The 72,089-nt window shown below is 39.1% G+C and overlaps 3 protein-coding genes across 4 annotated transcripts; 2 read left to right on the top strand and 1 right to left on the bottom strand.

Annotated features, from left to right (window-relative positions):
* The first annotated feature begins 15,045 nt into the window (after positions 1-15,045).
* LOC142181770 (uncharacterized) lies at positions 15,046-15,486 on the top strand. The gene has a single exon (XM_075255286.1). It carries the CDS (start codon positions 15,046-15,048, stop codon positions 15,484-15,486), a length of 441 nt encoding a protein of 146 aa, XP_075111387.1.
* A 24-nt stretch (positions 15,487-15,510) lies between these two features.
* LOC142181771 (uncharacterized) lies at positions 15,511-27,127 on the top strand. The gene is made up of 9 exons (XM_075255287.1): positions 15,511-15,713; positions 15,873-16,030; positions 16,126-16,769; positions 17,199-17,585; positions 17,715-18,238; positions 23,149-23,230; positions 24,255-24,419; positions 24,511-24,515; positions 27,010-27,127. Exons 1-9 carry the CDS (start codon positions 15,511-15,513, stop codon positions 27,125-27,127), a joined length of 2,286 nt encoding a protein of 761 aa, XP_075111388.1.
* A 2,044-nt stretch (positions 27,128-29,171) lies between these two features.
* Positions 29,172-51,477, bottom strand: LOC107790713 (uncharacterized). Of its 2 annotated transcripts, none has more exons than XM_016612679.2 (6): positions 51,200-51,477; positions 50,435-50,474; positions 50,068-50,142; positions 49,040-49,205; positions 30,184-30,457; positions 29,172-29,750 (listed from the first exon to the last, which is right to left on the bottom strand). In XM_016612679.2, the coding sequence occupies exons 1-6, from the start codon at positions 51,251-51,253 to the stop codon at positions 29,559-29,561; spliced, it is 801 nt and encodes a 266-aa protein (XP_016468165.1). In that variant the 5' UTR covers positions 51,254-51,477; the 3' UTR covers positions 29,172-29,558. The 2 variants fall into 2 exon arrangements, with proteins under 2 accessions (XP_016468165.1, XP_016468160.1); XM_016612674.2 differs by having other exon boundaries at positions 50,068-50,151; positions 51,200-51,476.
* Between the last annotated feature and the right edge of the window lie 20,612 nt (positions 51,478-72,089).

Here is a 72,089-nt window from a genome sequence, read left to right on the forward strand (position 1 = left end):
TGGCACAAAGAAGTCAGTGACTGTACGCAATCAATATAAAGAGGAACATAACAGGGACCTGCTCCCTGTAGGTTCTCTAACAGAAGTACAGGTCAAGTACACAAATAGAATGTGACAGAAGAAAGTGACCATCTGGTAACTGGTACAGAAGCGGAAAACAATGAGGACCTAGTCCGTTGGTGTGTTCTAATAGAAGTACAAAGTCCACTATCCAGCTGGAACGCAACTGCCCAGTAGTGGCTGTGCAGACAGTGCAGCAGGCACTTCTCTCCAGGAAAAAGTACACCACGAGTTGACATCACTACCTATTGTGATATCTTTTGTGATAAACAACCTAGTGCAAGACACACCAAGATTTGTGCATTCAGTGATATTCTCTCAAGAAAAAGAAGCATTCATTCGACATTGAAGTCACTGGTGTGTCAAGAACAAGAAGAAAACTCCACTAAGGATCAGTTTCTAAACGAGTCTTATGTATATCCATAGTTGAGATGTAATCTTGTTAATTGCTCTACATTGTAATTCCTAGTTTGCTTTCTCAGAAGTGTTGTTTTAGGAACAAATCAAATTCGTAAACTTTAGAGTTTATGTTGTGACTAGGAATAGTCATAAGTTAAATCCTCTTTAACTAAGAGAGTTAGAGAGTGGCTTGTGGTGGTTGCATCACAAGATAGTTTGAAGTCTTTGCAATCGGGTAGTATTGCAAAGTGGCTTGTAATAGGTAGATTACAAGTTAGTTGAGTTAAAAGCCTACAAGAGTAGGTTGTGATTTTTTGATCCCCTTGTGTGGGATTTTTCCACGTAGAAAATCTCTTTCCTTCTTTACTTTCAGTCTTACTATTTTATAAGTATCAGCCTCATATGGGACCAGGTACTCCATAGTTTGGTGGACTCATACAGGCTATCAATTGGTATCAGAGCGGGTTCCTCCTATCAAGCTAATACCTAGGAAGGATCCTAAATGGATGCTCCACCAAACTTTGAAAAAGGACAATCAACCTATAGACCTCCCAGATTCAATGGTCAATACTACGGCTGGTGGAAGACTTGGATGGATGATTTCATAATGGCTGAAGATTCAGAACTGTGGGACATCATTTGTGATGGTCCACATGTTCCCATGAAGAAACTTGAAAAAACAGGACCATTGGTGCCCAAAGGGAGAAGAGAGTACAGCGACACTAACAGAAAAGTTGTAGAAAAGAACTATCGTGCCAAAAAAATCTTGATGTGTGGCATAGGACCTGATGAGTACAATAGAGTATCCGCTTGTGATACTGCCAAGGAGAAATGGGAAGCCTTACAAACTGCACACAAAGGAACCACTCAAGTCAAACAATCCAAGATCGACATGCTCAACACTGAATATGAGCTCTTCAGGATGAAGGATGATGAGTCCATACAAGATATGCATACCAGATTTACCTCCATCATAAATGAGCTTCACTCACTTGGAGACGTCATTCCCAGAAACAAGCTTGTAAGGAAAATTCTCAGTTTTCTACCTGGGTCTTGGGAAAGTAAGGTAAATGCCATCATAGAAGCTAAAGATCTACAGACTCTGACCATGGATGAGTTGATTGGTAATCTGAAAACGTACGAGATGAAAAGAAAGAAAGACAGTGAAAGAAGAGAGCCTAAGAAGGAAAAGAACCTGGTGCTTAAGGCTGAAAGGAGTGATTCAAGTGATAAAGAGCGTGACATGGCCTATCTTACTAAGAGATTTCAAAAAATGGTTCGAAGAAATGGTGGCATACCAAAGTGGGGCAGTTCAAGCAAAACAAGGAACAACAATCTTTGTCATGGATGTGGAAAGCCAGGGCACTTCATCAAAGACTGCCATCTCGCGAAACAGGAGCAGTACAAGCAAAATCCTGACAAAGCTGGAAGAAGGAACCTGGTTCCAGAGAAAAGATTCAATTGAAAAGTGCTACAGACAATATCATTAAGCAGGCTCTTGCTGCTTGGGGAGACTCCTCAAGTAAATCCGAAAGGGAATCAGATGCAGAAAACAGTTCCATGATAGCAGTGGAGACTAAAGCAACGAAGTACGTTTCACTGTTCGCACTGATGGCTCAGTCAGATGATGATAAAGAAAAAGATGAAGACGATGAGGTAAACTTCAACGATATTTAGAGAAATCTAAAATCCTATTCCTCTAAGAAACTAAGGTCCTTATCAAATGTCCTAATTGACGATTATTATAGTCTTATAAATGATAAGGAGATCTTGACTGAAGAACTAGGGGAGGCCGAACAATCCAGAGATGATCTAGTGGTTTGTGTAGTGGACATTAATGAAACCATAGCTAATCTTGAACTAGAGAAGGAGTCCCTAAATGAAAGAATAACTAGTGTGAAGAATGAGAAAAACGATCTGATGGTAGTAGTTGTTGATCTAAAAGAAACAATAGAAGGTCTTAGCAATGAGAAACGTTCCTTAGAAGAAAAAATTGCCTCCACTGAGGAGGAAAGAGATGACCTTCTAGTAATATGCGCTGATCTAAAGGAAACCATTAAGGGACTCAATAGAGAACATAGGAATGTAATTCTTGGGAAAGGGAAGGAAGTAGCCAGTGAGTCGCACATCTTGCTCGAAAAGGAGGTAACTGTTGTAAAAACCAGTCTTTGTAATGAACTCGAGAGAAATCAGCAACTCCAAGCTGAGTTGGAAAAAGTAAGAAATGATCTTGAAAAATCCTTGAAATGGACTTGGTCCTCAGATGCAGTCACGACCATGTATCTCAACAATAGTGGGAACAGGCAGGGTATCGGGTTCCAAAGGGAGAAAACTCCCCACAACCTACATAGCAAGTATGTCACTGTACCTGATAACTGGCTATGTACCCACTGTGAAAACAATGGGCATTTTAAAGAAAATTGCCAGGCCAGGGTTCAGTCTGCTTAGAAGAACAAAACATTTACTGATAGAGTGACTACTAGCAAAAGACCAGGTACCACTCGTAAAAAGTGGATGTTGCCTGTGTGGACCGAGAAAACCCTCATTCATCCTTTTATAGTAACAAGGGACCCAAACTAGTTTGGGTTCCTAAATCTAACCCCTGATGTGTATGTGCAGGGAGCAGTAAAACAAAGTAGATTGCGATGGACTATGGACAGTGGATGCTTAAAGCACGCAGCATCATGAATTTCTTCTCACTGAAAGCCCTACAGAAAGCGAATGTATCCTTGAAAAGAAAATAAAGGGTACATTCTTAGTGAATGAAAAGGCAGAAAAGGTTTTTCTTGTCATTTGAGTAGAGACAGGCACTATGTGAATGACCAAAAAGGTGTTGTCATCAATCTAATAACTAGCCAAGTAGTATCAATGAACAAAGGAAGCAAGAACAGTCACTCCTGCTAATCATCAATATGAGAATAAGATGAGTGAAATCACAACTATGGGATGAAGGGGCAGTATATGCAAATTTTTCACCTCCGAAGAAACTAACTCAGTCGGACCTGGTCCGTGATCTGCCAAACTCAAGCGTGACCTGGACATGAGCTCACAAAATTGATGGAGGAGGAGAAGAAGGGATTTCACACAATATCTTAAACTCCAAGGATGGCATAACCAAAATGGCGTAGTAGAAAGAAAGAACGGATCTAGAAATTGCTGCATGAACAGTGCTCATCGTCTAGGGAATCACCAAGAAACTCTGGGAAAAGGAATGAACATTACTCTCTACTTGGAGAACGGGTGTCGGACCAGGTGCCTTCTAAATCAAAACTCACCAGGAACTGCCAAATTAGAAGAAAATGCCTTGTGCTTGACAATAGGAAGGGTCAGCTTGGGGAGCTCAATGCAAAAGGACGAGCTAAGGACTTCTTCTAAGGTTCAATCCACAAAACGAGGCCACAGGGTCTTCAACAAGGAATCACAAAATGGCAGGAAATGCTCATGGGGCTTCAAATCAGGAGGGTGATAGAGTGAGCAAGATGAAAGAAGACTGACGAGAGACAACGCAACATCATCTTCCATGTCTCACAAAGAACCTTGTACATCATTTGCCACAACTGAAGCTGAAGGAAGAAGAAAAGATACAGCTCATGGCACTACACAAGCAGCAGAACACAAAGTGTAAGGAAATCAAACTGACCTCCATATGTTTCTTCCCAACCAACCTCTATCTCAAGTTGGGAAACCAAAGTGTACTTGTCATGATCCATGCATTATCTTCTGGATGACAAGGAAGCAAGACGAGATGACCTCATCAACATCTGGAGAGAAATTGCAAACACATTGAAGGGTGAGATCCTCTTCTGAGGGTAAATATGAAGAAGGGATCGATCAATGGAAAGGATTGCATAACAGAAGACCAAACTCCAGATATCTGCATCAAATCCTCAAGTAGAGAATATTTTGGATAAATCAAGGCGAAGACGGGGTAACAAAAATCTAATAAAGAACCTGATTCTCCATCTGTTGGCTGCGTAAGACACCTTTAGGTAAAGATAGCTAAAGTATTTTCTGACCAAGCCTAACTCACATCAATACCGTTGTAGGTAAACGCGCATGACGATCTAGAAGCCAAAGGTACAGTTATGAAATGGAAGGAGGGGAGCTGCTAAAATCTTGTTCAAAAGATTGCTCTGGCATCAGGTTCTCGTATCTGAGGTTAGTAGGAATGTGCTAAATTTTTGCATGCCCTTTATAAACAAAAAAAGGCATATAAATACTTTGTAATTCAGCTACCACGTCATTCAACTTTTCAACGTCTGAGTGCCATGTCTTGTCAGTCAAATCCTTCATCCCCTCTACACGGTAACACTTCCCCACAAATCTACCGCCGTTTTTAGACGTTTCAGAACGTGTTTCGCTCCCCACTCATCATTAGTTCTTCTCCCAATAAGAAACTTCCCCTCTTTCTCACAGTAAGTTATGAACCTTCATCCCCTGTGCATAGCTAGGATCCTTTCCCTATCTACTCCTTCCTCTTTCAACTCATATACTAAGTACTCATCCAATGGAGATTGAAAAATCTTCTCATTCCCCCACCATTAACACTGTTCCCATTTCTTCATCACCCTTGAAATCATTCCAGAGCTTCACTATTTCACGCCTTCTACCACCTTACACACTTCTGGGTCCTCCTCCATCCCTACAGTTTTTCCATTTCTAATAAACCCTGTTTACCAGTATTTTGAGAATCCTATGTCCAGTCAATCTTACGATCTCATCAAAGACCACACAGAAGGTCTCACTCCTCGAGTATCAGAAGTCCCTAAGGACGATCCTGCCCATTACCTTAATACCTCCATGTTAGACTCAGTGACTCTTAAGGAGTCACCAAAAAAGGAAGCAGCTTATAACATTATGGCTATAACTGTAAAGAGTCTGATGGATGAAGAAGCTTATCTCTCCTCAGAGTATCAAGGTGAAGACCTAACACTCCTAGGAGATGTAAGAACCACAACACTCCGCGAGTCCTTGGCTCATGAGATATTTTCAAAAAAGCCTTCTGATGAACCTGATTCACTCCCATGCAAACTCACTCCTGTATCTTCTGCTCATTCCAAACTCCTAGAGTCTTCCTCAAAATCACCCATCAACCGGTCACTACAGCAAGAGAATTTTGAATCCTCATTGCAGAAAAGTAAGAGAAGTGTCAAGACAAGGAAAAAGAGGAAAATGAATCCAAAAGATTTCATCAAGAGTGTGCCAGTGAATCATATAGACAAAAATGCCTCTAGAGAACCTGGTTCTTTAGTGCAACAGTCTGTGATGATTAAGGAAAATGTTGAAGAATAGAAAGGGTCACCTAGGAAGCACAACAGCAAGTCTAAATGGAGTAAAACTGAGATAGTCGTGTCAAAGGGCAAAACTGTAGAGGTAACAAGATGGAAATGAGAGTCTATCGAAGGAACCAGAAACTAGGAAAGGGAAACTATTCATGAACCTGGTCCATCAAAGTCCTTAACCTGTGATGGTGTTCGGTGGCAGCAAAGATTAAGAACTCAAAAAGTGTTGTGGGGCAAAACTTTTGATCCAGCAATTTCGGAAATGGCTGGCATGAGACAAATTCTGGAGATTGTAGAATTTCAACAATGGGAACACCTATTTGAAGGGAGCATGCCTCTTGTGTATGAAGATGTAGTGCAAGCCTTCTACTCATCTCTCTTCACTGTTGAAGGGGACCATATCTATGCAATTGTAAACGAAGTGGACATTTTACTCGACACATCAACATTGGGAAAAAATTTCAGAATCCATGTGAAGGTGTATCCTCAGTCAAGGATGTTTGTGGAGTAAACTTTTGGAGAGCCATTATGAAAGAGCAAGCTATTCAATAGGGGGAACATGTCCATAAGAAAGTGTTACTTCCTGAGTATCAACTTCTCTTTGAACTGGTCAATAAAGTACTCCGACCCCGCTCTGAGAGACGTTCCATTGCCACAAAGTCAGATTTGGTCCTGATGGGAGCGCTTGATGAGTTTGTACCAATCAACCTGCCAGCAATCATAATAGATCACATGTAGAAGGTGGCAAATTTTAAGGGTGTCAAATTTTAAGGGTGGCAATCATGGGTTACCTTATGGCTTTCTCCTCACTCAAGTGTTCGGATTCTATAAGGTTCCCTTGGGAAATCCTAGAGTGGGCACACGCAAGAAAATGTTTTCTAAGGCCACTCTAAAATAATGTGAATATATATAAAAATTTGGTGGAAGCATCTCGACCATTTCTCAGCTGATAAACGCCCAAAATGTAGCCTTTGAGGAAACACGAAAGCTGAGGGCTCAAAATGCCATTCTAGAAACTCAGCTTAGCCAAGCAGCTAAGGGACCTAATTCTATACATGAGAAGGTTGCCAAATTGAGAAAGGAAAATGAGATACTTTGGGCTCAACTATTTGAAGAACAACTGGCCGCAAATGCTAGACTGGACCTGGTTCTCAAAACCATTATTGTCTCTTCCTCCAAGCCTCCTTCCCTTAGTGCTCCCTAGGATTCTCCCTAGTATCTAGCTATTTTTTCTCCAACTTCCTGTGGCTGCTGTTTTACTTGTGTTTACTTGTTTTTGTTTTGTGATAGCATGTTGAACTTAACCATTACTTCTCCTGACTTGTTCAGTCCAACGTAAACATTAATTAAACAGCTCCCCTTTTTCTTTCATGTACAACATTGTGTTCCTCTAGTTTATCTTTTCTGTCATGATTGTGTGCACATATATGGCATGAGCTAGCTATGTTAGACTTTTTTATACTTATTACCTGCGTGTGCTCTTTGTCATACTAGTTGGTCTTTTTAATGATACCAAAAGGGGGAAATATAATGGATATAGGGATGGAGCTGAGAAGATTAAGGGGGAACTATGTTATGCATGTGATGTGCTATGTCTGTGATGATCAAAGGAGGGAGATCTAAGATTAAGGGGGAACTACTGCTGTGATGTGCTATGTCTGTGATGATCAAAGGAGTGAGATCTAAGATTAAGGGGAGATCTAAGATATGGGGATAGGGCTGAGAATATTAAGGGGGAACTATGTTATGCCTGTGATGTGCTATGTCTGTGATGATCATTGGAGGGAGATCTAAGATTAAGGGGGAACTGCTGACTCATCTGGTTAATTAACTGTTAATCTTGATCTAAATAAATGCTTTTCATCCTTAAGTTTGACATCATCAAAAAGGGGGAAATTAATGGGTTTTCAATGTCTTAGCCTTATACTTCTTATGTTTTGATGATCTAACAAACTTGTTATGAAGAACCAGATAGAGAACCTTGTCGCACAGGTTATACATCTCATATGAACAAGTAAGCAATAGGAAGGAACTAAACGATCACAAACATAAACATCATAGGGACCTGGTGCCCCGGTCTCTTAGGGTTCTCCGGCACAAAGAAGTCAGTAACTGTACGCAATCAATATAAAGAGAAACACAACAGGGACCTGCTCTCTGTAGGTTCTCTGACAAAAGTACAGGTCAAGTACACAGCTGAAATGTGACAGAAGAAAGTGACCATCTGGTAACTGTTACAAAAGCGGAACACAACGAGGACCTAGTCCGTTGGTGTGTTATGACAGAAGTACAAAGTCCATTATCCAGCTGGAATGCAATTGCCCAGTAGTGGTTGTGCAGACAATGCAGCTGTCACTTTTCTCCAAGAAAAAGTACACCACGAGTTGACATCACTACCTATTGTGATATCTTTTGTGATAAAACAACCTGGTGCAAGATACACCAGGATTTGTGCATTCAGTGATATTCTCTCAAGAAGAAGAAGCATTCATCCGGCATTGAAGTCACTGGTGTGTCAAGAACAAGAAGACAACTCCACTAAGGATCGGTTTCTAAACGAGTCTTATATATATCCATAGTTGAGTTGTAATCTTGTTAATTGCTCTACATTGTAATTCCTAGTTTGCTTTTTTAGAAGCGTTGTTTTAGGAACAAATCAAATTCATAAACTTTAGAGTTTATGTTGTGACTAGGAATAGTCATAAGTTAAATCCTCTGTAACTAGGAGAGTTAGAGAGTGGCTTGTGGTGGTTGCATCACAAGTTAGTTTGAAGTCTTTGCAATAGGGTGTATTGCAAAGTGGCTTGTAATATGTAGATTACAAGTTAGTTGAGTTAAAAGCCTACAAGAGTAGGTCATGGTTTTTTTATCCCCTTGTGTGAGATTTTTCCACGTAAAAAATCTCTTCCCTTCTTTACTTTTAGTCTTACTGCTTTCTACGTATCAGCCTCATATGAGACCAGGTACTCCATAGTTTGGTGGACTTATACAGGCTATCAAATGCGGTGTGTGGTGTGAGATTGGGATTTACATGTGCAAGTATACAATTCAGATTCAAAAGGAAGGTCATGAGTTTATGCAGCACAGACGAATTCAGATGGTGAGAAAAATGTTGGAACTATTTGGTATTACCTGAGAAGAGTTTACATTTAGAAGGCGTACTAAGTTTTGACTTACGGATGCTTCATTGGATTGCGGTACTCGCCTGTTTGATCGACTACTTATATTCAGATTTTTTCTATGTGGCATGGAAGAATTATAGAAGTATTCCTCGTTGGGTGATCGTGTATGAGAGATGTGTTAGACATTTGAGTGGTGGAGTTGGGATTAACTATGGTGATTCGTGTGTTCTATAGATTTGGAGACTGAGAGTTCTCAGATGCAGATTGTTTCGAGGTTGTGGACTGTGAAAATGTGGCCAAAGTTATCCAGATGTAGTATGTGTTATAGTTAGATCATTTTGGACTTTCATAGGGTTATTTAGCTATTTGTGAATGATCGAGGTTGATTTGGGGGCTCATTGGTAGGCCTAATGAGGATATGTATTCTACATTGGGTCGGATTGGTTGACTCTCATACTGCTATTGTTGAGGGATGTGCTATTCGGTTAGAATTGATCTTATTCGTATATGATATTTTCTACGTGTTACTCTTCTATGCTACAATGGATTGTGATATGTTGGTTAATTGAGATGCATTTTTATTTAGGTTGTGCGGTGAAATTCGAGCAAGATGGTTATTGGGTGTTGAATGGCTGATTGTGCCTTGGTTATGGTCTTTCCTGTTTGTGGTATATGATCATGCACTTCGTGTATTTGATGTCTAATTGCGTGTGGTTATTGATTTAGAGCATTGTGGCTTGAGGTATTTCATATGGACCGGTATTTAGATGGGGCCATGCATTGCAGCGGGGTTATGTTGGGATATGATCCTTTGTCATAGATTCGTGTGTCTTGGTTCTACTATGTGTGATGGGTTAGTAGCATTATATTTGTGGTGGTACTTGTTGAGCTTGTTTGACGGTTCTCTCATTTGAATCATTTTCCATGTTTGAGTACATTTGGGTTTTTGCTTATTGGTGCACGGATTGCACAATTTGTGGCTCTAGGTAATATTGGTGTGGCATGTCAGTAGAGTAGCTTGTATTTGATGAGATGAAGTTTTTGGGCCTGAAGTGATTGCTATTGATTTGATTACGGTATGTTTGGAGGAGTAATATCGAAAGTTAGCTTAGAATTTAGGCTATGGTTCTGGTTGGGCAAGAGAACTCCATGACTTGTTGATCTGATGAGTGATTATGAGTTTTTGCGTATTTCTTTCATCATAGGCAGTGTACAAAGGTTTTGGATGAAGTTTTATTTGATATGAGGTTCATTACCAGTACTGGGTTTGTTTTTAAGTAGCTACGCTGATTGAAAATTATTGCTACGAGTATGCGAGTTATGTGGTATATCATGTAATTTCATCTTGGGTTATGGTTATGGCTTGATACAGCTTATTCAGACTTATACAAGGTGTAAACGTGAGATTCGGGTCTGGTAATGGATTTCGGATGTTAGAAATTGGGTTCTAAGGTTTACGGACAAAGGTTGAAGTAATGATCTTCAGTTATGTTGTATTGTCAGGCTTACATGGATAGGGTGATGTGGGATCGCCCCGAGGTATGTACAAGGTGAGTTACATGGCGATTTGATGGCTTTGGAACGACTCTTGGCATGTTTGAGGACGAGCATATGTTTAAGTGGAGGAGAATGTAACGATTCGACTTGTTGTTTTGAGCATTTGCACTTCACTCGGTGGTTTAAGGGCATGAGTAGCTCCGTATGATGTATTATGACTTATGTGTATCGACGGTTTCGGTTTCGAGTGATTTGAAATTAGTTTGGAAGAATGAATTTCATTGTTGAAACTTTAAGTTGGAAGAGTTAACCAAGTTTGACTTTTGTGTAGTTGACTCCGGAATGGAGTTTTGATGGTTCTGTTAGGTTCAGATGGTGATTTTGGACTTGGTCGTATGCCCGGATTTGCATTTGGGTGTTTCTAGAAGGTTTGAACGCTATTTTGGCAAAAGTTGGAAATTTAAAAGTTTGAAATGTTCATAAGTATGACCGAGAGTTGATGTTGATGATGTCGGGTTCAAATTGTTGTTCCGGGAGTTGGAATAGGTTTTCTATGTCATTTGGAACTTGTATGCAAAATTTGGATTCTTTCCGTATTGGTTAGGCTTGAATCAGATGCTTGGTTCGATGTTTGACATTTAGGAACTTAAGAGGTTGATCTTGATCGATGATTCGTGATTTTGATGTTAATATGTGTGATTTGAGGCCTCGAGGAGGTCCGTAATATGTTTTGAGACTTGTTGGTATGTTCAGACGGGATCCCGAGGGGCTCGATTGGGTTTTGAGGTGGTTTCGGACCATATCTAGGCCATTTTGAGTTGCTGGCTTTTTGCTACAGGAGTGTACATCGTGATTGCGGACTTTGGGTCATGTTCATGAAGAGCAAAATGGGAAAAAAAGACATGTGAATCGCATTCGCGAAGAAGAAATTCTGATGTCACCGAGCCGGCTTTGGAAGCTTATATCTTGAAATATATAAGAAGATTGGAGATGATCCAAAAAAATGGAAGTTGTAGTCCTTTGTGTCAAGTTTTCAAAAAATCAAACCGTTTGTCATTTGGAGTTTTGTACAAAACGTTATGGTCATTATACTAGAGGTTGTATGGAAAAGTTGGGCAAGCTTGTAGAAATTTGTTCATCGCAATCGTGAAGGGTAAAAACTAAGTTGGAATATTTTTTGAACCGCGATAGCGATGTTGGCGTCTACGATCACGAAGAAGGACCCATGGCAGTGCATTAAAACATCAAATTTCAGGATTTTGCGTTCATTTTCTTCACATTTTGAGTTGGGGAGCTCCGATTTGGACGATTTTTGGGAGGACTTTCACGACATGGATTGGGGTAAATACTTTCTACTCGGATTTGATTATATTTCATAATTCTATCTTCGATTTTGGCATTTTATTGATGATTTTGAAAGACAAATTGGGGGGGGGGGAGGGTTGTCTAAACATTCCTAAAGTGAATATTTGAGTTTTGAACATCGATTATGAATCGGATTTGAGTGAAACTACTCGTAATTGAATGGGTTATCAGAATTTATAAGTTTTGTCGAGTTCTAAGGTGCGGGCCCGGATTTGGCCTTTTGGTTGACTTTGAGTAAATGTGTAAAGACTTGACCTTTATTATTTGGAATTATTTTCTTTTGAGTTACTTTTGGCTAGTTTCAAGTCGTTCGGAGGTTGATACGCGTGGTATGGCGTTTCTAGAGTATTGTTTGGCTTGTTTGAGGTAAGTAACATATCTAAACTTGGATTTGAGGGTATTTAACCCTAGGAACTATGTTATAAGAGATGTATTGAGGTGATGCACACGCTAGGTGACGAGCGTATGGGTGTGCACCGGAGAAATCATGATTCTAGTTGACTATTAGACTATGACCGAACTTGTTTTACTATTATATCTTGTTACATATATGTTCACCCTACTTGTTTGATTATATAAGCTGTGAATCATGTTAGAAATCATGTTTAGGCTATGTGTTTATTCGGTTGAGACCTAATAAGGTTATCTCTATTGTTTTGAGTTATCTACTCTAACTATAATTATCTACTTTGTCATGATTCTTCATTTGCATATCATATCATTCAGTTACATCACATATTATCATTTTGGGATGAGTGGTACGAGAGTGTGAGCACTTGAGACTTAAGAGATTGATGACTGAGTTGGGGCCTGAGAGCCAGATTGTAAGTGATATTTATGGGATCGGGTTGCACGTCATAGCAGGCCTTATTGGCTATTTAAGGGATCGGGCTGAACGTCGCAGTAGGCCTTATTGTCTATTTATAGGATCATTTTACTGGGCAGGTGTCACTAGCGCGAACAGGAGCGCGAAGTCGCGCATTTTTGCTGAGTATTCTGCCTCCCGCGCGCGAACAGGCGCGCGAGCTCGCGCGTCTGGAAGGTTTTAAATATCTTAAAGACCGGAAATAAGAGAAATTGAGTCATTTATCAAGCTTAGGGATTCCTCTACACCCCCAACTCGACCAAGGCATCCGATTGCACACCTAAGGTGAGTTTTTAAGTGTGTTATCATGGTGATTTCACTTCTCAATCACTAGTTACAACATGATTTTGATTGGGTTTCATAGGATTTCTTCAAAAGCTCAAGAACACCCCAAAAGTTGTCTTTCAAGATTTGGTCTACAAGAGGTAACCCTACACCCTTAGATTTACATATATAGTGTTATTATGGAATTATGAGTATGAATCAAGTATTACAACTTATGGTATGGTGATTGGAAGTCATAAATTCTCAATTTAAATGCATGACCATAATAGGGATTTAAAGGTGATTATTTGATAGGATTTGTTGGTTGGGTGTGAATGGATGGTCATACATATGTTGTTGGAAGTTATAAATTTGTTAGGAATGATGGTGGAATGAATTGTTGGTTAATGGTGATAGTTGGATGAACCAACACTATAGTTATGAGGTGTAAATATCTATGCCTACAAGGTGTTTGATAATATGCCTAAATGGCATAAGTTATGGAATTTATTACTAATATTGGGTTCCATTAGATGTTGTTGTAGTAGATTGAAGGTTCTTAGTAGTGTGGATCATTGTAGTATCACTAAGGGGCAAATTGAGGTATGTAAGGCTAACTCTTTACGTTTGGGAATATCTATGATTCTCCCTACGTCCCATTCATCATGAACATTACTAGTTTCCTCAGAAAGTAATTATTCCTTGGTTCCATGAATAGAAGTAGAACTTATATTCTCTAGATGACATAGTTTCATAATCATTCGATATTCTATGAGTTTCAGTTATGACAAATCAACTTATTATGAATACTCATCTCAGTTTAATCCTATTCACTATACTAGTATCATGTAAGTCGGTATGGCTCATTATTTCAGTATCACATATTACAGTATGATTCTTAGTTCCTGATTTAAATTCCTGAATGTTGAACACCTGCATTTGGGCTTGAGGCTGCAGTTTATGCTTTATGCATTTTGGACCTGAGGTCGCAGTTATGTATACGTATACTTGGGCCCGAGGCCACAGTTTGTGCACATATATATATATATATATATATATTGGGCCTGAGGCCGCAGTTTAATGTTCAGATAAACAGGTTGTTCATCATTCTGAAGAGGGAGTATTCACTTCCTTACTTCCTTGTTCAGTTATCAGTTTATCAGCTAGCAGTTCAGTTTCAGTTTCAGTGTTGACAGTTCTTTTGTTCAGCTATTTTACATACCAGTACAATTCAAATGTACTGACGTCCCTTTTTCCCGGGGCCTGCATCTCGCGATGCAGGTAACGATTTTCAGGTTGACGATTCTACTTGCTAGGACATCTCGTATCAGCTATTGTTGAGCCCCAGTCTTCCGGGGCCTTGTCTCTCTTTTGTTTTAGTCATTATAGTATTTCAGTTAATAAGGTATACCGGGGACCTTTTCCCGATAAATAGTTAGCATTTGCAGTATTCTTTAGAGGCTTCGTAGACTATAACTCAGTCAGTCATATCTTAGCAGGATTTCATGTGTTAGCCTTGTCGGTTACTTGTTTATAATTGCAGACCTTTCAGTATTTTCCGCATCTATGATATTTCAGTCAGACTCTTTAGTAGATTATCATGTTTTATATTTACCTCTAGCTCATAGTTACACCACATGTTGATTCAGCCAGCCAGTTGGTTCGCTCGGTCACATGTAGTCAGGCACCGAGTGCCGTGTTACGTCCAGGCCCAGGTTTGGGGCGTGACAAAGCTTGGTATCAGAGCACTAGGTTCAAGAGTCCTAGGGAGTCTATGAAGCTGTGTCCAGTGGGGTCTCTTTTATGTGTGTGCGCGCCACACATGTAAATAGTTGACCACCAAGACATCTAGGATTGTTCCGTTTCTTTCATACTCTAGATCGTGCAATTAGAGCTATGATTTCAGGAATCTTTTTAACTCGTGCGAATTGCGTATTTCAGAAAAATGCCTGCAAAAAGAAAGTACACCAGGAGGGCCTCAGCTACTAGCCAGGGGGCCACAACTAATGTTGCTCAGGATGAGGACACTCCAGCCTAGGGAGTTGCATCGGGCTTAGTGCCCAGTGCTTCAGACATGGATGTCAGGGGAGCTATCTAGTTGTTCACCCAGATTGTTGCTAATTAGGCTCAAAGGCAGGGAACAAGTGATGTTCATGAGACGGGTAGTTCCAGGTCTAGGGAATTCCTCAACATGAAACCTCCCGTCTTTACAAGGTCTAAAAAGGATGAGGACCCGCAAAACTTCATTGATGAGGTTCAGAAGATATTTCAAGTGATGCATGCTACAGACACTAAGGCAGCAGAGCTTGCTGCGTACCAGCTAAAGGATGTTGCCAACATGTGGTATGAAACATGGGAAGAGTCCCGAGGGGAGGATGCAGATCCTACGACTTGGATGTATTTTGCAGATGTGTTCCTTGAGCACTTTCTACCCATTGAGGTCTTGGAAGCTAAGGCTTTGGAGTTTGAGAGACTCAGACAGAATGATATGAGTGTGAATGAGTACTACCTCAAGTTCGTCTCTCTAGCCAAGTATGCTCCGGAAATGGTATGTGAAATGAGGGCCAGAGTTAGGCGGTTTGTGTTGGGGCTTTCAGATGATTTGTTTGCTGATGCTAATATAGTTGCTTAGAATAATGACATGACCATCACTAAGATGGTTGCCTTTGTTCAAGGGAACGAAGACAGGTTGAAGGAAGAAGAGCGACTACGGAGAGATAAGGAGAGGGAATTCAGCAAGAGAGCTAAGTCTGCAGGAAATTTCAACCATGGGGGATCTCAAGCAGGAGGCAATCGCCAGTTTTTCAAGAAATCAAAATCAGGACCTGCTCCATATTCAGCTAGTGCACCGGTTCCGAGGTCGAAGTTTAACAAGAAAAACCAAAATTTCAGAACGGCAGACTCGCAGTCATAGGCTAGTGTGGGCTACAGAGTCCCTGGTTACCCTATTTGCAACACGTGTGGTAAGAGGCACCCAGGGTTGTGTCATTTGGGCACAAATGGTTGCTTTGGGTGCAGTCAGCAGGGCCACTTCTTGAGGGATTGTCCATTGGAAAAACAGAACAATGGAGGCAATGCAGCTCAGTCCACTAATTCAGCAACCCATCATAACTCTCAGGCCCAACAAAGGCGCGGTGCAACAAAGTCTAATATGCAGGCGGTGGTCGAAACCGCTTGTATTCACTGGCAGACCGTCAGGATACAGAGGCTCGTGGAGATGTTGTCACAGGTATGCTAACAATATTCACTTTTGATGTCTATGCTCTTATAGATCCGGGATCCACCCTATCTTATGTAACCCCATATATTGCGAAGAAATTTGGGATAGAACCAGAAAAGTTGTGTGAACCCTTTGAAGTGTCCACTCCAGTTGGAGAATCAGTTATAGCAAGGTGTATCTATAAGGGATGTCCAGTTAAAGTGCATCATTGTCTTACTGTAGCAGACTTAGTAGAATTGGAGATGTTAGACTTCGATGTGATCATGGGCATGGATTGGTTAGAGTCATGTTATGCCAAAGTGGGTTGTAGAACCAAAATAGTAAGTTTTGAATTTCCCGGTGAACCAGTCTTAGAATGGAAGGGTGATGCAATAGCGCCTAGGGGTAGGTTTATTTCCTATCTTAAAGCCAGAAAGATGATCTCCAAGGGATATATCTATCACCTGGTTCGAGTTAAGGATGCAGATGCTCAGATCCCCACTCTCCAGTCGGTACCAATTGTAAATGAGTTTCCAGGAGTGTTTCCCGAAGATCTCCCTGGAATTCCTCCCGATAGAGAGATTGACTTTGGAATTGATCTACTTCCAGGCACTAAGACAATATCTATTCCGCCTTATAGAATGGATCCGACAGAGTTGAAAGAGTTAAAAGTCCAGTTGAAAGACCTTCTAGATAAGGGATTTATAAGGCCAAGTGTCTCACCTTGGGGCGCACCGGTCTTGTTTGTCCGAAAGAAGGATGGGTCGTTGCGTATGTGCATTGACTATCGTCAGTTGAATAAAGTCACCATCAAGAACAAGTACCCTCTTCCCAGGATAGATGATTTATTTGATCAACTTCAGGGTGCCCAGTGTTATTCCAAGATTGACCTCAGATCGGGATACCATCAGTTGAAGGTTAAGGAAGTCGATATTCCAAAAATAGCTTTTAGGACTCGATATGGGCATTTTGAATTTTTGGTAATGTCATTCGGTTTAACGAATGCACCAGCAGCTTTCATGGACCTTATGAATAGGGTCTTTAAGCCTTATCTTGATTTGTTTGTTATCGTGTTTATTGATGACATCTTGATTTATTCCCGTAGCGAGACTGACCATGCTGAACATCTCAGAATTGTGTTGCAGACACTGCAAGATCACAAGCTATATGCAATATTTTTTAAGTGTGAATTCTGGTTGAACTTATTAGCATTTTTGGGCCATGTCATCTCAGGGGAAGGCATGAAGGTGGACTCTAAGAAAATAGAGGCAGTGAAGAATTGGCCTAGACCCACCTCAGTATCCGATATAAGAAGTTTCTTGGGTCTAGCATGTTATTATAGGCATTTCGTAGAGGGATTTTCTTCTATCTCGTCCCCTTTGACTAGATTAACTCAGAAGAAAGTCATGTTTCAATGGTCGGACGCATGCGAGAAAAGTTTTGAGGAGTTAAAGAAGAGATTGACTTCAGCTCCAGTCCTGACACTACCAGAAGGAACCGAAGGGTTTGTTGTTTATTGTGATGCTTCAGAGGTTGGTCTTGGGTGTGTATTAATGCAGCACGGTAAAGTCATAGCCTACGCATCGAGATAGCTCAAGGCTCACGAGAAGAATTATCCGACTCATGACCTTGAATTAGCAGTTGTGGTGTTCGCGCTTAAGATTTGGCGCCATTATTTGTATGGGGTACATGTTGACATTTTTACAGATCACAAGAGTCTCCAGTACATCTTCAAGCAAAGAGAATTAAATCTACGTCAGAGAAGGTGGTTCGAATTACTTAAGGATTATGATGTTGATATCCTCTATCATCCGAGGAAAGCAAATGTTGTAGCCGATGCTCTCAGTCGGCGTTCTATGGGGATCTTAGCTCATGTTGAGGAAGACAAGCGAACTATGATGAAGGAAGTCCACCGCTTAGCAAATCTAGGAGTTCGACTTTTGGACTCTGAAGATGGTGGCGTTGTTCTCCAGAACAGGGCTGAATCCTCCTTAGTAGCCGAAGCAAAAGAAAACCAGTTCAGTGATCCTTACTTATTGCAGTTGAAGGAAGGAATTCACAAACACAAGACTATGGCTTTTGAACAAGGGGGAGATGATGGCACTTTGAGATACAGAGGCAGACTATGCTTTCCAGATGTAAATGGGCTCAGAGAGCGGATTATGTCAGAGGCCCACAATTCCAGGTATTCTATTCACCCAGGTTCCACAAAGATGTATCATGATCTTAAGGAGGTTTATTGGTGGAATGATATGAAAAAGAATATAGCAGATTTCGTGGCTAAGTGTCCAAATTGCCAGCAGGTGAAAGTCGAACACCAAAGGCCTGGCGGTTTAACTCAGAATATAGAAATTCCCATTTGGAAATGGGAGATGATAAACATGGACTTCATAACAGGTCTACCTCGCTCGTTCCGGAAGCATGATTCGATTTGGGTGATTGTAGACCGACTTACCAAGTCAGCTCACTTCTTGCCAGTGAAGACTACAGATTCGGCCGAGGATTATGCCAAGTTGTATATCAAAGAAATTGTCCGATTGCATGGGACTCCTTTGTCCATTATCTCAGATCGTGGTGCTCAGTTCACAACAAACTTTTGGAAATCCTTTCAGAAGGGATTGGGCACAAGGGTGAACATCAGCACCGACTTTCATCCTCATACAGATGGCCAGGCAGAACGCACCATTCAGACTCTTGAGGATATGTTGAGGTCATGTATTATTGATTTTAAAGGTAATTGGGACGATCATCTACCTCTTATTGAGTTTGCTTATAATAACAGTTATCACTCTAGTATCAAGATGGCACCGTACAAAGCTCTGTATGGGCGAAGGTGTAGATCACCAATTGGTTGGTTCGAAGTCGGAGAAGCGGAGTTGTTAGGACCCAATTTGGTCTATCAGGACATGGAGAAAGTCAATTTGATACAAAGGCATTTGAAGATGACTCAAAGTCGCCAAAAGTCCTATTCGGACGTACGGCATAGAGACTTAGAGTTCCAAGTTGATGATTGGGTATTTCTAAAGATATCACCCATGAAAGGCGTTATGAGATTTGGGAAGAAGGGAAATCTTAGCCCCCGCTATATTGGTCCATATAGAATCCTGCGAAGGATCGGACAGGTGGCTTATGAGTTAGAATTGCCACAAGAACTAGCTGTTGTACACCTAGTGTTTCATGTGTCCATGTTGAAGAAAGTCATGGGAGACCCGTCACTTGTGGTTCCTACGGAGATTATAGGGGTTAAGGACAACCTGTCTTATGAGGAAATTCCAGTGGCTATTATTGATCGACAAATCCGCAAGCTCAGAACTAAGGAAATTGCTTCAGTAAAAGTGCTTTGGAGAAATCAAAAGGTTGAAGAGGCTACATGGGAAGCCGAGGAAGACATGAAGTCCAGATATCCCCATCTCTTTGAAGAGCAAAAGGAAAATGTGGAAGGTAATTAACCTTTCCATTCAGGTCTTATATTATAATCTCTATGTCCTACAATATTTACTTAGCTTAGTATTTAGTGATCACGTGCTCGTTCAGTTCGATATACATGTATTCATAATATTTCAGTATTCTCATATCTCCATAACACCCATTTAATGACCATAGATAGCCGTAGTTGCAGCCAGGACCATCATTCGAGGACGAATGATCCCAAGGGGGAGATAATGTAACACCCCGTAATTTGAATCGGTTGTGGATGCATTAAACGAGTAATAGTGTGATGGTAATTGAGTGGTTATGATAATAAGTGTACGAGGCATATTATAGGTGATTTGGGGTCTAAGGAGAGGCTTAAGTCCAAGCCAAGTAGAAAATTTTCATTATAGCTGAAAATTTGCAAATGAGTATGCACAAGACCTTACTTTGGGCAAGCATATCTACCTGGATACAATGAGTTGTATGATACTCAACCTATCGAATTAAATCCTTTTGAGTTTAGTTTCCAACGCAACAAACCTTTCGTCATTTGGAGGTACATACAGAAAGTTATGACCATTTTACTGGGCAGGTGTCACTAGCGCGAATAGGAGCGCGAAGTCGCGCGTTTTTGCTAAGTATTCTGCCTCCCGCGCGCGAACAGGCGCACGAGCTCGCGCGTCTGGAAGGTTTTAAATATCTTAAAGACCGGAAATAAGAGAAATTGAGTCATTTCTCAAGCTTAGGGCTTCCTCTACACCCCCAACTCGACCAAGGCATCCAATTGCACACCTAAGGTGAGTTTTTAAGTGTGTTATCATGGTGATTTCACTTCTCAATCACTAGTTACAACATGATTTTGATTGGGTTTCATAGGATTTCTTCAAAATCTCAAGAACACCCCAAAAGTTGTCTTTCAAGATTTGGTCTACAAGAGGTAATCCTACACCCTTAGACTTACATATATGGTGTTATTATGGAATTATGAGTATGAATCAAGTATTACAACTTATGGTATGGTGATTGGAAGTCATAAATTCCCAATTTAAATGCATGACCATAGTAGGGATTTAAAGGTAATTATTTGATAGGATTTGTTGGTTGGTGTGAATGGATGGTCATATATATGTTGTTGGAAGTTATAAATTTGTTAGGAATGATGGTGGAATGAATTGTTGGTTAATAGTGATAGTTGGATGAACCAACACTATAGTTATGAGGTGTAAATATCTATGCCTACAAGGTGTTTGATAATATGCCTAAATGGCATAAGTTATGGAATTTATTACTAATATTGGGTTCTATTGGATGTTGTTGTAGATTGAAGGTTCTTAGTAGTGTGGATCATTGTAGTATCACTAAGGGACAAATTGAGGTATGTAAGGCTAACTCTTTACGTTTGGGAATATCTATGATTCTTCCTACGTCCCATTCATCATGAACATTACTAGTTTCCTCAGAAAGTAATTATGCCTTGGTTCCATGAATAGAAGTAGAACTTATATTCTCTAGATGACATAGTTTCATAATCATTCGATATTCTATGAGTTTCAGTTATGACAAATCAACTTATTATGAATACTCATCTCAGTTTAATCCTATTCACTATACCAGTATCATGTAAGTCGGTATGGCTCATTATTTCAGTAACACATATTACAGTATGATTCTTAGTTCCTGATTTAAATTCCTGAATGTTGAACACCTGCATTTGGGCTTGAGGCTGCAGTTTATGCTTTATGCATTTTGGACCTGAGGTCGCAGTTATGTATACGTATACTTGGGCCCGAGGCCACAGTTGTGCACATATATATATATATATATATATATTGGGCCTGAGGCCGCAGTTTAATGTTCAGATAAACAGGTTGTTCATCATTCAGAAGAGGGAGTATTCACTTCCTTACTTCCTTGTTCAGTTATCAGTTTATCAGCTAGCAGTTCAGTTTCAGTTTCAGTGTTGATAGTTCTTTTGTTCAGCTATTTTACATACCAGTACAATTCAAATGTACTGACGTCCCTTTTTCCCGGGGCCTGCATCTCGCGATGCAGGTAACGATTCTGCTTGCTAGGACATCTCGTATCAGCTATTGGTGAGCCCCAGTCTTCCGGGGCCTTGTCTCTCTTTTGTTTTAGTCATTATAGTATTTCAGTTAATAAGGTATACCGGGGACCTTGTCCCGGTAAACAGTTAGCATTTGCAGTATTCTTTAGAGGCTTCATAGACTATAACCCAGTCAGTCAGATCTTAGCAGGATTTCATGTGTTAGCCTTGTCGGCTACTTTTTTATACTTGCAGACCTTTCAGTATTTTCCGCATCTATGATATTTCAGTCAGACTCTTTAGTAAATTATCATGTTTTATATTTACGTCTAGCTCATAGTTACACCACATGTTGATTCAGCCAGCCAGTTGGTTCGCTCGGTCACATGTAGTCAGGCACTGAGTGTCGTGTTACATCCAGGCCCAGGTTCAGGGCGTGACAAGTTGCACGCCGCAGCAGGCCTTATTGGTTCATTTATGGGATCGGGTTGCATGCCGCATTAGGTTTTATTGACTTATTATAGGATAGGGTTGCACGCCGTAGCAGGCCATGTTGGCTTTATATTTTTGCTTTGGCAGGATCCGCCCCTCTAGAGTCTGACATACCAGTAGTGAGTGCAAATACCGTACAATGCTGAGTGATTGTATGTGATGAGTGGGATTTGAGACAGGAAACTTGAGTGTACTTTGAGGGTGAATGTACCCGAGAATATCACCGTGAAATCATTCATTTGACATGCATACTTGGCATGTAGGCATAGAAATGCATTTTCCTCATGTTATACGGTATTGTGACATTCATGATTTGACATGTAGACATTGAGATATATATTCCTCATGCTAGACGGTATATGATAATTGATGAGTTGACTTGCATATTGACATGTAAGCATAGAGATGTACTCCCTCATGTTATCTTATAATGAAATATCTTATTTGCTATTGAAAGTTTTGGAAAATCACAATTTTCTGATATACCCTCATATTTTGGTGATTTATGTGAAAGATTTGGGTTTTATTATTATGCCTGAAAAGCATGACTACTTTTTCGTAACTATGAACGAGCTGAACATAATATATTTTGAGTTATTACTTGTACTGCTTTCATTATATTATTACGAGTTGTTCTTGGCTATTGGTGTTGGACCCTAACCATTTTCGAGCTCGTCACTGCTTTCAACCTAAGGTTAGGTTTGTTACTTATTGAGTACATGGGGTCGGTTGTACTTATACAACACTTCTGCACCTTGCGTGCAAATCTTGGAGCTGATTTCACTGCATGTGGCGAGAGGTGGCATTAAAGATGCACCTGCATTCCGGTTATAGCTGCCTTTTGTTCTTGGTAGCTTTAGAATTATAAATTTGTTCACGTATATTTCGAACAGAGTATGTATTTATTTCATACCAGCTTTGTAAAATTTTAAGTCTTAGAAGCTCATGATTTGTACTACCAATCCTTGGGATTTTTGTATAAAAGTTTAGTTATTTCATCATTTATTTTATCAGTAAATCTCATTTTGAATTGGATTATTGTTAATTGGCTTACCTAGCAGGTTGAGTTAGGTGCCATCACGACTAGTGAATTTTTGGGTCGTGATAGCATCAATGCTCACCAGTATAATGATGCGCACTTGTAGGTACTTAAGGACACTATACAGCGAGGTGGTGCTAAGAAGGTGGATATTTGGGGATGATGGTGTAATGCGACTTCGCGGTTGGGTTTGTGTTCCTAATGTTGATGACTTGAGAGAGTTGATTCTTAAGGAGGCTCACAGTTCACGGTATTCTATTCACCCAGGTGCTACGAAGATGTACCGATTTGAAACAGCATTACTGGTGGAGGAGGATGAAGAAGGACATTGTTGGAAATGTTTCAAGGTGTTTGAATTGTCAATAGGTCAAGTATGAGCATCAGAGACCAGGTAATTTTCTTTAGAGGATTGATATACTGAGTGGAAGTGGGAGCATATTACTGTGGACATTATGGTAGGTTTTCCACAGACTTTGAGGAAGTTTGATGCTATGTGGTTCATTGTTGATAGTTTGACCAAGTCAATGCATTTCATTCCGGTTACAACTTATAATACTTTAGAGAAGTTGGCTCAGATATACATCAGATAGATTGTTTGCTTTCATGGTGTGCCCATATCTTCATTTCGGATCGCGACCCGCAGTCACATCACACTTTTGGAGGGTCGTTCAGCATGATTTGGGCATACGAGTGGAGCTTAGTACTGCATTTCACCTACAGATAGATATACAATCCGAGCATACCATTCAGATCCTTGAGGATATGTTGAAGGCATGTATTATTGATTTTGGAGGCCATTGGGATCAGTTCCGGCCTTTGGCAGAGTTTTCTTACAATAACAACTAACAACCTAATATTTAGATGGCTCCATAGAAGGCCTTATGGCAGGCGATGTCGCTTTCCGGTTGGTTGGTTGGTTTTGAGCTTGGTGAGGCTAGGTTGTTGGGTATATACTTGATCCGTGATACATTGGAGAAAGTGAAGTTTATTTAGGAGAGGCTTCACACACCTCAGTCCAGGCAGAAGAGTTATGCGGACAAGAAGGTTCACGATGTGTTATTTGTGGAAGGTGAGAAGGTTCTTCTTAAAGTTTCTCCTATGAAGAGTGTGATGAGGTTTGGGAAGAAAGGCAAATTGAGCTCGAGGTTTATTTGTCTATTTGTGGTGTTGGAGAGATTCGATGAGGTTGCTTATAGACTTTTTTTGGCACAGTTATCCGATATTTCATGTTTCTATGCTATGGAAGTATCAGGAGATAAGTCGCATGTTTGGGAATTCAGCACAGTGCATTTGGATGAGAATTTTCCAGATGAAGAAGAGTCAGTGGCCATTTTGGATAGAGAGGTTCAGAAGCTCATGTCTAAGGAGATTGTATCGGTAAAGTGCTTTAGAGAGGCCAACCAAGCAAGGAGGCTACTTGGGAGATCGAGTCAGATATAAAAAGTAAATATTCGTATCTTTTCGGCAGTTCAGGTACATTTTTAAGCTCGTTCAAGGAAGAACATTTATTTAAGAGGTGGAGAATGTAACGACCCGACTAGTCGTTTTGAGTATTAGAATCCTGTTTCTCTAATTGATATTTCCCGTATATGTATTTGATGTTTTATAACCTGCAGGGATGGCTGATTTGATTTTCATGGGGTTCGGGAATGATTTGGAATACCTAGTTTCATTTGGAAGCCTTAAGTTGGAAGAGTTGACCAAGGTTTAACTTTTGTGTAAACGACCTCATATTGATGATTTGATGGTTCCTATTGGGTCGTATGATAATTTTGGACTTTTTGTATGTTCGGATTTGGTTTTGGATGTTCCTAGAGGATTTTGACCTTATTTGCCAAAAGTTGAAAATTTGAAGAACTAAAGAATTTTTAAGTTTGACCAATAATTGATATTGATGATATTAGACTCCTATTGTTGTTTTGGAACTTGGAAAAGGTTCATATTTTTTAACTTAAGAGAAATTCAACTTGTGGTTTGATCTTTGATTCGTAAATATGATGATCTCGTGTGTGTTTGGAAGCTTTGGATCGGTTCGAGTAGTGTTTACAGACTTGTTGGTATAATTGGACGGAGTCCTCGGTGGCTCAGGTGAGTTTCGGACCACCCGGAGCATGTTTGGAGTTGTAGATTTTGCTGGTGTTTGGTGATGTTTTGTGATCGCGGAGCAGGTCTCGCAATCGCAGAGTGCTATTTGGAGCTGGGGGCAGTTTTCCTTTGCGTTTGTGGAAGGGGTGCTGCATTCACGAAGGAGTTGGGAGCTAGGAGTAGGGCTGGGCATATATCGGGTATAACCGATAGCCCGAAACGATAAAAGCTTATTGGGGTATCGATATCGGGTAATCGGGTTAATGGTTCGGTAACGATTTTGTATTTTTTCACTATTGGGTTATCGGTTCCGGCCACGGGTTGCCCAATTTCTTAACGTGTTAACCGATAACCCAATAAGATTTAACAAAATTAGGATTTTACCCAATTTCTAGGTCTTCATTCTCTCTTTTTCTCCTAATTTTCCCAGCCACATTTAAGATTGAAGTTTCAATGTTCACTCTTCAGACTCTAATTCAATTTTTGAACAGTTCTTCTTCAAATTTCAATGTACAACCACATTCTTAGAATCTTAGCATAAATCCGTATTCCAAAATTACTTCTTTGTTAAGAAAAAAATTCGTTCCTTTCTTTTGAGTTTCACAGTAGAGTTCGATAATAAAAATATAGGATTTTTGATTGTTTTCGATTCTTTATTTTGTGCTCATGTTTTAGTACTATGTTTATACTTTTTAATTTTAAGGTGAAATTGCTACTACTTTGTATTATTATTAATGTATTTGGATTGTTGAAGAATTAACACTATTTCAGTTGTGTTTGGACAACTTTTGATTTACTAGTACTCTTATTGCTCTTGCTACCTTTGGACTCTGGAAAATGATTGATCTCTTGATTATAGTTTTGTAGGAACCCAAAAAAATTATATAATTTATGTTCATGTTAACTCATATTTCCGGTGAAATGGAGATGTAATGCTTGTGGAGTTGTAGTATCAATTTTTGAGATTCCACAAGTCATGAATTTGTCAAAATGAAACATTCTTCAAATATTAGTTGTGACTAGAACGCAGAATTGGGTAGTATACTATATGTGAATTCTTCTCTTTTTTGCTTAACTCGAGTGAATTGTCTTCTCTTTTTTGCTTAACTCTAGATTGAATTATCTTAGTAAACCGATAATCGAACCGATAATGATCGATAATCGATTAACCGATAACCGATAACTAATATCTTATCGTTTTGGTAATCGGTTTATCATATTTGTAAACCGATAACCGATATGCTAAACCGATAATATTCATAACTGAACCGACCCGACCGATGCCCACCCCTAGCTAGGAGAAAGGGTTTGCGTCAAATACACTTACATTCTCAAGCATATGCCGTATAAAAAAATCAAAAAATAGAATTTTGAAGTCATCACTGTCGCAAATTCATCAAAAAATACATTGTATCAGACTATATCTAAAAGAGAATTTTTCATGTCCGAAGTCAATGAGTCGTGAAGAAAGTTCGCCCAGATCTGAGAATAAACTATATTTACCATTCGAAACTCCAACCAGATTTGATTGCCCAGATCTGAGAATACACTGTATACATTGTATTTAGCATTCTAAACTCTGGCTAGATTTGAGAATGACTGTAGACACTATATCCGGCCTCTTTTTTCTGCGATCTATCAACACAAGTAAAATTCGTGCGAATCATTCCGAATTTTGTATCAGACATTATTCTTTTTGACCAATCGAGGTGGGAAAATCAAACCGAACAACAGATCTATTCTTCTAAGCTTCTTCAAGATCTCCATCACGTTCGCTTTAGTAATGAAAGTCTGTCTTGCATCGCTGTCAAGGAGACCAACGTCAGTGGAAAGTTTGTGTTCTCCATTGTGGTCCATCTGATGTCCCATTAACTTCATACAGATTCATACGTGTCGAGGATATGAATCAGTTGTTTAGAGGAAGTAAAAATGGGGAAATTGTCGGCGATAGCGCCCGGGTCATTGACGGACTTAAAGTCAACAAAGTTGGAGAGGAGTGAAATCTCTGGGAAGGGAGACGAGGGTCGTATTCAAGATAGGGTTAGAAATCCCCTTAAAGAGGGTACTTGCTAAAAACCCAAAGTGTAGCTAGGACTTATAATTATTTTAAAGTGTATTTATTTATGATGAATATAGTATATAAGTTAGTTATATTGTGTAAATTTTTCAAAATGCTACTATAAATTAAAATTTAAAAGTATAGAATTTATATTCGCTATGAGTAGAATAAATGAAAAATTCTAATGGGAAGGTTTAATTTTGCAACAGTTGTCACTGGCCGATTTTTTTCTTGGCCACCGGTTGCAAAACTAATTTATTTACTTCAGTCAAGTTTGAACCTGTTCAAACAATGAACGTCTGCCTACTGCAGGCAGGGTAAAGGCTTTGCCCTTCCCCTAATTTTCACTTCGGGTCTATAGAGCAACTAATCAAACTGATAAAGTCATTTTAAAAAAATTTCAACGGTGATAATAAAAAGACACGTGAATCAAAAAATTGAAAACATAAGGGTGTGATAGACCTCAACCAAAGGAGTGATTACATTTATGTCCCTTTTTCTGACATGCTATGATGCCCTGGGCTATTCGCGAAGATTTTCTATTCGAACCTTCGCATCTACTCTCCTCTCGAGGATGAATGAGAGCCAATTTATTTAGACGTACAGTTATGCCAACGTCCCTATTTATATTGTGTACTAAGAAGTTCAATTAAAATACTACTCTACTGAAAGAACGATGGCAAAATCTCAATTGAAGAATAACTTTTTCTACACACTCCAAAACAAGGGGGCAAAAGAGAGTACTTTATACAGTGATCACCTTATTTCCAAATCCAGGCCAAAGGCCAATAAAAACAAAAACCCAAAACTAAGACCAACCATGAAAAGAGCAAAGGCGGTGTTCATTTTGACTCCAGGATTAGGCAACTTTTATAAAGCAGTGAAAAAGTTCCCCTCTTCAAAAACCCAAAGTCACTCTACACCCAGGTTCATCTCTTTTGGATATTCTGAAGTTCCTAAAAATATTTCTCAGAAAAAGAGGAGAATAAGCATCTACGTTATGAACATAAGTCACATTCGTTTACCAATATTTTAAATCTCTACATATCACTTGGTACAACTGAGCATTATCGTCAATCTTTAGACTAAAAGAATATCACCGGAACACTATTCTCATCTACCTGGTAAGATATACATCACCTATCTTTATACCTAAGCAAACACTCAAATTTTCCAAAATATGACTGCACCTCAACCCCAAATAAGTTAGGACAGACTATCTAAACCTGATCACGTTCATTCATTTAAACTCATCTCATGCTAATACTATGAAAATATAAAGAAAAAAATCCAAAATGATATACCAATTTTTTTTTTTTTTTACCACAAATATTTTCCATAAGTTTCTTAAACGCACACGTCGCGTTTGGTACGGAGAAGAAACGAGAAGAAAACTGATGCAAACGATTACTTATGAGATTTAGAAACTTATAATCTTGACTATTAAAAGTGTTATATTTGTTTTGTGCGCAGGCGAATGTGAGAGAGAAGTTTCTTATAAAATGTGTCCCCCTTCTGGCTGACGAGTATCTTACAAAAAGCTAAAACACAAACTACTTGTTCTAAAATATTCAGAAGTTAGGTTTCTCTAATGAAATGAATTAACGCACTTCTCCTCGAAATTGAGGAACTCTAACTTTTTAAAGAAATCAATCTCGAGGTGGAGGGGTGTGTGTGTGTGTGTGTGTTTTGACAAGGTGATCAAAAGGATAAGAAAATGAGCAAACAAAACAAAGCGGCGAGTTCAATGACAAAGACCTTGCTGAAAAAAATTTACAATGGTTAACGTCCGCGCCCTACAAGAAGGAGCTTCCTGTTAGTCATATGACATATTTATATCTTAGCAAAATCAAAGGCCGAAGTCTAAGTAGAAATCTAGATTCATCCGCCTCTCAAATATGAAATTTCAACGATGTCGGAAACAGGAATACTAGTGTACAATTATCCTTTGCTTTCTGCTCAACCAATGCCATTATGTAAATGTAGGATGGAAAGGATATCTAACATAAGTGATTTATTTGTACAAGGACCTGCAAATATAGAACTCCAAAAAGATCATGATGAAACAGAAATAGTTTTTACATCTTGTGCTCACAAGTCTACTAAACTTACAGACCAGAAGCATATGTTCTTCAAGCACCAATCAACAAGCAACACGAACAACAATGGACTTAGTTGAGAGTATTTAGACACTTCTCTGCAAGTTCTCTGTTAGACTTTCCAGTACTCTTTTGCTTCACAGCTATACAAACCACTGTAATTGTATCCCGAACCAGAAAAGTGGGGAAATTGTGCAAGAAAAATAAAACTCAAAACTACTTGCCGCCTTGAGAAGAGCAACTTGAGCTACAATTTACCTACAAAACCAAGTCTTAAGAGAAAAACCACATCTTGATGAAGATTGTCAGGCCCATTTGCAGGACAAAAGCAGCAACCAATACAATCGTGAGATCATTTGACTGTATATACATTTTGAGATTTGCAGCAACGAAGCTAGCTGAAGCAGCACCAGCCAGTAGTGTGATTGTCCACCTAAGAAACTCGATCGGGATTACCAACAGAAACTGAGACACAGAACAAAAGTATCTTGTCAACAAAGTTACCAGAAAGACGAACGAAACCAATCAAGTTTCCGAAGAGTAGAAGTGATCTTCAATGGATGATCAAAAGATTACATCAAACTGCAATATGCAAACCATACGGTGTCAATTCAGTCCATGCATTGTCAAGTTTATGGGCTGCACACTCAGGTGCCTCACATGTGACAGATCCGTAACTTCTACATTATTGTTTGATGGAGTAACTTATGCTACTATGAACATGCTTTAGCTCTCGTAGATCTTGCTTTAAACACATAGCTAGACTTAAAGAAACCCATAAGCTTCTCAACCATAGAGGTACCAAGAGAAATCCATTACTATTACATCAGACACTCAGGTACTGATGGCATGCGCCAATAATCTAGACAAAAGACAGAGCAAAATTAGAAGTACTTACGGAGCTCAAAGTCAAAACAAAGAGGGAATATCCCCACAAGCACCAGAAGCGTATGAGGCTAGCACTAGAACCCAAGTACTGAAGCAAGAAATAGAACCCCATTGGCACAAGCAGTGCATAACCGTAAACTGAGCTTGCCGCGACGTTCACATAGTTGACATCAAATGACCAAGAACTGCTGCTATCACTTCTTTTATGCATCAGGTAAGTAGCACAATTTCCCAGGGAAGAAATGACAAATATCAAAGTAGCAGACACCCAGACAAGCCCATAACTGAAGGGGATACACAAAAACGAGGGAGAAGATTAATATCAGAGAAACAGATGAAAGACTGGAGAAGTTATAAAGAGCACCAAATCCACCAACGTTATCATATCAGACGGATTAGAAACAGATTATACGATGTTACAACTGCTTATGCACAACATATTATCAGACTGGTTGGCTGATAACTTGAGTCGTTCTATATTGACTCAATACCATTTCAGCTTGATCCTTCACATTATTACATTGTGGATCTCCAGCACATTACAGCAACTAACATACTCTAATACTCGGAGCTACAAATTTCTAAATCAGAAGAGGGAGGTACAAAGAAATTTACAATTGAAAAAAAAACTAATAATCGGATAGTAGACACCTGGATAGACATGAAAAATAGAGCACAGAAATGATTCAATAGAAACATTTAAGACAGAAAAATACAAAATTCGATACTCCAACTCACAGCACCACACCTTGTATATATATGTAATGCATATATGAAAACATAACAAAAAAAGAAAAATAAGTAAAACTTCCAGCAATTGGAATCCCAGTAAATAGAAGCTTTCATCATAAATAGAAAACCAAGAAGGTTATTGTTACTTATTCCCAAATAAGAGTAATCAAACTATATCTAACTTCTCATGAACTCACTTTCTTGAAATAAAAGGCACTTAACAAATATGCAGTGCAGGGGAAATAATAATATATATTAACACAGTAGTAGAACGATTATAAACTTCCCTTCAAGATTGGAACCACAGTTCATGTAGAAAAGTAGAACTCCACCTGTTTCATTTTCTACAATATTACAATTAACAAGTACCAGGTAACTCTATCCACCAAGGCTTGGATAGATGGGAAGAAATCACCTAGTATTTTTTGTCTCCGCTGGGATTTGAACCTGAGACCTCATAGTTCTCACCCACTTCATTGACCACTGAGCCACACCCTTGGGTGCAATAATAATAATATATTAACACAGTAGTAGAACTGTTAACGGAAACGTAAAAGAAAGAACACAAGATTTAACGTGGTTCGGATCAAAATAATCCTACGTCCACCAGAGAACAGTTGCCTTTTTAATATTAACAAAGCAAGGGGAGAGTTCCCAATTACACTTAAGAGAATTTCTCTCTTAACTCTCTACTCACTACAATGTGTTGTATTATTTTTGGGATGGTTTCTACAAATGAAGGAGTGCATCTATCTATAGAGGTAAAGACCTCCTCTTGATGTCATGGGTGACATCAAAGGAGGAAGCTTCCTCCTAGCATCTACACCAACTCTTTCCACCAACTCTTCCAATTGGCATGTCATTGTTGACTAAACATAAACCAACACCTTCAATCTCCACCTTAGTTTGCGTTTCGAGGGTGCGTGTGAACAACTCTGGCCAAAACTTCTAAGCTTACTAGGCAACCCCGTTGTAAGAAACAAGAAGAATCAAACCATTGTTGAACATACCACCTCCACCTAACAACTGTTCTCTTCGGAGTTGCATCAGTTGATGCACACCCCCGCCAAGTCCTTGCAGTGTGCAAACTTAGCGAGTGGGACTATCTTGGTCAACATATCTGCAGCATTATCGTCTGTGATAACCTTCACGACCTTGATAGTTCCCTCTTCAACAGCATCTCGAATAAAATGAAATCTGACATCAATGTGTTTAGTGCGCTCATGAAATCTCTGATTTTTCATTAGATGAATAGCACTCTGACTATCACATCTAAGAGTTGATTCCAGCTGAACCAAACTCAATTCCGCTACTAAACCTTTCAACCAGATAGCTTCCTTCACCGCCTCCGCTGCTGTCATGTATTCTGCTTCTGTCGTAGACAAAGCAGCAATCGACTGCAGAGTCGACTTCCAACTAACGGCACTGCCAACGAGGGTAAAGATGTATCCAGTTGTGGACCTTCTTCTGTCAAGATCTCCTGCATAGTCAGAATCTACATAACCGAGAATTGAAATACCTCCACCACTTTTTCGAAAGGTCAGACCAACACCAGAAGCTCCTTTGAGATATCTCAATATCCACTTGACAGCTTCCCAATGCCTCTTTCCTGGGCTGGACATGTATCTACTTACCACACTTATAGATTGAGCAATATCTAGACGTGTGCATACCATAACATACATAATGCTACCAACTGCACTGGCATAAGGAATCTTTGACATATGCTCCACCTCATCCTCGGACTGAGGCATTTGTAACTCTGAAAGTTTAAAATGAGGAGCTAATAGTGTACTTACAGGCTTGCACGTATGCATATTGAATCTCTTGAGAACCCTTTCAATATACCTCTTCTGAGAAAGATGTACAACACCGTCTTCTCTTGAAATCTCCATACCAAGGATTTTCTTGGCAGCTCCTAAATCCTTCATGTCAAATTCCTTACTCAACAGTTTCTTCAAAGCATTTATCTATGTAATGTTGTTAGCAGCAATAAGCATATCATCAACATACAACAGTAAATAAATCATTGAGTTACCAAACATCTTCTTGTGATACACACAGCTATCAAATGCACTCCTTGAGAATTCATGTGTAGTCATGAATGCATCAAACCTCTTGTACCACTGTCTAGGGGATTGCTTCAAACCATACAAAGACTTCTTTAGTTGGCATACGTGATCTTCTTTTCCCTCAGCTAGGAAACCTTCAGGTTGATCCATATAGATTGTCTCTTCTAGATCACCGTGTAAGAAAGCAGTTTTGACATCAAGCTGTTGAAGCTCCAAGTCAAATTGTGCAACCAATGCTAGTAGCACGCGAATTGAGCTATGCTTCACGACCGGAGAGAAAATCTCATTGTAGTCAATTCCCTCCTTTTGGCTGAAACCTTTTGCAACCAATCTCGCCTTGAACCTAGCATCTTCCACTTCAGGAATTCCCTCTTTCTTTCAGTAGACCCACTTGCATCCAACTGTCCTCTTCCCCTTTTTGTCTTTTCACTAAGACCCATGTCTGATTCTTGTGAAGAGACTCCATCTCTTCAGTCATGGCTAACCGCCATTGTGCGGCATCCTTGCAAGAAGTTGCTTCAATATACGAGGAGGGCTCCAGATCTTTAATCTCTTCTTGTGCAGCTACGAACGCATATGCAATCAAGTTTGCTTGATCTATAAGGCGTTCCGGTTCTCGTGTCTGCCTCTTCTCCCTCCCCTTTGCAATTGTGTATGGTTCATTGACAGCAAGTTCTTCAAGGTCTACATCTTCTGACTCATCTTTAACCTGAGTCTCTTGATCCTTTTCCTTGGCAAGCTCCACCGGAAGCTCCACCTGCTCGTCGTTCTTGTTTCCTGAAAACTCCACGGAAACTTTACGGGGATCAAGTATAGAGGATTCATCAAAGGTGACATCTCTACTAACTATAAATTTGAGTAAAGACAAACACCAAAGTTTGTACCCTTTTACTCCATCCACATACCCTACGAATATGGCCTTCTTAGCCCTTGGTTCAAGCTTTCCTTCATTAACGTGATAATAAGTTGGACACCCAAATACTCGTAAGTATGAATAGTTAGAGGGTTCACCTGACCATACCTCATTCGGAGTCTTAAAGTCAATTGCCGATGCTGGAGATCGATTGACAATATGAGCAGCAGTGTGAATTGCTTCAGCCCAAAATACTTTGGACATTTTGGCTTGTAGGAGCATACAACGAGCCTTTACAAGAAGAGTTCTGTTCATTCTCTCGGCAACTCCATTCTGCTGTGGGGTATGCCTGACAGTCCTATGCCTTGAGATCCCATGAACCTTGCAGAATTCATTAAACTCTTCATTGCAAAACTCCAAGTCATTGTCTGTGCGAAGATACTTGATTTTCCGCTCCATTTGATTTTCAACCAAAATCTTCCACTCTTTAAATGCTTCAAAAGCATCACTTTTTGCCTTCAAAAAATGCACCCAAACCTTTCGTGAGAAATCATCAATAAAAGTGAGAAGATACCTCTTTTTGCTCTTCGATGGAAGTTTAGAGGGACCCCATAAATCTGAATGGATGTAGTCTAGCACTCCTCTTGTCTTGTGTTTGCCAGTGCTGAAGCTGACCTTCTTCTGCTTCCCTAGAACGCAGTGCTCACAGAAGTCAAGCGTGCTGATCTTCTCGCCTTCCAAAAGTTTACGATTGCTCAACATCTCCAGTCCACGTGTGCTCATATGACCCAGTCTCATGTGCCATAGTCTTGCCTTGTCATCATTAGATAACTGCACTGTAGATGCATTTGCAGAGCCAACAATGGTGCTTCCGGCCAATGTGTAAAGGCCGTTCTCCAGCTTGCCTTTCAGCATGACTAAAGAACCTTTAGTCACCTTTATAGTTCCTGCTTCGCTCATGTACCTGTAGCCTTGTTCATCCAGAGTACTCAGGGAGATCAAATTCTTCTTCAGATCAGGAACATGATGGACTTGTGTAATAGTCCTCACGACTCCATCATGGCAGCGAACCCGAACTGAGCCAATGCCAACTATTGCACAAGTTGCATTATTGCCCATTACTACGGTTCCTCCACTTTTCTCATAGCTGCTAAACCAGTCTTTTCGGAACGTCATATGCAGAGTGCAAGCAGAGTCTAACACCCATTTGTTTCCATAACTACTATTATTATTACACGTTGTTAGTACATAATCACTATCAAAATCATGTACCTGTTCAACTGTGGATGCACTCGCCTTTTCCTTGGACTTTGACATTGGGCAGTCTCGTTCAAAGTGCCCCTTCTTGCCACAACCCCAACACTCTGTATTCTTCTTGTTCACACGAGACTTTGATCTGTGCTTTGATTTGCTCTTTCCCTGTTGGCTAGTCCGGCCTCTCACAAAGAGCCCACTTGCCTGGTTATCTCTATCTCCTTCAATGTGCCTCCGCACATCACTAGAGTTAAGTGCCTGCCGCACTTGCTCAAGCTAGATAGGCTCCTTGCTATACATCATTGAATTCTCAATATCACGATATCCTGGAGTCAATGAAAATAGCAAAGCACATGCAAGCGTCTCCTCCTCCTTTTTAATTCCTGCAATCTGTAAGTCCATGACAAGTTTATTGAACGCATCTAAATGATCTTGTAACGAAGTACCTGACCCCATATTAAATGTGTGAAGACGCCGTTGTAACAACATCCTTGTTGTTCACTGATCGGTCTTGGTATAGCCCTTCTAGCTTTTCCCATAACTGTTTGGCCGTCTCTTCGGTACCCGTACTCACTTCACAAAGCACGTTAGGTGCAAGGGATAGTTGGATTGCACTCAATGCATCCCCTTCAATCTTCTCCTTGTCGGGAGTTGATATATCCTTAGGATACTTTCCGTCAATAGCATGGATTGAACCTTCCCTCTGCAGTAACGCCATCATCTGGATCTTCCAGATATTGAAGTTGTTGCGTCCACTGAATCTATCAATTTCAAACTTCATGGAACTCATCTTTGCTTGTTCTTCCTCCTTGGATCGTTAAAGAATCATGTTGCTCTGATACCAATTGTTAGCGGAAACGTAAAAGAAAGAACACAAGATTTAACGTGGTTCGGATCAAAATAATCCAACGTCCACCAGAGAACAGTTGCCTTTTTAATATTAACAAAGGAAAGGGAGAGTTCCCAATTACACTTAAGAGAATTTCTCTCTTAACTCTCTACTCAATACAATGTGTTGTATTATTTTTGGGATGGTTTCTACAAATGAAGGAGAGCATCTATTTATAGAGGTAAAGACCTCCTCTTGATGTCATTGGTGACATCAAACTACCTCCTCTTGATGTCATGGGTGACATCAAAGGAGGAAGCTTCCTCCTAGCATCCACATCAACTCTTTCCACCAACTCCTCCAATTGGCATGCCATTGTTGACTAAACATAAACCAACACCTTCAAGAACGAATATAAAATTCCCTTCAAGATCGGAACCACAATTCATGTAGAAAAGTAGAACTCCACCTGTTTCATTTTCTACAACATTACAATTTTGGAGAGTCGAACAGTTGTAAATATTACTAGCATTTTATAAGACACTTCTCAAATAATTTTAATTGTGAATATCGTGATTTATAGTACTTCTAAGTAGTTTTTGACTAATTAAACTTATTTTTAAAAGTCAAAAAGTTCAATCTCTAAATTGAAATATAAAATTAGATGGTTTATCCCTCGTACTCTAAATGTAGTCATTCTTTTGGGATCCGAGGGATATCATTTTTGAAATCTTGTTACCAAGCTCAGTTTCTTTTTACCATAACCAAAAAAAAACTAGCAAGCTTTGAACAATAGCCAAGAAAGGCAGGAACTCTCTCACCACTCTTTCTCTCAGCCACTGAAACTCAGTTTTGAGAGTTTTGTCTCTAATAGAATTCGTTAATGCTGCAGTAACCTCTTCTCCAGTGAATGGCACTGAAGCCATTCTATCTCTTATACAGAACATCTTTATATTGCCATCTTCCCAGGCAGGTTTCCACTTATCCACTTTTCTTTATATCAAAGGAGCTTCTCATAGAAATTCAAAACGTGTTTTTATATTCTGTTGGTTCTTTGAGCCATCTCCTTTGTTATTTCCTGCTTCTCAAATATTATTATTTCCTTTGAGCGTTTGCCAATATACGTAAATATTTTGTGTTTCTCGTCAACCCTGCTTGATCAGTAAACACCTTAACTTTTGCCTCCACGACTTCTCCTCTACCCTTGCAACCTCCCGTCAAACTGCTTAAGTATTTCATTTCTTCCGCACATCATTTTTGCATCCAACATTGATGACTGACTCTGGTGGTCTAGTGCCGACTCAGTTAGCAGATTCTTCCTCCTGCCTTCCAATCTGCCACAAACATTAATGTTCCATTTCTTGATATCTTCCCGCAGCATCTTCAACTTTTTAGCAAGAAGCAAATCAGGTCTCCTAATATCATATTATTTCCATCATTCGTCGACCAATTCTGCAAAACCAGTAGCATGTAGCCACATGTTTTTGAATTTGAAGTGAGATTTTGACTTACTCCGATCACCACATTCCAGTAGAATTGGGAAGCGATCCGAAGAAGCTCTTGGAAGTACTCTACGTTTTATCTTTTTAAAAGCATCATCCAATTCGCTGGAAATTAGAACTCTACCTATCCTTGACGGAACAGAATCATTATCTCCTCTAAACCATGTACATTAACTTCTCTGAAGTGGCAAATCCATCCCTTCAAGATCTTCAATAATTTTTGAAAATGCTTTCATGGCCGTAGTGACTATCTTTCTTTCTTTCAAAAAGCGCACAACATTAATATCCAAACTATAAGCCTAGGCCAATTTCCTAAACCCCTAATAGTTGTCAATTCCCACCATAATCCTTTCCTCCTATTACTATTACATGGACAATATACTCCGTGATAGCCCTTCTAAATTCAGAGTTCATATCCTCAAAGAAAATTGTAACAAGTGGCTTCCAAAAATTTTCCTTAGAGACCCATAATCATTGGTCTCGCATCACTAGAATCCCTCCGCTTTCGACCTCCACCAATCTGCCCACCTACTCCCAAATTGTCTAATTAAAGTGGAAGAGGATTTATTTACCTTTGTTTCTTGAAAACAATAGATATCTGTCGCCTATTTTTTGACAAGTATCTTCACCAAGTTTAAATTATCCTTGTGGTTTAGCCCTCTAACATTTCAGATCAAAATCTTCAATTTCATTTTCTTTCATCTAGGTTCTTCCTCCTCTATGCTCTGTCATTTTTGTTACTTTCCCCATAATTTATGCCAAACTCTATAAGTTCCAAATTTTCATCTTTCTGACCCATGTTGTATTGACTTAGTGCTTGCTTCTCGAATTTGATTCTTTCTTGTAATCATGCTTTTCTCAATTCTGAAAATGAGATCTTGAGTTTCATCCTCAAACTCATTAATATGAACACTCAGCTACTTACATAATTTCAACATGTTCATTTTAACCAACTTCGCTGGAGATTGCTTGTTGGCCCTCCCGTGACTTTCTCCTTCAATCCAAGGCAGCATTAGAATGTCTAAGGGTTGGTCCACCCTAGACTACGACGATAAATCTTCGTAGACCAACGGAATTGGAGCCTCGACCGACATGCCTACCTCTGTATTTGTCATTGGTAGGACCATCAGCAACATGAGGTTTCTTACAGATTTAGCTTCTTAAATTTACTAAAGCAACATCTTCACCTTCACCCTCCTAACACTTTCATTTGCATTCTGCATGTCGGGATTAGAGGGGAACTTTTGAGGCCTTTTGGTGCATTTGCCTCGAAGCTCCGACTTCAACCAAAAGTCGGACTTCTAAAGCTTCGCTTTTTGAAGTATAATATCCTGTCTGAAATAGACAAGGGTGAATGGTGCTTTGGTGCGTATTTTATTTTGTTTGTCTTTAGTCCCTTATTATTTTGGCCTATGTTCTTTTGGGTTTAAAAGACATCTCCCGACTTTGTTTATTCTGCCTCATAGCCTCATCAATTTAAAATTCAAATTCTTCCCCTTTCTTGAAAGCGGGTGTGAGTGCGGTGTCATTTTTAGAACTTTCCACCTCAGGACTTTTGCATGCTTTGTTTCTAAACAAATCCAATGCTTGCAGCAACTCCATATGACAAATTCTAGCTACCGAATACATGTTTTTTGCTTATTCTTTCTACCCACGTCACAGCTTCCACCAAAAACAGCACCGTGAAGATCAAACTAAACCTGTTAATCGGGGCGGGCTGACCCATTTTCAACCCGCTTTGGCCCGGGTCAGCCGGTTCAGCCTGTTACTGTAGCTTATAGGTGCGGGCCGGGTCGGGTTGGGGGGCAGGTTTTAGACGAACACATTTTGGATACCGGTGCACCGGAACCCGCTAAGCCCGCTAACCCGTTAACGGGCTGCAGCCCGTTTCAGCCCGGTATCCGTTACAATTTTTTTAAAATTTTTTTGGACCGTTGCCAACGGTCAAATTCAGAAGTGAACATTGGGGAACGGCAGATTTTGTACAAATGGCCATTTCGGCCTCCCCCATTAAAAAAACAGCCCTCCCACCCCTAATAATTAAAAATTTACAATTTTAACCTTTTAAAACCTATAAATAGAGCCCCTTCTTCATTTTTTCTCACAATTCACTCTCTTACTACTCTAATTCTCTCTCAATTCTCTCTTGATATTATTGATTATTGTTCTTAAATTCTCAATTACTTATTATTTCAAGTTTCATCAAATATTTAGTTTAGCCATTACAAAATTATTATTATCAAATATCAAGTATTCAAGTGAAGTATTGTATCAAGTACTATCAAGTATCAACTATCAAGTTTCGGTCTATCAATTGAAGTTTGATTTTTGATATCAAAATTAATGCGGCATCCGGAATCCTGGTACACTCGTTCCATCTCTTTCCCTTCTTTGGTGTACACTTATTTTATTATTTAGAATTATTAATTTAATTTACATAATGAATTTACTTAGAGCAACCAAAGCATGCACTGGTAGAGGTGGTAGTAAGAAAACTTCCAAAAGATCAAGAGGTGGTGTTGGTTCTTCTAGTAGCTTTAAACATATTTCTGAAAGTTCACCTGAAAATTTAAATGTAGATTATGAGCGAATGCAAGAAAATTATGGTATAGATGATGATTTAGATGATATTCAATCACCCGATAATCTTGAAACACCACCACCTAATCCTGATAATGCTAGTCAAACTCAAAATATTAGGGGTGGAAAAAGTAAGCCTCCTCTCCCTATTAAGAAGAATCGAAGATTAAGAAGTAAGTGCTGGAATTTTCTTGACATACTAGAAGATCAAAAAAAATTATGTAAAATGTAGAATTTGTAATGAACTTTATAAACATGAGTTCGGTAAGGGAGGGGAAACGGGTCAACCTCGTAGGCATATGATAGAGCTCCACCCTCTTGATTAGGGAGTAGATGAGGAAGATGGGCAACAAAAACTTAACCCGAGTACTGTGGGGTTAATGGGTAAATACGATATTAAGAAAGATCGGGAAGAATTAGCTAAAATGATTGTTTTAGGTTGTTTACTTTTTAGTTTTGTTTCTTCACCGTATCTTGTTACTTATATTCAAAGAATTTATAACCCTTTGTTTAAAGGTATTCCTAGAAGTACTTGTAGAGTTGATATCTTTAGGCTTTTTGGACAATATCAGACATATATACGTTATTTGTTCGTAAGTCTTTCTTGTAGAGTTTCTCTTCCTTCTGATATTGGTCGTGCTGTAAATGGAAATGATTATTTGCTTGTTACATGCCATTGGATAGATGATAATTTTTGTATGCAAAAACGTATTATTGCTTTTAAATATATCAAAGTCATACTGATGCATTTATAAGTAATACTATCCATGAAGTTGCTATATTTTATAATCTTGCAGAAAAAGTTTTGTGTATGTCATTTAATAATGCTTCTAACAACAATGTTGCTATTACAATATTAAAATTGCATCTACACCCACCACTTCCTGAAATATTTCATGTTAGATGTGCATATCATATTTATAACTTGATTGTCAAGAGTGGCCTTGAATTATTTAGAGATGAAATCACTTTAGTTAGGAGAGATGTTGGTGCAATTCAAGGAAATAATAGAAGTGCTAGATTAAATGCATTTAAGGAAAAATGTGTACACTATGGACTAAAACCAAGACTCATGCCTGAAGAAATAGTTACTAGGTGAAATTATACTTATTTATTCTTAAGATGTTATAAATATAGAATGCCTATAACTGAAGTTGCTAATTCTCATTGTACCGATCCTAGCCGTTTGTTAACATCTAGAACTTGGGATGTCATTGAAGATGTTGTACAATTTTTACAAAAATTTTATGTGGCTACACTTGAGTATTCAGGAGCTTATTATCCTACTATTGCAAATGGTTTAGTTAATATTGCTGAAATTTTTCTTTTACTACATAATTTGAAGAAGAAAGAAGGATATGCTTATGTTGTTGAATCTATGCTAGATAAGTTTAAAAAATATTTCTACCCAATTCCCCATATTTACCTAATTGGTGCTATTTTAAACCCTACTATCAAAATGATAAAGTGTCGCCAATTAATCAGTGTTTTATATACTTATATGGATATTGGACAGACTGAAACTCCTGATATTGACACTTGAATTTCTGATCTACACAAACATTTACAAACTTTATATAATTATTATGCTAAAATTGTTGATGCTTCTTCGGTTGTAAATGCAAATATTCCTTCAAGTAATACTTCAACATTTGGAACAACTTTGGATGATGATGATGGTGTTCAAGATTATTTGATTTGGTCTACACTAGGAGAACATCAACAAACCAGTAGCAGGAATATTGATGAACTCCAATTCTACTTGCAAAAGTCACCAGAGCCCCTCACAAAGGATTTTCTACCGCTAGGTTGGTGGAAGAGCAACTCAAATCAATTTCCTGTTCTTTCGGCCATGGCTCGAGACGTGCTAAATGTGCCGATTTCAATAGTCGCATCAGAGAGCGCATTTAGCCAAGCAAGGCAGCAGCTAGTAGATACTAGTCATTCATTGGGCAGCAACACTTTGGAAATTCTAGTGTGCTTCAGAGATTAGATAAGACCAGAACGGCGAAATCAAAGGCGTGCCGAGGTAGACGAAGCGGAGGACCAAGAAATTGGAGATATAATGGTTTATGATTCCGATTCAACCAATGCCAGAAACCAAGAACCTCATGTTGACATGGAAAAACTTACAAAAATGATGCAAAGCATGTGATGTACTATTTCTTATTTTTTATAATTGTTGTAGACTTTTAATTTACAAGTTCAAAAATAAAAAATTCAAAAAAGAACTTGCAAATTAATTTGAAGTATTAAAAATATAAAATGAAAGCCTTCGGAGTTTGTTCCTTGCATATTGCCTATTGGTCTTATTAAATAATTTTTTGTAGCCACTTACTTTCTAATTTCAATTTTAAAATTTTAAAATTCAAATTTCAAATTTAAAACTTTAATGTTTAAAATTCAAAGTTTAATTCTAAGCCTTAAAAGTTTGCAAACACTTAAGTACCAATAACATTGAATAAGAAAAACAAAAATTAAATTTTAAAAAAATTGTACAAGCCCGGCCCGCCCGAACCCGATAAGCCCGAACCCGGACGAGCCCAAAATAACCCGAAATTTTTCAACCAGCCCCCAGCCCGCTAACCAACCCGGTCCAATAATGGACGGGCTGGTTTTTTTTTTGTTCAGGACGTCCCAACCCGCCAGTTAAACACCTTTAGATCAAACGCTCAATAGAGAAATTCATTCTTGAAGGAATAACTCCTCTATAGTCAATGCAAATCCTAGCTCATTTCAAGTGTGCTGTACTTTTTGCACCATTATCAATCCTGGGACCACCACATTTTTCACCTACTACTTTGAAAATGTTATCCGACCAAAGATCTAGAGCGAGGCCTACAAGTCTAATCTACAAATATTGTGGTTCCCCATTCGCACCTTGACATGTGTTCATGGGAGACCGCCAAACCAAAATAAATCCTTGTTTATCTCCTTGATATTAACTCACGTCGGTGCCTCCCAATTGGAATCTGTCCATTTTTGTACCTCTGCCAAGAAAGGATGTTTTGTTCGACTTGTGACAAAGCAACCCTACCAAACAATTGACTGTGTTTTGTATCATTTTGGCTAAATCAGCCCACCCTTTATCCACATTAATCACTGGAATGCTGACCATAGATTTCCTATTACTACGCATTGACACAATTCTCACTTTCCTTTCATAAATGTTATAATTCTGATATATGAAGTATGCATGTCCCTGTTCCCAGCTTTTCTATCGTTTACAAATCATCCATGTAACATGTTGATGCTAACTTTAGCACCTTAGAAATCTCCATCAAGTTCTTCCTATCCACATGAATCCTGTTGGTGTATCTCTTATTTCTTTTAATGACCTTGAACTAGTCTGATATACTATCTCTCATTTCTCTTAATTCAAAAATCGTTTCTCTGGCCATGAAGATACTCGGCGATCGTCCTGATAACTAAGAAACCCAAAGTAAATGACTGTATAAAGAAACAAGAAATATGTAAGATGCAGTGAAAACTGAAAGGATAAAGGAATAAAGACATATGAAAGAGGAAATGATTAAATCTGAATAAGATCGATCAGAAAAGGTGAGAAGAAGCCAAATATGCCTGAAAGTTGGACGGAGGGGAGAAGATCAAAAGAGCAAGAAGAGGTTCATTTCTCAAGAGAGAGAAAAGCATAAGTCTCAGTCTATTAAAGGCATGATCTTCAATAGTCAAACTTAAAGTTGATTCTTATTGTTTGCAAGAAGTAAAGATTGAAGCAGAGTTGTCACAATTGGAAAGCTCTAAGAAGCGCTCTAGGTCTGTTGGGGCTTTAAGCGCAAAGCGCACTTAAAGTGGGGGCTTTAATAAGAAAAGGGACAATGAAGGGGAATGTATGCATGCATATACATATATATATATATATATATATATATATATATATATATATAAAATAAAGTAACAAGTCCATTCATAATGTTTTCCTTTACAGCTAATACACTTATTTTCTGATTATGTTTGTTTTTTAGTGTCGCTTGATTTACGACAAAATTCATGGGCAATGAGGTGCATGTCTTAATGCGTTGCCTTAGGCTGTAGCACAACTTAAGCGAGGCGAAGCACCCTGCCTGAGCTTTTCTGAGCTTCAGAGCTTTAAGTGCACCTTAAATGAGCCTTTGATAACACTGGATTGAAGAAGATAGTATGGAGTTATTCCACCGTTCTTGGCCTGATGGATGTCATTTTAGTATGTTTAAGGCTAATGGTACAAGGAACGACATGATTGTGCTATAAGACAAGAGGTACTAGTCTTTCAATGATGTAATAACTGGTAATCGCTCGGTCTCTGACTCGTTAAAGAATAATTCAAACAACTCTATTGGATTTTCACTGGACTTTATGGACCAAGCACAAGAAAGGAGAGAGTGAATTGTGATATGAAGTTGCTGTTTTAGAAGAGTTTGGTCTACTGTAGACCATAGGTGGTCAATGGAGACTTCAATGAAACAAGTTACACTGGTGAATAGGGGTGGCAAAATGGTTCAAAGAAAACAGTTAACCACCCATATTATCCATTAAAAAATGGGTTGGATAAGGAACTATTTAAAAACGGGTCAAATATGGATAAGAACCATATTATCCATTTAGAAAATGGATAACCAATGGGTCTAACTTTTACATTTGTAAAGCCTCAAATTGGGGTTCCTCAAGTTAGGGAGACTAAGAATTCTCCCAAAAGTGATCATATGTAAGAAGTCATGGATAATATGGTTATCCATATTATCCGCCGGTTAACCCGCTTTTTATCCGTATTAAATATGGGTCGGGTCGGATAATTTACCCATTTTTTCATTACTCGTTTTCAACCCGAACCATATCCGATCCGGCCCGCCCATTTGCCACTCCTACTGGTGAAAAATAGAGCCAATAATGAACAACCTTTTTGACGCATGGAATACCATTTCCAGAGGCGTTCTTCCAAGTCTAAGAAAAAAAATTCTGAATTTATTGAGGAAACGAATTTAGTTGAATGTCCATGGACCATAGTGTATCGGTAGTTTCACATGGGTTAGAGGGGCAGCTCCAAAGAAGCTTCGAGGAAAGATAGATTCCACTTCTCATCTGAGTGGGATAAGAAACTGAATCTATATCAGGCAACCGACCTAGCCTAAGGCCTCATTTGTTTGCACTTAATGGAGGTCTGGATCTTAATCATTCAGATATTTGTCACTAAGTGTGTTTGTCTTTAAGATCTGAATGTTAATCATTTAGGTCTTTAACCATTAAGTATGTTTGTTTTTTCAATTTTACAACCACTTAATGGGTCTAAATAGATATTAATGATTAAAGAGTCTTAATATCATTAAGATGTTATACATTCAAGAATTTATGTAAAAATAATATTTCAGTATTACTCCTACACTTTCACCGCTAATAACCATCACCAACCGCTATCGTTGTCCCCCACGATTATACATTACTACCACCCATTACCCACCATCTATTACCACAATCCTCAGCCACAACCACTACTGCGGCTAAGCACGAATGTAAGTTGTTACTACCACTAACTGTCATTTACAACCATCACCACCAAACACCATTACCACAACAATCACCAATCATCATGATCAACCACCACTATATATCACTCATCACTGTTATCAGTCGCTACCACCATCAACCACCACCGTTAACTACTATAGTCATCCACCATCTACTACTCTTAGTTACCAATATCAAACCAACACCACCACCAACACCCAGTCGACACCCACAACCATCACTATTAGCTAGCATCACCATCAACCACCATATAATTTTTTAAAAATATTTTATTAATATAATATTAAATTAATTAAAAAATATTTTATTAATATAATATTAAATTAATTAGTACTATTTGATTTGAATTGATACTTATTAATTTTTAAACAAAAACAAGTTTTACATATTCAGATGTAGAGAAAACAAACAGTCATAATTATTCGATATTCAGATCTTAATTCAACATATTAAATTTCTCAGATTCAAACGTTTTAATCTTAATACACATATTAATATTCAGATATGTATGCAGATACAGACGTCTTAATCTTAATAAAAACAAATGAGGTCTAAGACATCTCCAGACCACAATCCTCATTATAAGGAGTGGAAAGAAAAAGTTCATAATTCAAATTCGAGAACATACGGTTAGAAATTAATGGATTTATGGAGTTGTTGCAAAAGTGGTGTGGTTCTTTTGAAAGACATAGACCATATTATAATTTGACCCAATAAATTGAAAATATTGAAGATTAGTGGGAGAGAATGGAATATTAACACTTCTGGTAGATTGGAAAAGGAGAAATCAGATATTTGTAGATAATGCCAAATCTGGACATATATTGGAAATAGGGAGTTGACAGATAATGAAATGGTGCAAAGTGCAGAGTTAAAATGGAATTGGAGGAAACTGCCAAATGTGAGGAAATTTCATAGAAGGAAAAAGTTGACTGCTTTGGCTGAAGCAAGGAGATAAATCACAAAATTCTTCCACAAAATGACTAATCTACACAGATTTAATTGAAGCTATGGTGGTAATGATAATCTAGTGGAAGATACAAAGGGCACCAATGAAGTGATTCAGTCCTTCGTGTCTCTACATAAAGAATAAGCGAATTGGAGACCTGGCTTTCAACCTGGTAAACTCCAAAAAATTGTAGAAGAAGACTTCATTCAGTTACATAGCCTTTTGAGGAGGAGAAAATATGTGGTAATCAGCGAGTATGCAGGAGATAAGGCTCCGGAGAAAGATGTTTTTCTTTTTTTGGGATAACCGAGAAATTCCTGAGGATCAGCATACGGTTTGGAACTCCTTGGACAATGGACCCGCCCCTCTACCCTTCTCCACTTAAATATCAGGATGTCGTCCGTGACAGATTTGAACCTGTGACGTGCGTCTAACCCACACATCACACGCTGCCCTCTTACCACTAGACCATCACAAGCAGATGATTTTCAGGGCCTTTTATCAAAAGGGTTGGAGGGTCTTAGTTTATTGCTACGAAAGGACATGGAAATGAGCTGGATTAGGGGTTTCAACATTTGGGAAGGCGCGCAAATACCCAAAAATTTATGTTGATGATACATTGAATTATTTTTAAAAGAAAGATCATATAACATATTTGAGGGTAGTACTGTATGTGTTTAAAGCTCTCTCGAGTTTACAAATGGCATATGAAAAAATGTCATATTTCCCGGTTACGATGTTCAAAATATTCAAGTGTTGGCTGAACGTTAAGGTGAACTACGGGAAGCTAGCTCACCACTTAGTTGGGACTCCCACGAGATGCTAAATACAAATCAGAAGGAATATGGCAAGGGCTGGTGGAAATTATTGAGTACAAGCTTTCCAGCTGGAAGAAAAAAACAATAGCTTTCTTCTGGGTGTTAGGGGTGTCCACTAACAGTGTACTCGATGCACTACTAACATAACGACTTTATTTCAAAGCCAAAAAAGGTGGAATTGAAGCCAGACAAATTGAGAGGAGATTTTTTGTGGGATGGGACCAGGGGCTGAACTCCTTTGTAACTTGTGAAAGGGAGTTTATTACAATAAGCAAGAGAGAAGGTGGATTTGGAATCAAGAACGTACAGGTGCAAAACAAAAGTCCATAATTCAAGTGGTTATGGATATATATCCAAAAGGGTAATTCATTGTTCAAAAGTTGTAGAGGTCAAATTCAGAAGATAAAATTTTTCGTGTACTGATACAGCTTTCACATCTCATGGTTGTGGATTGTGAAAATATACCAGAAGCTAGTGGGAGGATTTCACAAGTATGCTGCATCTCAAGGTAGGTGATGGTAAGATAATTCTTTTTTGCTGTGATGCTTGGTTGGGACATACCCCTTTGAAAGCGATGTTTCCTAACCTGTTTACGGTTGCACAAAAAGAGTTGGCTGAAATTGATCAATATAGAAATCAAGGACGGGGAAGCGACATTGTGGAAAGATGAAACTATTGGGAAGTGGGAAGATTAGTGCAGCTGTTACAGTTGCTGGAATGTTTCAAGGAGTGTGAGGGGATACTGATGCATTAAATTAGGAAATTCATAACAGTGATAAGCTCTCATGAGCTCAGCCTATAAATGTTTGAATTTTCCTACTTGCCAGCTAACTATATGGCCACAGAAGATGATATGGAGGACCTGCACACCACCTAAGATAGTTTGCTTTAGCTGGTCAGTGATATATGATGCTATTACTATCTTAACTCAGAATAACCTGCAGAAAACGGGTACAAGTATGTGAAGTAGATGTCACCTGTATGAAAAGGCAGTTGAAAATACAAATCAACTTCTTTTGCACTTCCCAGTAACTCCACAATTGTGGAATATGTTTCTACGCATTTATGAAGTCAAATGGATCACGACCATGACTGTCAAAGGACGAACCCTTTGTTGGAAAAGAAGAGGAGAGGAGGAACAAAATAAAACTCTAAGAGACTATTCCCCCTTCCATTTGGGGGATCATTTAGAGAAAAAGAAACCAAAGGTGCTTCTAAGGAAAAATGGTTTCTATCCTAGACTTAAGTATAAGTGTACATGATTGTTAGCCTCATGTTACAAGCTGGAAGATGTTTATGAGATAGGAAAGAATTAGGCTCTATTAGCTCATCGCACAACCTGAAAAGTGTGGATCTTTATTTTTCATATTATAGGTTATGCAGATTTAGTGAAATAAAATTTACTTACTTATCAGATAAAAAAAAGAAGGAAAATCTATCTAGCTTGAACTAAACTATCAAACAAATACCTTCTTTTTATGGATATCTCTTTCAGTTTCTTAACAGCAAAAACTAGCTGCATGCACCGTGAGTAACCATGGCACAAATAGAAAGCATAAAAAGAGAACACAAAATGATGATACAGAATAAGCACTTTAGATTGTATTGGTTTGTCAATATCACATCAAAGAAAAGGATCCGATGAAACCAATAGATGTTCAGCATTTCTCAAACCTAGCTACATTGTCTATGTACTTCCAACTGACAAAATTTGTTGTTCTTCCTACATTCATAATTGATAATGCAGGACTTACAGATCAGGGTTGGCATCAATCTTGCTGAAGAAATCTCCACTAAGAGGATTCAAAGAACTCATCAATCTGTTCATGACAATATCTTCATCTACATTGAAATACTGTGTATAAGATGAGACACTAAATACTCCTTTCCAGGTGTTTGCTGATTGCTGCCCATTCGCCTCTGCATGAGGTAGGTGGTTACAATTCAAGATAATGTAGCTGCATTGTGTATTACTTCTAGAATGACATGAATTGGTTGGGAATAGAAGGATGTGAATATTAACAAAATTATGTTCCATGTATATCGATCAAAAAAGAAGCTCTCCAAGCTTATCTGCAGCAGTTATCAGGATAAAAGGTAGATTTACCAAGTGAAGGCCAGTGAACGCCAATTGGGAGAAAAAAACCGTAGAGAGACAATCAAATAAACAGAAGAGGAGGAAGATAAATGCAGAATGAAGGAGAAAAATCAATTGGAGATTATGCTACTACCAAATAGAGGTGCTTTAGACGCTACACTGCCCTTCCTTAAATAGTTGCCCATATATAGTTCTATCCTAAAGCATGACTACCACACATAAAATATAAGCTTGGTATTGTAGATAGAAGAGCACCATGATCAGAGACCCTTTTTCATTTGTTAGTAGATTAGAGACTATTATTGCAATGATACCATCTTCTTTGATCGCCTTCATCATAGTCCCTCAATCCTACTTAATGTGCACTTTCTTTAGCAAAGGATCATAAAATGCATCACATTCTTCAGAAAGAAATACTAATATAAACATTTCAATACTTCAACAATAACATGAACTAAAAGGAATTGAACTTCAAACTAAAGAAAGAACATGCACTCTTATCATAAAAGTTTTATATATATTTCACTGACCAACTAATATACTCATCCAAACCTACTATTATGAGATGCAAATCATATTAGTTTCTCAAATCTTTTTTTTTATCAACAACTAATTTCTCAATACTAAATATCAACCGTGCCAATATGCATGGAAAGGGGATAAATCTATAAATAACAGGCATACCACTAGTTCCTCCGAGAGTTTGATATCCGCTCCCTGTACTGGCACCACTATTTGGAGGAAATATTTGCAAATTTGCTGCAGGAGCTGCATATATATTAGATTAGCAAAAGTCGGCTCTCTGGTAGAACAGTAGAAAATATTAAGGGTCCTCTTAAGAGGAGGGATTTGACCGTATTCTTTCATATTCATAAGCTTAAATCCTTTTTAGTTGTTTGGGTATTACCTACGAAAATATGGATTTGACAAATTTAATCAACTTAAATCACATTATGTCAGCCCCTATTTTGGATCCTTTCATATGACACTCGAAAGCATTACATATGGATCTATAAGCCCAAATCTCTCCATGCAACAAATGGTGAAGTACCTTGCGGGTTAGTGGTGCTTTTTTCTTCAGTAACAACAGCCTGCACAGTGCAAGCAATCTATTCAGCTAAAACTCCAACATCTAAGCAGCTGCAATACTAACTAAACGTGGATAATGATAACATTTTACCTTTTTAAGCTGATTTGAACTAAGTCTGTATCTCATGGTTGATATTTTAATCCAGGGATTACATAAAATAAAACTAATGTTTCTACATAGTTGAACCAGTAGGAACTCAAATCCTAATCAAGGAATTTAAGGATTTGAAACGCCACTCAAAAAGGGAGTCAGATACCTCCAGTATTTAGATGTAAATTAAATCCCAACTACCGTATCTCTATAACTAGAAAATTCATGAGTTGGAATTCATTTTCGTCCAATCAGTTGTAAATGTTGAAGCTGCTTTTTAAATCATAAAGCTAAGGATTGCAAATATACCAAATAAAAATAAACTTAACGGCTAAAGCATGCATTCATCCATGTATGCCGATACGACCAAACGATATTTTGTTACAACTAAATTTAACAAATTGACTTGCTAGTTACTAAAAAAAAAAATTAGCTAGAAAAGTCCTAGTTTTGATTTTTTTTCTCCTTGGTTTTGCACTTCTCCGTAATAGCTAATAGAGCAAAAACGGATCAAATCTATAATAAGCAAGACCTAAAATCCCAATATATTAAAAAAAGCAATGCCTCCACTAGAGCAATCGATACATAAAGTAAGAGATATTAAGCGCAAAAGAGTCATAAGTGAAGAGTGCGAACCGGGACAGAGCCGATCAAATGGCTGGTAGGAAAATTGGAGTAAGACTCGTCCATTGTACGTAAAATGTGAAATGCGAGGGAGATCTTGCAGTAGATAATTTGAAATGCTAAGCTCTCAGAAACTCATTGATACCGAAATTGATAGCAGATTTAATTAATGAGTTCTCTGAGAATCGAATCGTTTTTCGAGACGAGCCCTAATGAATTGTTTAATCAGGAAGTTTTCTTATGAAAATGGAGGAAATAACCGGTACGGGTGAACTTCGATGGGAGCCAACGCGTGTCAACGAACTTATACGTATCGCGCCATGGACGTGGGTAATGGGTTGGAAAATTGAAGCTGTTTAGGACCTGGAGGCCCATCATATTCTTCGAGCTTGAATATGAGCCCAACTTAATGAATAATGCATAGCCGCTCTTAAACTAATAATCAAAAAAATATAAAATATATTTTTTATACTTAATATATAAATTTTATATATTTTGTGGCTACTAAGATATGTTTGGTGTAAAGAAAAATATTTTCTTAAAAAAGAAATGATTTTATTATTTATTTTCCCTTATTTGGTTGACGAGTGAAATAAAATTCCGAAAATATTTTATGGTGTTTGGTTAGAGAGTACAAAATATTTTTAGGAAAATAATTTTTTATGATATTCACCTCAATCCACCTTCCCCAAAATCCCTATATTTCCCATCCCCCCCCCCCCCCAAACTCTATTTTCTTCAAAACTTTAATTATTATTTTCAAAATTCATATAAATCTAAAGGAATTAATGTGCTACTTTACTTTTTCACACAAGAATAATGTTGAAATTTGAGTTTGATACCTAAAAAGAAAATATATTATTTTGTTGAAAAAGAAAGTATCTTTTCCACGACATGAAAAGAAATTACTCATTTTGTTAAACGAAAGAAAATACTTTTTCTAAATCATAAAAAGAAAGTACTCTTTCTGTTGAAATTAAAAAAAAATACTTTTTCTGCATCATGAAAAGAAAGTACTCATTTTGTTGGGAAAAAAAATACTTTTCTTATTTTAAGAAAAGAAAATACTTAGTTTGTTGAAATGAAAGAAGATACTTTTTTTACATCATGAAAAGAAAGTATCCGTTTTGTTGAAATGAAAGAAAATATTTTTACTACATCATGAAGAAGATATACTCATTTTATTGAAATTAAAAAAAATATTCTATCTACAACATGAAAAGAATATACTCTTTATAATAGTTCTATTTAGGGCGGATGGTGGGCGAGGTTGGGGTGGATCGGAGTGGGTGGGTTGTGGGGTGTGGGGGTCGGTGAGCAGGGGTGGTTTGGGGGTGGGGTGAGTTAGTGGAGATGGGGAATAGGGCGTAGAAGGTTGAAAACGAGTTTTTGGAAAATGTTTTTCCTTTTTTTGCTAGGGAAAATATTTTTCTCCAATTGGACGAAATGAGTTCATGAGAACTCTAATTGAAAAAAAATGAGTTCATGAGAAAAATATTTTTCGAAACATTAAGCCAGCCAAATAAAAAATTAAAAAATATTTTTCAAAAAATATTTTCCTTTCGTACCAAACACACCCTAAATGTAAAATAGTTTTGACCAGTCTAAAAGTGAACTTTGCCCTAGTAGGCCTCACTAATCGGACCTGTTTTGTTTGCTAATGTTGTTAGGAAATTCAGTCTGTTTTGTTTTGTTCCCTACCTTTTTAGAACACTGTATCCAGCATCAATTTCATTACAACATATATCAACTTATTGAAAACATTGTGTATTTAAAACTGTGAATTTGTATCTATAATTTATTATGATTTTAATAAATTTTTATATATAAATTTATTGTATCGAAAGTAACAACAACAATAACAACCCAGTAAAATCTCACTAGTGGGGTTTGGGGAGGGTAGTGTGTACGTAGACCTTACCCTACCCCGAAGGAGTAGAGAGGTTGTTTCCGAAAGACCCTCGGCTCAAGAAAATAAAAAGACAAAAGAAGACAATATTAGTATCACCACGGAAGTCATAGCAAAAATAGGAACTACATAAAATCTAGAAGAAAGATGCAAAGCAAAAGCGATAGCTAATAAACATGTCCTACATTTGAAAAGCGAAAATATTAAGTTCAAATGAACTCATCTCTACCATTTGCATCCACCTCTGCATGCCACCACCCTATCTTTCCCATTTTTCTTTGAAAACCCTAATTCCTTATTTCATTTCTCCTTTATTGGTAGCCATTCAAATATTGCTAGGCAAGTCGAGGTGAACTTCGTTTCTCTATGAAGATGTTGCTGACCAAACAGAATTAGTGAATTTAACAAAAAAAATGTGAGAAGTAGTAATTGATGAATGAAAACAAAATAGAGTTGAAGTGGAGCCTCGAAGGTGAAGATCCTAACAAATTCTTCAATCCTATTAATTACTTTTTTCAAATCAAAATAGAACTTGATCTAAAAAATGTACCTATTTTAAAGAATTAATTACTAAAATAATATACTCCATCCATATCAGTTTAAGTGAAACTATTTCCTCTTCGGTCCGTTCCAAAAAGAATGAACCATTTTTAAATTTGGAAATAATTTAGCTTAAACTTTCTATTCTACCCTTAATGAGAAACTTTTATAACCACGCAAATATTCTGGAATCCTTTTTGACTTGTTTAAGACCACAAATTTCAAAAGTCTTACTCCCTCTGTTCTAGGTTATGTGCACTTATTTTCTTATTGGTTCATTCCAAAAAGAATGACCCCTTTCTAAATTTGGTAACAATTTAGCTTAAACTTACAATTTTACCCTTAATGAGAAGCTTTATAACCACACAAATACTCTAGGTCCCTTTTTGACTTGTTTAGGACCATAAATTCCAAAAAAATCTTCTTTTTTTTTAACTTTGTGTCTAGTTAAACATGTTCACATAAATTAGAACAGAGGAAATAATTTTTTCTTAAACTCTGTGTCTGTTTGACTCAAAAGATATTAAAACTTTTTTGAACAAATCAATCAAGGATGAAGGGATAAATCCTAGTTAAAGATAATTAACTCTAGATCCGAGATGAATGACATGAATAGAAAAAACATAGCCGAGTATAAATATTGGTCGTGATTATGACCGGATTTAATGGCATAAAGAAAGATGCATTAAGTAACATTAAATGGCAATAAAATATAAATAAAAGAAAAGATTCACCAAATCTTGAGTGGAGTGGATCTTCTTTCATTTGATAAAGACGAATGATAACAGATACAAGAACCTTAAGACCATTTTTAGATGAAGGTCTGGGATCACAGATCCTCTAATCTCTTTAAAGAGGTATGTTTACATATTTTTTAGAGAGAGGGAGAAGGAAACAGAGCCCCCTTTTGGAAGTCCTCTCTTCCTATTTATAAGGGGTATCCATAGAAAATCCTAAAAAGGTACAATTAGAGGAAATATTCAGTAGAATATTCCCTTTGAGGATTCCAAAGCAAACTAGCTATTTCATCACTGTCCGACCTCGACCTTATTGATGACTGTCCGACCTCAGCTATTGGTGACTGTCCGACCTCGGCTATTGATGACTGTCCGACCTCGGTCTGTCCGACCATGACCTTATATCTCTGCGTGCCGAATTTCTCTAATCTAATTTTGACCTATACAGTTAGTCCCTCCGCTTATTGTCGTCTCGTGGTCGATCTCGATGAGCGGACTTCATTAATCATAGTTTGAGAAATTCAGATGGGGAGGTTGACTAGTGTGGATCGCGGCTGAGGGTGCCGATCTTTAGGTCAAAGTGGTATCCCCGCGGGTTGAACTTTAGCAGAGTTCGATCAGGGTCAGTGACTCGAGTGATAAGTCGATCGAGAAGACTGTAGAGTTGGGGAAGGCCGTCGAGGCAGGGATTGCGGCATCGGAGGAGGTCATTCGCATCCTCGAATCTGGACGGGCGAGTAGGCCAAATGTGAATTCGGGCAAGGTCGCCGAATGTGAATTCGGGCAAGGTCGCCGAATGTGAATTCGGTCGAGGCCGAGTGTTGATTCGGTCGAGGCCGAAGGTTGATTCAGACTTGGCCGAAGGTTGATTCGGACGAGGCCGAAGGTTGATTCGGACGAGGCCGAAGGTTGATACGGACGAGGCCGAAGGTTGATTCGAACGAGGTCGAGTGTTGATTCGGTCGAGGCCGAGTGTTGATTCGGTCGAGGCCGAAGGTTGATTCGGTCGAGGTCGAAGGTTGATTCGGACGAGGCCGAATTCTTCTTTTTGGCAATGGCCCTTGGCCGTAGTGGTATTATTTCGACCTTGTCGAAATGTTAACCCGTAGTTGTTCGATCAAGGTCGAACTCTTCTTCTTAGGCGAAGGCCCTTGGCCTTAAAGGGTGTTACTTCGAACTTATCGAAATTTTAACCCATCGTTGTTCGATCAAGGTCGAACTCTTCTTCTTTTGCGAAGGCCCTTGGCCTTAAAGGGTGCTATTTTGAACTTGTCGAAATTTTAACCCGTCATCGTTCGATCAAGGTCGAACTCTTCTTCTTTGGCGAAGGCCCTTGTCCTTAAAGGGCGTTATTTCGAACTTGTCGAAATGTTAACATGTCATCCTTCGATCGAGGTCGAACTCTTCTTCTTTGGTGAAGGCCCTTGGCCTTAAAGGGTGTTATTTCGACTTATCAAAAAGTTAACCCGTCGTCGTTCGATCGAGGTCGAACTCTTCCGTTTGGCGAAGGCCCTTGGCCTTAAAGGGTGTTATTTCGAACTTCTCAAAATGTTAACCCATCGTCGTTCGATCAAGGTCGAACTCTTCTTCTTTGGCGAAGGCCCTTGGCCTTAAAGGGTGTTATTTCGGATGTATCAAAATGTTAACCCGCTGTCGTTGGATCAATTTCGAAATCTTCCTTTTGGCGAAGGCCCTTGGCATAAAGGGTGTTATTTCGACTTATCGAAATGTTAACTCATCGTCGTTCGATCGAGGTCGAACTCTTCTTTCTTGGCGAAGGCCCTTGGCCTTAAAGGGTGTTACTTCGAACTTATCAAAATTTTAACCCGTCGTCGTTCGATCAAGGTCGAACTCTTCTTCTTTGGGAAGGCCCTTGGCATTAAAGGGTGTTATTTTGAACTTGTCGAAATTTTAACCCGTCGTCGTTCGATCAAGGTCGAACTCTTCTTCTTTGGCGAAGGCCCTTGGCCTTAAAGGGTATTATTTCGAACTTGTCGAAATGTTAACCCGTCGTCGTTCGACCAAGGTTGAACTCTTCTTCTTTAGCGAAGGCCCTTGGCCTTAAAGGGTGTTATTTCGAACTTGTCGAAATGTTAACTCGTCGTCGTTCGATCGAGGTCGAACTCTTCTTCTTTGGCGAAGTCCCTTGGCCTTAAAGGGTGTTATTTCGACTTATCGAAAATTTAACCCGTCGTCGTTCGATAGAGGTCGAGCTCTTCCATTTGGCGAAGGCCCGTGGCCTTAAAGGGTGTTATTTCGAACTTATCAAAATGTTAACCCATCGTCGTTCGATCGAGGTCGAACTCTTCTTTTTTGGCGAAAGCCCTTGGACTTAAAGGGTGTTATTTCGAACTTATCAAAATTTTAACCCGCCGTCGTTCGATCAAGGTCGAACTCTTCTTCTTTGACGAAGGCCCTTGGCCTTAAAGGGTGTTATTTCGAACTTGTCGAAATTTTAACCCGTCGTCGTTCAATCAAGGTCGAACTCTTCATCTTTGGCGAAGGCCCTTGGCCATAAAGGTTGTTATTTCGAACTTGTTGAAATGTTAACCCGTCGTAGTTCGATCAAGGTCGAAATCTTTCTTTTGGCGAAGGACCTTGGCCTTAAAGGGTGTTATTTCGACTTATCAAAATGTTAACTCGTCGTCGTTCGATCGAGGTCGAACTCTTCTTTTTTGGCGAAGGCCCTTGGCCTTAAAGGGTGTTACTTCGAACTTATCAAAATTTTAACCCGTCATCGTTCAATCAAGGTCGAACTCTTCTTCTTTGGCGAAGGCCTTTGGCCTTAAAAGGTGTTATTTCGAACTTGTCGAAATTTTAAACCGTCGTCGTTCGATCAAGGTCGAACTCTTCTTCTTTGGCGAAGACCCTTGGTCTTAAAGGGTGTTATTTTAAACTTGCTGAAATCTTAACCCGTCGTCTTTCGATCAAGGTCGAACTCTTCTTCTTTGGCGAAGGCCCTTGGCCTTAAAGGGTGTTATTTTGAACTTGCCGAAATGTTAACCCGTCGTCGTTCGATCAAGGTCGAACTCTTCTTCTTTGGCGAAGGCCCTTGGCCTTAAAGGGTGTTATTTCGACTTATCGAAAAGTTAACCCATCGTCGTTCGATCGAGGTCGAACTCTTCCGTTTGGCGAAGGCCCTTGGCTTTAAAGGGTGTTATTTCGAACTTAACGAAATGTTAACCTGTTGTCGTTCGATCGAGCTCGAACTCTTCTTTTTTGGCGAAGCCCTTCGCCTTAAAGGGTGTTACTACGAACTTATCGAAATTTTAACTCGTCGTCGTTCGATCAAGGTCGACCTCTTCTTCTTTGGCGAAGGCCCTTGGCCTTAAAGGGTGTTATTTCGAACTTGTCGATATGTTAACCCATCGTCGTTCGATCAAGGTCGAACTCTTCTTCTTTGGCGAAGGCCCTTGGCCTTAAAGGGTGTTATTTCGATCTTGTCGAAATGTTAACCCGTCGTCATTCGATCGAGGTCGAACTATTCTTCTTTGGCGAAGGCCCTTGACCTTAAAGGGTGTTATTTCGACTTATCGAAAAGTTAACATGTCGTCGTTCGATCGAGGTCGAACTCTTCTTTTTTGGCGAAGGCCCTTGGCCTTAAAGGGTGTTACTTTGAACTTATCGAAATTTTATCTCGACGTCGTTCGATCAAGGTAGAACTCTTCTTCATTGGCGAAGGCCCTTGGCCTTAAAGGGTGTTATTTAAAACTTGTCGAAATTTTAACCTGTCGTCATTCGATCAAGGTCGAACTCTTCTTCTTTGGCGAAGGCACTTGGCCTTAAAGGGTGTTATTTCGAACTTGTCGATATGTTAACCCCTTGTCGTTCGATCAAGATCGAACTCTTATTCTTTGGAGAAGGCCCTTAGCCTTAAAGGGTGTTATTGTGGACGTATCGAAATGTTAACCCGTTGTCGTTCGATCAATGTCGAAATCTTCCTTTTGGCGAAGGCCCTTGGCCTTAAAGGGTGTTATTTCGACTTATCAAAATGTTAACTAGTCGTCGTTCGATCCAGGTCGAACTCTTCCTTTTGGCAAAAGCCCTTGGCCTTAAAGAGTGTTATTTCGACTTATCGAAATGTTAACCCATCGTCGTTTGATCGATTTCGAAATCTTCCTTTTGGCGAAGGCCCTTGGCCTTAAAGGGTGTTATTTCGACTTATCGAAATGTTAACCCGTCGTCGTTCGATCGAGGTCGAACTCTTCTTTTTTGGCAAAGACCCTTGGATTTAAAGGGTGTTACTTCAAACTTATCGAAATTTTAACCCGTCGTCGTTATCAAAGTCGAACTCTTCTTCTTTGGCGAAGGCACTTGGCCTTAAAGGGTGTTATTTCGAACTTGTCGAAATTTTATCCCGTCGTTGTTCGATAAAGGGCGAACTCTTCTTCTTTGGCGAAGTCCCTTGGCCTTAAAGGGTGTTATTTCGAAGTTGTCGAAATGTTAACCCGTCGTCGCTCGATCAAGGTCGAACTATTCTTCTTTAGCGAAGGCCCTGGGCCTTAAAAGGTGTTATTTCGAACTTGTCGAAATTTTAAACCGTCGTCGTTCGATCAAGGTCGAACTTTTCTTCTTTGGCGAAGGCCCTTGGTCTTAAAGGGTGTTATTTTAAACTTGCTAAAATCTTAACCCGTCGTCGTTCGATCAAGGTCGAACTCTTCTTCTTTGGCGAAGGCCCTTGGCCTTAAAGGGTGTTATTTTGAACTTGCCGAAATGTTAACCCGTCGTCATTCGATCGAGGTCGAACTATTCTTCTTTGGCGAAGGCCCTTGACCTTAAAGGGTGTTATTTCGACTTATCGAAAAGTTAACATGTCGTCGTTCGATTGAGGTCGAACTCTTCATTTTTGGCGAAGGCCCTTGGCCTTAAAGGGTGTTACTTTGAACTTATCGAAATTTTATCTCGACGTCGTTCGATCAAGGTAGAACTCTTCTTCATTGGCGAAGGCCCTTGGCCTTAAAGGGTGTTATTTAAAACTTGTCGAAATTTTAACCCGTCGTCATTCGATCAAGGTCGAACTCTTCTTCTTTGGCGAAGGCACTTGGCCTTAAAGGGTGTTATTTCGAACTTGTCGATATGTTAACCCCTTGTCGTTCGATCAAGGTCGAACTCTTATTCTTTGGAGAAGGCCCTTAGCCTTAAAGGGTGTTATTGTGGACGTATCGAAATGTTAACCCGTTGTCGTTCGATCAATGTCGAAATCTTCCTTTTGGCGAAGGCCCTTGGCCTTAAAGGGTGTTATTTCGACTTATCAAAATGTTAACTAGTCGTCGTTCGATCCAGGTCGAACTCTTCCTTTTGGCAAAAGCCCTTGGCCTTAAAGAGTGTTATTTCGACTTATCGAAATGTTAACCCATCGTCGTTTGATCGATTTCGAAATCTTCCTTTTGGCGAAGGCCCTTGGCCTTAAAGGGTGTTATTTCGACTTATCGAAATGTTAACCCGTCGTCGTTCGATCGAGGTCGAACTCTTCTTTTTTGGCAAAGACCCTTGGATTTAAAGGGTGTTACTTCAAACTTATCGAAATTTTAACCCGTCGTCGTTATCAAAGTCGAACTCTTCTTCTTTGGCGAAGGCACTTGGCCTTAAAGGGTGTTATTTCGAACTTGTCGAAATTTTATCCCGTCGTTGTTCGATAAAGGGCGAACTCTTCTTCTTTGGCGAAGGCCCTTGGCCTTAAAGGGTGTTATTTCGAACTTGTCGAAATGTTAACCCATCGTCGCTCGATCAAGGTCGAACTATTCTTCTTTAGCGAAGGCCCTGGGCCTTAAAAGGTGTTATTTCGAACTTGTCGAAATTTTAAACCGTCGTCGTTCGATCAAGGTCGAACTCTTCTTCTTTGGCGAAGGCCCTTGGTCTTAAAGGGTGTTATTTTAAACTTGCTGAAATCTTAACCCGTCGTCGTTCGATCAAGGTCGAACTCTTCTTCTTTGGCGAAGGCCCTTGGCCTTAAAGGGTGTTATTTTGAACTTGCCGAAATGTTAACCCGTCGTCGTTCGATCAAGGTCGAACTCTTCTTCTTTGGCGAAGGCCCTTGGCCTTAAAGGGTGTTATTTCGACTTATCGAAAAGTTAACCCATCGTCGTTCGATCGAGGTCGAACTCTTCCGTTTGGCGAAGGCCCTTGGCTTTAAAGGGTGTTATTTCGAACTTAACGAAATGTTAACCTGTTGTCGTTCGATCGAGCTCGAACTCTTCTTTTTTGGCGAAGCCCTTCGCCTTAAAGGGTGTTACTACGAACTTATCGAAATTTTAACTCGTCATCGTTCGATCAAGGTCGAACTCTTTTTCTTTAGCGAAGGCCCTGGGCCTTAAAGGGTGTTATTTCGAACTTGTCGAAATTTTAACCCATTGTCGTTCGATCAAGGTCAAACTCTTCTTCTTTGTCAAAGGTTCTTGGCATTAAAAGGTGTTATTTCAAACTTGTCGAAATGTTAACCCATCGTCATTCGATCAAGGTCGAAATCTTCCTTTTGGCGAAGGCCCTTGGCCTTAAAGGGTGTTATTTCGAGTTATCGAAATGTTAACCCGTTGTCGTTCGATCGAGGTCAAACTCTTCTTTTATGGCGAAGACCCTTGTCCTTAAAGGGTGTTACTTCGAACTTATCGAAATTTTAACCCGTCGTCGTTCGATCAAGGTCGAATTCTTTTTCATTGGCGAAGGCCCTTGGCCTTACAGGGTGTTATTTTGAACTTGTCGAAATTTTAACCCGTCGTCGTTCGATCAAGGTCCAACTCTTCTTCTTTGGTGAAGGCCCTTGGCCTTAAAGGGTGTTATTTCGAACTTGTCAAAATGTTAACCCGCCGTTGTTCGATCAATCTCGAAATCTTCCTTTTGGCGAAAGCCCTTGGCTTTAAAGGGTGTTATTTCGACTTATCGAAATGTTAACCCGTCGTTGTTCGATCGAGGTCGAATTCTTCTTTTTGGCGAAAGGGTGTTATTTCGACTTATCGAAATGTTAACCCATAGTCGTTCGATCGATTTCTAAATCTTCCTTTTGGCGAAGGCCCTTGGCCTTAAAGGGTGTTATTTTGACTTATCGAAATTTTAACTCGTCGTCATTCGATTGAGGTCGAACTCTTCTTTTTTGGCGAAGGCCCTTGGCCTTAAAGGGTGTTACTTCGAACTTATCGAAATTTTAACCCGTCGTTATTCGATCAAGGTCGAACTTTTCTTCTTTGGCGAAGGCCCTTGGCCTTAAAGGGTGTTATTTCGAACTTGTCGAAATTTTAAGCCGTCGTCATTCGATCAAGGTCGAACTCTTCTTCTATGGCGAAGACCCTTGGCCTTAAAGGGTGTTATTTCGAACTTGTCGATATGTTAACTCGTCGTCGTTCGATCAAGGTTGAACTCTTCTTCTTTGGCGAAAGCCCTTGGCCTTAAAGGGTGTTATTTCGACTTATCGAAATTTTAACCCGTCGTCATTCGATTGAGGTCGAACTCTTCTTTTTTGGCGAAGGCCCTTGGCCTTAAATGGTGTTACTTCGAACTTATTGAAATTTTATCCCGTCGTCGTTCGATCAAGGTCGAACTCTTGTTCTTTGCGAAGGCCTTTGGCCTTAAAGGGTGTTATTTAGAACCTATCGAAATTTTAACCCGTCGTCGTTCGATCAAGGTCGACCTCTTCTTCTTTGGCGAAGGCCCTTGGCCTTAAAGGGTGTTATTTCGAACTTGTCGATATGTTAACCCATCGTCGTTCGATCAAGGTCGAACTCTTCTTCTTTGGCGAAGGCCCTTGGCCTTAAAGGGTGTTATTTCGATCTTGTCGAAATGTTAACCCGTCGTCATTCGATCGAGGTCGAACTATTCTTCTTTGGCGAAGGCCCTTGACCTTAAAGGGTGTTATTTCGACTTATCGAAAAGTTAACATGTCGTCGTTCGATCGAGGTCGAACTCTTCTTTTTTGGCGAAGGCCCTTGGCCTTAAAGGGTGTTACTTTGAACTTATCGAAATTTTATCTCGACGTCGTTCGATCAAGGTAGAACTCTTCTTCATTGGCGAAGGCCTTTGGCCTTAAAGGGTGTTATTTAAAACTTGTCGAAATTTTAACCCGTCGTCATTCGATCAAGGTCGAACTCTTCTTCTTTGGCGAAGGCACTTGGCCTTAAAGGGTGTTATTTCGAACTTGTCGATATGTTAAACCCTTGTCGTTTGATCAAGGTCGAACTCTTATTCTTTGGAGAAGGCCCTTAGCCTTAAAGGGTGTTATTGTGGACGTATCGAAATGTTAACCCGTTGTCGTTCGATCAATGTCGAAATCTTCCTTTTGGCGAAGGCCCTTGGCCTTAAAGGGTGTTATTTCGACTTATCAAAATGTTAACTAGTCGTCGTTCGATCCAGGTCGAACTCTTCCTTTTGGCAAAAGCCCTTGGCCTTAAAGAGTGTTATTTCGACTTATCGAAATGTTAACCCATCGTCGTTTGATCGATTTCGAAATCTTCCTTTTGGCGAAGGCCCTTGGCCTTAAAGGGTGTTATTTCGACTTATCGAAATGTTAACCCGTCGTCGTTCGATCGAGGTCGAACTCTTCTTTTTTGGCAAAGACCCTTGGATTTAAAGGGTGTTACTTCAAACTTATCGAAATTTTAACCCGTCGTCGTTATCAAAGTCGAACTCTTCTTCTTTGGCGAAGGCACTTGGCCTTAAAGGGTGTTATTTCGAACTTGTCGAAATTTTATCCCGTCGTTGTTCGATAAAGGGCGAACTCTTCTTCTTTGGCGAAGGCCCTTGGCCTTAAAGGGTGTTATTTTGAACTTGCCGAAATGTTAACCCGTCGTCGTTCGATCAAGGTCGAACTCTTCTTCTTTGGCGAAGGCCCTTGGCCTTAAAGGGTGTTATTTCGACTTATCGAAAAGTTAACCCGTCGTCGTTCGATCGAGGTCGAACTCTTCTTTTTTGGCAAAGACCCTTGGATTTAAAGGGTGTTACTTCAAACTTATCGAAATTTTAACCCGTCGTCGTTATCAAAGTCGAACTCTTCTTCTTTGGCGAAGGCACTTGGCCTTAAAGGGTGTTATTTCGAACTTGTCGAAATTTTATCCCGTCGTTGTTCGATAAAGGGCGAACTCTTCTTCTTTGGCGAAGGCCCTTGGCCTTAAAGGTTGTTATTTCGAACTTGTCGAAATGTTAACCCGTCGTCGCTCGATCAAGGTCGAACTATTCTTCTTTTTCGAAGGCCCTTGGCCTTAAAGGGTGTTATTTTGAACTTGTCGAAATGTTAACCCATCGTCGTTCGATCGAGGTCAAACTCTTCTTCTTTGGCGAAGGACCTTGGCCTTAAAAAGTGTTATTTCGACTTATCAAAAAGTTAACCCATCGTCGTTTGATTGAGGTCGAACTCTTCCATTTGGCGAAGGCCCTTGTCCTTAAAAGGGTGTTATTTCAAACTTATCGAAATGTTAACTCGTCGTCGTTCGATCAAGGTCGAACTCTTCTTCTTTGGAGAAGGACCTTGGCCTTAAAGGGTGTTATTTCGGATGTATCGAAATTTTAACCCATTGTCGTTCGATCAATGTCGAAATCTTCCTTTTGGCGAAGGCCCTTGGCCTTAAAGGGTGTTATTTCGACTTATCGAAATGTTAACCCATCGTCGTTTGATCGAGGTCGAACTCTTTCTTTTGGTGAAGGCCCTTGGCCTTAAAAGGTGTTATTTCGACTTATCGGAATGTTAACCCGTCGTCATTCGATCGAGGTCGAACTCTTCTTTTTTGGCGAAGGCCCTTGGCCTTAAAGGGTGTTACTTCGAACTTATCGAAATTTTAACCCGTCGTTATTCGATCAAGGTCGAACTTTTCTTCTTTGGTGAAGGCCCTTGGCCTTAAAGGGTGTTATTTTGAACTTGTCGAAATTTTAACCCGTCGTCGTTCGATCAAGGTCGAACTCTTCTTCTTTGGCGAAGGCCCTTGGTCTTAAAGGGTGTTATTTTGAACTTGTCGAAATGTTAACCCGTCGTCGTTCGATCAAAGTCAAACTCTTCTTCTTTGGCGAATGCCCTTGGCCTTAAAGGGTGTTATTTTGACTCATCGAAAAGTTAACCCATCGTCGTTCGATCGAGGTCGAACTCTTCCGTTTGGCGAAGGCCCTAGTCCTTAAAGGGTGTTATTTCGAACTTATCGAAATGTTAATCCGTCGTCGTTCGATCAAGGTTGAACTCTTCTTCTTTGGCGAAGGCCCTTGGCCTTAAAGGGTGTTATTGTGGACGTATCGAAATGTTAACCCTTTGTCGTTCGATCAATGTCGAAATCTTCCTTTTGGCGAAGGACCTTGGCCTTAAAGGGTGTTATTTCGACTTATCAAAATGTTAACCCGTTGTCATTCGATCGATGTCGAACTCTTCCTTTTGTCGAAGGCCCTTGGCCTTAAAGGATGTTATTTCGACTTATCGGAATGTTAACCCGTCATCGTTCGATCGAGATCAAACTCTTCTTTTTTAGCGAAGGCCCTTGGCCTTAAAGGGTGTTACTTTGAACTTATCGAAATTTTAACCTGTCATCGTTCGATCAAGGTCGAACTCTTCTTCTTTGGTGAAGGCCCTTGGCCTTAAAGGGTGTTCCCTAGGGGAGTCCCAATTTGCTTAATTTTGCTTTCATTGGAGAATATGATGCATTTCCTGGGGGAGTCCCAATTTGCTTAATTTTGCTTGCGCTGGAGAATATGATGCATTTCCTAGGGGAGTCCTAGTTTGCTTAATTTTGTTTTCATTGGAGAATACGATGTGTTTCCCGGGTGATTGCTCCTGCTTCTATTCCACTTAGAGAAATAATTAGTTAAATCAAAATGAAAGCGTTCGTTACCTCGATTTGATCAGTCGACGAGTGGAGGGGAGTGATCACGTTCCCTTCTCCGATTACGCTTTTAGTGGCCGCTACCAGTTTGTCAAGAAAGCTAATACGACGCAGAGCCGATTGGATTGTAGGCTACTCTGCATTTTCGCTGGAAAATGTCGGTCTGACAATTTAAATATTGACAACGATGATGACTATCCACCGAGCTTTGATAAAAGTGCTTCCCTTTAGATTGAAGCTAAATCTATCCTCTCTGTAGTTTTCTGTATTTTACTTATCATTTTCCTGAAGCCCTTTTTTCAAAAATTGATGAGTGGGGGAGTGGTACTCACAAAATTAAAAACAGACTCAGATTTGAAAAGACTTGTTGGTGCATCAAAACTAAGTGAATATACTTAAAGAAAACTGGCAAAGACCTTTTGGCGACCTGGATTAGCAGGTTTACCTGCGTTTGATTAACGAGGATGAAAGTCATATGACATGTGCATGACATGTTGCATTCCGGGTCCTAGGACGTAGGTGTTCCTATTTATGAATTGTTGGAGGAAACAACAATGGAGGTATTCGACGTGGCTGCCGTTAGACCGTCGATGGAAGAAGTCGTACGACAGTTAGAGGAGACCGAGAAACCGGTCTGCTTTGTACAGCCCCGCTGAAACTAGGAGTGGAAGTGGTACTCCCTTTTAAAGCTCATGTTGTTGTTTCATATTATGCCTCTTTTTTTTAAAGGAGAGAAGGCTAAATGGTTATAGCTTTCTTACTCTTTCAACTATTTACCTTTGGCTTTGCATTGTTAGGTAAAATCTTTCCATAGATAAATTGACAATAGACAATATGTAACGTTAGATAGTAAATTGGATATTATAGTGTGCCTTTTTTTTAATTGGCTCCTGCAACTAGCACATCTTCTGTAAGACAATGATTTAGAAGCAACTTTTAATGTGCTCCAAATTTTAGGTTGTGTGGGGTCAAAAAAGATTTTATTTTAGAAATTATGATAGTCCCTTAAACATAAAGCTAACCGATTTATGCTTCTAAGGAAACCGTGACAAAAGTTAATCGAAGCCCAACACAACTGGATTCATAGACAGTAAAGGGCCACTGGGGGACTGCGTAAAAATAGCACGGGCTAGCCAGTTTTTGGACTGGTTAGTAATTGGATTGAATTGAATTTGAATCTAGAGGAAACTAAATTTTAACTAGAAAATTCCCACAGACGGCGCCAAATTGTTTGACTCAAAAGATATTAAAACCTTTTTGAACAAATCAATCAAGGATGAATGGGTAAATCCTAGTTAAAGATAATTAACTCTAGATCCGAGATGAATGACATGAATAGAAAAAACATAGCCGAGTATAAATATTGGCCGTGATTATGGCCAGATTTAATGGCATAAAGAAAGATGCATTAAGTAACATTAAATGACAATAAAATATAAATAAAGGAAAAGATTCACCAAATCTTGAGTGGAGTGGATCTTCTTTCATTTGATAAAGACGAATGATAATAGATACAAGAACCTTAAGACCATTTTTAGATCTGATAAAGGTCTGGGATCACAGATCCTCTAATCTCTTTAAAGATATATGTTTACATATTTTTTAGAGAGAGGGAGAGGGAGAGAGAGCCCCCATTTTGGAAGTCCTCTCTTCCTATTTATAAGGGGTATCCATAGAAAATCCTTAAAAAGTACAATTAGAGGGAATATTTAGTAAGCCTATTCCCTTTGAGAATTCCAAAGCAAACTAGTTATTTCATCACTGTCCGACCTCGACCTTATTGATGACTGTCCGACCTCAGCTATTGGTGACTTTCCGACCTCGGCTATTGATGACTGTCCGACCTCAGCCTGTCCGACCACGATCTTATATCTCTGCGTGCCGAATTTCTCTGATCTAATTTTGACCTATACAGTGTTCAGTCAAACAAGTTCACATGAATTGAAACTGAGGAGTAATTTTTAGAGTATTGCATTTGGTATCATTTTAATCATACTAGACACCATTTTTTAAAGAATATTTATACTGCTACCCAAGACCGCGACCCCAAGATTGAATTTCTCTTTCCACTTTGAAAAGTCAATTCCATTTCCCATCACTTACCTTTTTCATCTTTATACCTAGCTATCAATCCTGAGACCACAACCGCCCATGCTATAATGACTTCAAACATTAAGATAAATTTTAAACTTTTTTAAGGAAAAAAAAAACCTCCCCCTCCTCCCAAGAAAAAGGAGAAGCAAATAAACTAAAAGGAAAGTCATAAAGGATGTGTTTGGTATGAAGGAAAATATTTTTCGAAAAATATTTCCAATTTTCTCATGTTTGATTGGCTTAAATGTTTTGGAAAACATTTTTCTTATGAAATTGGAGAAAAATATTTTCCTTATCAAGAGAAGGGAAAATATTTTCCAAAACTTCTTCTCAAACTTCCCTACCCTCACCAACTCACCCCACCCCCCTCTCCAAAAAAAGCTTCTTCTTTTTTCAAATTTTAGTTTTTTTGTTACTACCTGTCACACCTCCTTTTTGCGCGCCCGACCCTGAAGGGTTTAATGCGCGAGGGAGTTTTTCCAATTTAAGTGATAATATTCGAAATGAGATTATTTATTTAATTCAGAGTCGCCACTTGGGAAAGGTTTGGCTTTTGGTGTCCCAAGTCACCGGTTTATCTTGAATCCCGAATCGAGGAAAATATTCGACTTTTCCAAATGAAGTCTGCGAACCAGAAATTTTAAGTATGGAATTCTGTTGACCCGAGGGAAGGTGTTAGGCACCCTCGAGTCCCGTGGTTCTAGCACGGTCGCTTAAATTGTTATAATGGCTAAATATCTGATTTAAATACATGTTGTGACTTATGTGCTTTTATTAAGTTTAAACAGCTTTTATTATTATCATTTATTTTTATAGAATTGCAACGTCGTGAAAATGCATCTCGAACCACATCACAATCAATGCACCCGTAGTTGTTAACACATTTCGACTCTGTTGAGATTTGAATTTGGGTCACATAAATGCACACCCGAATTTAAGAATGTAATTTAATTAAGTCGCGCCTAAAGAGTCTAACGCGTTATTATCTTTGGGGAAGGCAGTGAAATTCACTAAACAGTCCATCCCAAATTCTAAGTATTTATTATGATTAATTATTGAGGGCCCCGCAATTTGCATTTTTATTCGGCGAGGCTCGTCTCATTATTTTAAAAGGATAACCTTAGCATGACTACATTTCTATTTTTTTTTGTTTTTCTGAAATAAATGAGAGAAAATCTTAACTCGTTACAAGCTTAAAAGAGGCATACCATATTAAATGCTAGATTGAGACGCACATTTACTGAAAGGAACATTACTAGAAATTATAAACAAAATCGAGAACGATGAAATAATATATCCGAACATGATTGATTATCTTATAGCTAAATTAACTCCTCATAATTATGTGAACAAACGAATAATCGTCCGCGACTATTAGTGCTGAGATTAACCTTAATTATTAATGCTCATTTGGGAGTTTATTTGACCTAAGCGCCGGACCATCTTACCCAGCTCGTGCCTATTAAATTAGTGTTTCTCAAAATTGTTGCGTTATTTCGTGCTTAAAAATCGGTAAGAACCTGCTGAACCTATTAATAGCCATTTTGTCTAAAAGGGTGGGCCGATGCCAATATCAGTTATTATCAAGCCTATGTCGAAGCAAGGAATCCAACAAGAAAGTCGGCATACATGGCTAACCCGTTAACGTAACACCGCATGAGAATTTATTTGGGATATGTTTATCTTGAAATCAAATTGGACCGGATATATCAGGTTTGACAGTTCAAAGGTCCAGACATGAATACATACAGATACTTGCCATGATTCTATGTTATACTGTCATCACTAAATCCAGGCTAAATTGTTATACACATGGAGGTACCTCTGATCTAATCATACTATATAATAGTCCATCTCAATTAGGATATGTATTAATTCATACAGAACAAATGTAGTTGGAATGAGCTTAAACAAATACAAGCTAACTATCATTCAACCTATTGCTATACTTTGAACACAAGTACTGTGAAGCAAACGATGTTCATTTCTTTATTTCTACTTCAAACTTCAAGCTTTCAACAACACATGGTTTCAGAAGTATGTACCTGGAAGTGCTTACAATTGAAGAAGAAGAGAGGTAAGTTGAGTAACAGTGGCAAACGAACAACATCAGTAACAGATAAGTAATAGCAGAACAAGTTCCAGTGCAAGATGCAACTATAGCCGATGGAAAAAGTAGCAAAATGACAGTAGCAAGCAGTGGAGTAGAATCAGAACTCCAGACAGACCAGATCTAGAAATAAACCAATGAAACACACAACCAGTAAACTCAGTTGGGACTTGGAAAGATCAGTATTGATTAAACAGGTCGAAACAAGTGAAATCAAGACAACAATGGGAAGAACAGTTTCTGATTTTGTCTGTGTGATTTCTATCTCTCCCCCTCTATCTATCTGTCTGTGTTCCTTATGTGTGTCTGTGTGTGTGTATCTCTCAATGTGTATCCCTGTATATGCCTCTTTATTTTCTATCCCCTCCTTTTGATTTTCAGCCTATATCTGTATATGCCTGTCTATTTCTTTGTATCCTCTCTCCCCCCAAAATCTTTTTTTTTCTTTTTAAGTGGCAGCTCCTCTCTACTTATAACCTAGCATTAGGACATTTTACAGCCTGTTAAACCTATCAGAAATCCCTCCTTTTCTGCTGTTTTTCCACTCAACATTTAAAAGTAGAAACCCTCCCATGAGATTCCCTGACAGCCTTTTTATCACCTTATTAAACTAAAACCAGACATGGGCAGCAAGAATATAATCTGACAGCACATGCTGTCCAATTATTTTAATTCCTTAACAGCTGACCATACATATGCTGCCCAAAATCTAAGCTAAGTGAACATGCTATCCATTTAAAACCAAAGTCTGAACTGCAACTATAATACCACCCTTAAATGTTTTCTGATTCAAATTGAACAAATCACAGGCAACATACTCAGTTCCTAATTGAATTCAAACAAAACATCAGCAGGAAAGCCAATAACATGAATCAAATTATTACCATTCAAAGCTGAACTAATTGACGACATATATTGAATCGACTATGCGAATCACAACACATACAATCGAAGCCCAATGATCAGAATCCAACAGTATCAGCAGGGGGTTCAATTTGTACTGACCAAAACAAAATTGGCCCTAAGAACTAATTAATCGACCCATTTCAATTTCAGTTGGTTGTACAGTTTACACATACACACATTATCAGCAAATGAAGAAAGATTTGTCCAAATACAAAGGTCTGGGCAAGGTGGACAGGAACAGCCGACAAACAATTCAAAAATAAAATCAACTAAACATTTGGGGGCAATGAACAAACATTCAATTACAACAAACACATGAACTGATAAGAAAGGAAAGCAAAAATACCTTAAAATCTTGAAAAATCAACAAGCCCTAGCTCGGATTTGAATCGACCTTTCTTGGGGTTGAACGGACTTTAATCGAAGTGTTCCCAACTGAGAACACTTCGATTAAGGTCCATTAGACCCTAATCTCCATGGTTCAAATGGACACAAATCGGGCTCAAGGTTTCTAGGGTTCCTAAGGGGCAGATTTGGGATTTGTGTTTCCATGGTTAGATTCGGACCAAACCAAGCATGGTTTGGTCACGAGGGAGGTCAGGGGAGTGCTCGGTATAAACCTGGGGTGGTTTGGTGTAGATCGAGTTTTGCTCGAATCTTCAAATGAAGATTCGAGAACCTAGGGGTTGATTCGAGGAAAAGGGACAACAGATCCATGTTCAGGGTGGTGAGGCAGTCCTATGGTGTTAAGGTGGTGGTCACCGGCGTCCTTGCCGCCGGGTTTTTGGTGAGGGGAAAGGGGGGCGGCTCTAGGGTTCCGTGGTGGCTTGGGTTAGGTGAGAGGGATGAAGACGAAGGAGGGATGCTTGGATAGGGGGCGGGGTACGAGAGGAAAGCTTATATATGGGGTGGATGGCTTGATCTCGGTCGTTAGATCAATCAAGATCAACGGCCTGGATCCAAAGGTTTAAACGAATGGTGTCATTTGGTTTAGTATTGGGGTCGGGGTTGGTTCGGGTAACGGGTCGGGTAATGGGGTTATGGGTGAGAGATCTGGACCGTTAGATCAATTTGGTTTGATGGCCGAGATGGATTGGCCTTGAAACGACGTAGTTTTTGTGTCAAACTACGTCGTTTTGGTGGCCTGGGAGATGGGCTGCTTGGACCGGCATGCTTTTGGGCCTCAGGTTAAAAAATGAACACGGGCCCAATCCGACTTTAAACCAATTTGCACCCTTTTCTTTTATTTTCTAACTTTTAAGAACAAAAAACCTAATTAAACAAAATTAAACCCCATTAGTAACACTTAATGCAATTATTACACACATATTAAAATATTTAAAATAGGTAAAATCACACCAAGGCAACAAATAGGACAAAAGATGCATATTTTGTGATTTTCCTTTTAATAACCGGATTATGGTTCAACTAACACACGACACATTTTTTGTATTTTGTTTGATAAAAATAAAAATGGACAAGGTCACAAATAACTAACAAAAATGTCACGTAAAATCCAAAAGATTGTACAACAAAACAATTGCTATTATTTTTTGTTTCTTTTGGAGTGATTATCGCGTAAACAAAAATCACGTGGTCACAACTGCCCCTCTTTGTTCGAAAACACGAAGAGTTTTCGTGAAAAGATAAAGTGGGCGGATATGAGAGATTTTTTGCCTATTGGAATACTCCGTGTGAAGCACATTTTGAAAGATTTGACCGAATCTTTGCTTCAAAGATTTCCTACATATCCTGGGCTAAACAGGAATCAGGTCAATGTAGTTCGGAAAACTTTGGTAGCTGGGACTACCATGGGATTGCA

The sequence above is a fragment of the Nicotiana tabacum genome, chromosome 6 (genome assembly GCF_000715075.1).
Source record: "Nicotiana tabacum cultivar K326 chromosome 6, ASM71507v2, whole genome shotgun sequence".
Taxonomy (NCBI): Eukaryota; Viridiplantae; Streptophyta; class Magnoliopsida; order Solanales; family Solanaceae; genus Nicotiana; species Nicotiana tabacum.

Coding starts and splice junctions, on each gene's coding strand:
- LOC142181770 (XM_075255286.1), top strand. CDS start 15,046: ATGAAACCTCCCGTCTTTACAAGGTCTAAAAAGGATGAGGACCCGCAA.
- LOC142181771 (XM_075255287.1), top strand. CDS start 15,511: ATGGTTGCCTTTGTTCAAGGGAACGAAGACAGGTTGAAGGAAGAAGAG. Junction 16,031..16,125: donor GGCGGTGGTCGAAACCGCTT/GTATTCACTGGC, acceptor ATGCTCTTATAG/ATCCGGGATCCACCCTATCT. Junction 23,231..24,254: donor TAATGCGACTTCGCGGTTGG/GTTTGTGTTCCT, acceptor TTTTTGGCACAG/TTATCCGATATTTCATGTTT.
- LOC107790713 (XM_016612674.2), bottom strand. CDS start 51,253: ATGGACGAGTCTTACTCCAATTTTCCTACCAGCCATTTGATCGGCTCT. Junction 50,152..50,434: donor AAGCACCACTAACCCGCAAG/GTACTTCACCAT, acceptor ATATATATGCAG/CTCCTGCAGCAAATTTGCAA. Junction 49,206..50,067: donor AACTCTCGGAGGAACTAGTG/GTATGCCTGTTA, acceptor TACCTCATGCAG/AGGCGAATGGGCAGCAATCA.